Here is a 72089-nt window from a genome sequence, read left to right as displayed (position 1 = left end):
ACTTGCTACGAAAAGGCAACAATTATACCTAAGAAGAATAATGTGAGCTGCCTTAATGACTGTCGCCCAGTAGCACTCACATCTACAGTGATGAAATGCTTTGGGAGGTTGATCATGACTAGGTGGAACTCCTGCCTCAGTAAGGACCTGGACCCATTGCAATTTGCCTTTTGCCACAATAGGTCAATGGCAGATGCAATCTCAATGGCTTTCCACACGGCTTTAGACCACCTGGACAACACAAACACCTATGTCAGGATGCTGTTCATTGACTATAGCATTTAATACCATCATTCCCACAATCCTGATTGAGAAGTTACAAAACCTGGGCTTCTGTACCTCCCTCTGCAATTGGATCCTCAACTTCCTAATTGGAAGACCACAATCTGTGCAGATTGGTGATAACATATCCTCCTCGCTGATGATCAGCACTGGTGTACCTCAGGGGTGTGTGCTTAGCCCAGTGCTCTACTCTCTCTATACCCATGACTGTGTGGCTAGGCATAGCTCAAATACCATCTATAAATCTGCTGATGGTGACGGGAGGGCATACAGGAGTGAGATAGGCCAAATAGTGGAGTGGTATCACAGCAACAACCAGGCACTCAACATCAGTAAGACGAAGGAGCAGATTGTGGACTTCAGGAAGGGTAAGACGAAGGAGCACATATCAATCCTTATAGAGGGATTGGAAGTGGAGCGAGTGAGCAGTTCAAGTTCCTGGGTGTCAAGATCTCTGAAGACCTAACCTGGTCCCAACATATCAATGTACTTATAAAAAAGGCAAGACAGCAACTGTACTTCATTAGGAGTTTGAAGACATTTGGTATGCCTACAAATACACTCAAAAACTTCTATAGGTGTACTGTGGAGAGCATTCTGACAGGCTGCATTACAGCCTGGTATGGGGGGGGGTGCTACTGCACAGGACTGAAAGAAGCTGCAGAGTTGTAAATTTATTCAGCTCCATCTTGGGTGCTAGCCTACAAAGTACCCAGGACATCTTCAAGGAGCAATGTCTCAGAAAGGCAGAGTCCATTATTAAGGACCTCCAGCACCCAGGGCATGCCCTTTTCTCACTGTTACCATCAGGTAGGAGTTACAGAAGCCTGAAGCCACACACTTCTTCCCCTCTGCCATCCGATTTCTAAATGGACATTGAAGCCTTGAACACTACCTCACTTTTTTAACATATATTATTTCTGTTTTTGCACAATTTTTAATGTATTCAATATACTTATACTGTAATAGATTTACTTACTATTTTTTTTTCTTCTATATTATGTATTGCATTGAACTGCTGCTACTAAGTTAACAAATCTCGCGACGCATGCCGGTGATAATAAACCTGATTCTGATTCTAAAACACTATAAGAGAAAAGATGAAATATGAAGGTAAGCTAGCCAATAATATAAAAGAGGACATCAGAATTTTTTTCAGATATATAGAGTAAAGGAGAGGTGAGTGTAGAAATGGAAGATGAACTTAATGTTTTCTGCATCAGTCTTCACTGTGGAAGACGTTAGTAGTACACCAGAAATTCAAGAGTGTCAGGGGGAGAAGTGAGTGTTGTTGCTATTACTAAGGAGAAGGTACTTGGGAAGCTGAAAGGTCTGAAGGTAGATAAACCACCAGGACCAAATGGACTACACTCCAGGGCTCTGAAGGAAGTAGTGAAGAGCTTGTAGAGGCATTAGTAATAATCTTTCAAGAATCACTAGATTCTGGAATGGTTCCAGAGGACTGGAAAATTGCAGATGTCACTCCACTCTTTAAGAAGGGAGGGTGGCAGAAGAAAGGAAATTTTAGGCCAGTTAACCTGACTTCAGCGGTTGGGAAGATGTTGGACAACATTATTAAGGATGGGGTTGCAGGCAACTTGTAGGCACATGATAAAATTGGCCAAAGTCAGCATGGTTTTCGTAATGGGAAACCATGCTGGGGGTGGCATAGTAGCGTAGTGGTTTACGGTGCAGGTGACTCGGGTTCAATTCCTGCTGATGCCTGTAAGGAGACACTGCATTCTCCCTTTGACCGCGTGGATTTCCTCTGCATGCTCCAGGTTCTTCCCGCAGTCCAAAGATGTACCGGTAGGTAGATTAGTTGGTCATTGTAAATTGTCTCGTGATTAGGCTAGGATTAAATTGGGGGTTGCTGGGTGGCATGGCTCTTCTGGCCCTATCCAGGTGAAGTGAAGTAAAGTTGCTTTTTATTGTCATTTCAACCATAAACTGCCGGTATAGTACACAGTAAAAATGAAACAACTTTCCTCCAGGACCATGGTGCTACGTGAAACAACACAAAACCACACTAGACTAAGTGAGACAACACAAGGCTACACTAGACTACGTAAGACAACACAAAAACTACACTAGACTACAGACCTGCACAGGACTACATAAATTGCACAAAACGGTGCAGGGCAGTACAATAAATAATAAACAAGACAATAGGCACAGTAGAACAAATTACAATATAATAATAAATGATGTAGATATCAGTCTAGACTCTGGGTATTAAAGAGTCTGATAGCTTGGGGGAAGAAACTGTTGCAGTCTGGTTGTGAGAGCCTGAATGCTTCGGTACCTTTTGCTGGATGGCAGGAGGGACAAGAGTTTGTATGAAGGGTGCGTAGGGTCCTTCACAATGCTGTTGGCTTTACGGGTGCAGCGTGTGGTGTAAATGTCTGTAATGGCAGGAAGAGAGACCCCAATGATCTTCTCAGCTGACCTCACTATCCGCTGCAGGTCTTGTGATCTGAGATGGTGCAATTCCTGAACCAGGCAGTGCTGCTCGGGATGCTCTCGATACATCCTCAGTAGAATGAGGTGAGGATGGGGGGGGGGGGGTGTGGGAGATGGACTTTTCTCAGCCTTCACAGAGAGACGCTGCTGGGCTTTCTTGGCTATGGAGCTGGTGTAGAGGGACCAGGTGAGATTCTCCACCAGATGAAAACCAAGAAATTTGGTGCTCTTAATAATCTCAACGGAGGAGCCGTCAGTGTTCAGTGGAGAGTGGTCGCTCTGTGCTCTGCTGAAGTCAACAACTATCTCTCTTGTTTTGTTCACATTCAGAGACAGGTTATTGGCTCTGCATCCACGCTGTATCTCAATAAATAAATAAAAATTATAAATAAAATAAATAATAAGGGGAAATCTTGCCTGACAAATCCATTGGAATTCTTTGAAGATATAACAGGCAGGATAGACAAACAACACAGTTTACTTGGAGTTTCAAAAGCCCTTTGATAAGGCTGCTGAACAAAGTAAGTCTATGGTATTACAGGAAAGATACTAGCATGGAAAGAAGATTGGATGATTGGCAGGAGGCAAAGAGTTGGAATAAAGGGGGTTTATTCTGTTCAGTTGCCGGTGACAAGTGGTGTTCCACAGGTCTGGGACTGCTTTTCACTTTTATGTCAATGATTTTGATGATGGAATTAATGGCTTTGTGGCCAAGTGTGCAGATGATACAAAGGTAGTGTTGAGGAAGCAGGGAATCTGTGGAAGTACCTGGACAAAGGCTGAAGAAATATACGATTATGAGTTGATAGGAATTCTCCTCAGTAAAAGGCACAGTACTACACCTAGTAAAGCTGGTTCAATCCTGATCTCTGGTTCTGTGTAGAGTTTGCACATTTTCCCTGTGATCACATGGGTTTCACTCTGGTTTCCTTTTACATGCAAAGATACGTGTGTTGATAGATTAGTTGCTTGGTGTAAACCTTGGTTCTGCCTGCGTGGATGATGGAATCTGGGGTCATTGTTGGGAATGTGGGATTTGTGTAAATGGGTGCTTGGTTTGGACTCGGTGGGCCAAAGGACTCATTTTCATGCAGTCTAACTCGACAAACCAGTGGGCATTTGGTAGAAAGATCTTTCACCATCAGATGAAGAATTTTTTTTTGCTTAGACGTGGTAGGAGTCTGCTAGAAGGACTTTCACTACATTAAAAAGTACTTGGATGGAGCATTACAAGTTGTGACCTACAGAGCCATGGATAGGGGGCTGGAAGATGGGATTAAGCTGGGTAGTTATTTCTTGTCTAACACAGACAAGATGGGCCAAGTGGTCTCCTTTTGCATCATAAATTTTATGTGATTTAAGAAATAAATCTCTAATTCATCCTTCTGAATTTTGAAATAACACACATTACAATTCTAAACAAACTTACATTTTATTGTACAATAACACCATACATTTATAAATAGAAGTTTTTCTTTAATCTAACTGATAAAGTTCAGTATTCTGAAAGGTGAATGCAGAATGTGTTGTATGGTCACAAATAACCTTCACACTCTTATCAGCATGATCAATTTCCTCCAGAACTTGGAATGAAGCTGTTCCTTTAACAAACTCTGAATGATTGTCATTCATTTGATCAGCTGGAAGGTCATCTTCATCAAGAAACTCATTATCAACGCCCTCCCTTTTTGCACACACAGAACTGGCTGAGGACTCATTATTCACAGATATTGGATCCTCTGCTTGCAGTACACCAAGGTCTGAGGGTGACTGACTTTCAACTTCAATTTCACTAACAAGCTTATTCCCATCAATGGAATTCATGCAGCCACTTTCAGATACCTGGTCCACTCCAGGCTTCGAAATTACCCTTGTTCCTTCTGATGAATTGTGTAAATGTACAGAATTATCACAATTCTCTGACAGGGTAACCAGTTCATCTTGTTGATTGGATACAAATTCAACACCATCATCTGACAATGATGGGTCCTTCTCTGTCTTTTTATCACTTGCAATAGATTCAGTCAAGCCCATTTCTTCTCCGCGTTGCTGAAGGTTTGATGGAGTACTGCCAGCTGTACTGTGATTCAGATCACATGCATGAGAGATGATTTCATCCTTCTCTTGCTGCTGAAACTACAAAACCAGAATATTTATCTGAATTTGTATTTTAAAATAGTAGTTAAACTTGTTTCAAATATCACCACTGATCCATTTCAAATTTACAAGGCACTGTTTTATTGCTGATGAAAGGACAGATGTAGTATATTTTAGTGTACATTCAAGATGAGGTAGTAAATTGGATTAGACATTGGCTTTGTGGGAGAAGCCAGAGAGTGGTAGTAGATGGTTGCTTCTCTAACCGGAGGCCTGTGTCTAGTGGAGTGCAGCAGGGATCGGTGCTGATTGCATTGCTGTTTGTCATCTACATCAATGATCTGGATGATAATGTGGCTAAATTGAACAGCAAATTGTGGATGACACCAAGACTAGGGTGCAGTGGACTGTGAGGAAGACTGTCCGAGCTTGCAGTGAGATCTGGACCAGCTGGTAAAATGAACTGAAAAATGACAGATGGAATTTAATGCAGACAAGGGTGAGGTGTTGCAATTCCATAGGACCAAGTAGGGTAGGTCTTACATAGTGAATGGTAAGGCACTGACGACTCCTATAGAACAAAGGGGTCTGGGAATACAGCTCCATAATTCAGTAAAGTGGCATCACAGGTTGAAAGGGTTGTAAAGAAAGCTTCTGGCACATTGGCCTTCACAACTCAAAGTAGTGATAACAGGAGATGAGATGTTATGTTATATTGAAGTTGTATAAGACGTTGTTGAGGCCTTATTTGGAGTATTGTGTGTAGTTTTGGTCACCTACCTACATGATGTAAATAAAGTTGAAAGAGAGTGCAGAGAAAATTTACAAGGCTGTTCATTGGACTGGAGGCCTGAGTCATATGGAATGATTCAATAGGTTAGGGCTTTATTTCCTTGGAACGTAGAAGATTGAGGAGATACTTGATAGAAGTAATACAAAATTATGAGGGGTACAGATACGGTAAATATAAGCAGGCTTTTTCCACTGAGGTTGGGTGGGACTACGATTAGAGGTCATAGGTTAGGAATGAAAGATGAAAAGTTTAAGGAGAACATGAGGTGAAATTTCTTAACTCAGAGAGTTATGAGAGTGTGGAACAAGCTGCCAGCGCAATGTTTAAGAGAAGTCTGGATAGGTACAGGGACAGTAGGGGTATGGATGGCTATTGTTCAGATGCAGGTTGATGGGACTAGGCAGTTTAGATGGTTCAGCACGGACTAGATGGGCCAAAAAGCCTGTTTCTGTGCTGTACTTTTCTATGACTTTATGTAATTGTTCCTTAGTAGCTGGTATCATATTGCTTTTTACAACTTGTATCCTTTGGCTTTGAGGACAGTTTTAGAAATAATGCAGTTTACAACTAGTCAACGATTATAAGATGACAATTGTAAACTGCACAAATGCATTGCCAAGAACACAAGCTTAATACAAATCTAAAGTGTGCTATTAGAAAAGCTAGAAGAGTCAGCTGGATCTTTGAAAACAGAACTGATCATAGACCAGAAAAGGTAAAATCTGTTCGAAGTGGATTAAAAGCAGGGAAATGGGACTCATTTCTAAAAGGTCTTCCAACACAGACCAAAAGTTTCTGAGAACAAGATGACATCAGCAGTAATGGAACATCTGGACAGCAAAGATGTATACGTCAAGATGCTCTTTATTGACTACAACTCAGCATTCAATACCATCTTCCCCCCAAAAACTAATCAATAGCCTCCAAGACCTTGCACAGAGCATGTTATCAGCAGCATACAAAAGTAAAACATAAATTTAAAAATTAAACAAATTGTACACAATTTTTACAAGAAAACACAATTACAACAGATGTCCATTTTAGTGCAAAGTGGTCAAGGTGTTCATGGTGTTGCTAAATGGTCATGACTAGGAATTTGCCATATGGTTCAAGGACTGAATGGTTGAAGGGAAGTAGTTGTTCTTCAACCTAGTGGCATGTAGTTTCTGTATCTACTGCTTAATGGCAACTGTAAGAAGATGGCATGGCTCAGGTAGTGGAGATCTTAGATGAAAATGTTGCCTTCTTGAGGCAGCACCTCCTGTAGATATTACCAGTGGTGGGGAGGGATGTAGCCACCATGGTTTCTGGGCAGAATACACAATTCCCTATAGCCTCTTACATTCCTGCGCATTCAAGTTGCCATACCAGACCATAATGCAAATACACTTACCCCATATGCCTTCTTTGATTACCTTAATATCTCAAAAGATACTATTCCTGGCCTTAAATACACTCAGGGACTGGGCCTCCAACGCCCTCTGAGGCAATGAATTCCATAGATTCACCACCCTTTAGCTGAAGAAATTGTTTCTCATTTTTCTCTTTAAGTGGCCAAGCTCTCTTCTTAGGACTGAGACATCATTGCCAAGGAAAGAACAGCTCTATATCTACCCTGCAAAGCCCCTTAAGAATATGTGTTTCAAAAGAAATACGATATTTTAAGTTAATATTTCCTTTCCTACTTCATCTGACATGAATACTCTTTTCTTATAGTTTCCAGTAAAATAGCAGAAAACCTGAAATAAAAATAATTGCTTTTTACTTTCTAGTTTGCTAACAATAAGAACTTATCAATGTGCTTGTCTTCCAAGTCTTCCTGAACACCTCATTGTTGCTGGGGCCATACAGCCCCATGAACTTATTCCTGACAGTAATTGATGTAAAGAAGAATGAATCCACATCACATGGATCACAAATCTTTGTGGGCATCTGTGGCAGTGCAATCACTTCACTGTTGACCATAAATTCTGGATCATCATTTTCTTAATTAGAACTTTTGCTATTTTACAAAAATAGAAAATACCCAATTCTTAAACAATTTCACATGACCTGTTTTTCTACTTTCAGTAACAATTATTTTTATTTTCTATACAGAAAGTCAAATTACCATGGATGACAAGGCATGAAGCTAATATGAGTTAAATGTCAAATATTTTGAGAAAGCTTTGGCGTCCAGAAATAGAATTAATAAGAAAAAAATATGATTAATGCGAAACTGTAAGAGCCCAAGTTAGGTTACACTGTGCTAAATGTGATCAGCCAAGTGGTAAAACACACCTGCAAACGTCCCTGGGTCAAAGTAAGAAAACTGACTCCTAATCACAATCTTTGAAACAACATCTGCCCGGATGTTGATGAGTATACGTCCAGGTTCAACTCTAACAAGCTCAGCAATGAAGTTACCTAAAAATGACAGTGCAGTTGCACACAAAAATAATGGGCACCTAAATGAGATATAAAGACAACCAGGAATCAACTTTGAGCAAAATTGAAACAGTGCGAAAAAGTTATTTAAGAATGGAGAGTGCTGGAGGTAGAACAACCTCCGCTGAACTTTAAATGGGGCAATCTATTTCTGCTCTGTGATAATAATTTCCAAAGGCTTTCTGTAAAGTTTCTCACAATGGATGGATAGCAAGAGTATAGATTAATAAATACTGGTTTTCTTTCTGTAGTTCTACATAGCTTACCTTTGAGTAAATAACCAGACCACTTTCACAGACTTCTGACACCCTCAACTCTGCCAAACATTTTTCAGTTGGATCAGCAGGGTCTGTTTTCTTTAAGGAAGTACTCAGGAATTGATCAGCATTTTCTGAAGTTACAAACAACTTGTGCTAAACAAAAAGAACAATTCATGTTCACATGATTAACAGAGAACATCTGACAAAGGCACAGGTACTTAAATATACATTTGATGTTACAAAATAATTCTTCTGAAACAAATCTTTATGACTTAATGCTGGAGGAACTCAGCAAGCCAAGCAGCATCAATGGAAAAGAGTGAACAGTCAATGTTTCGGGCCGAGATCCTTCATCTGCCCTGACGAAGGATCTCAGCCCGAAACGTTGACTGTTTACTCTTTTCCATAGATGCTGCCTGGCCTGCTGAGTTTCTCCAGCATCTTGTGTGTATTATTTTGATTTCCAGCATTTGCAATTTTCTCTTGTTTGTCCTCAATGACTCAAGTCCAACACAATTAGCTTCCGAGAGACTACTGAATTCATAGTACCATTATAAAGTCCAGAGTGAGTCCTGCATAACCAATGACTAAACGAAAACGGTTTTGGTCTCTCATGGCTGTAGCTGATGAATACAACCATTAGATATATAATTGTAGTCCGTACGGGCAAACTCAATGCTCAATATAAAGGAACCCCTAAGGAGGGAGTGATCATAATAGGACAGAACTCACCCTGCTGTTTGAGAAGGTGAAGGTAGAGTCAGATGTGTCAGTACTACAGTAGAGTAAAGGAAATTATAGAAGCATGATAGGAGCTTGTCAAAGTTGACTGAAAAGGGACACTAGCAGGGATTACGGCAGAACAGTAATAGCTGGAGATTCTGGGGCAATTGAGAAGGTGCAGAATAGATACATCCCAAAGAAGAAGTATTTTAAAGTGAGTTTGTGAAAACCGTGACTGACAAGGAAAGTAACTGACAGCATAAGAGGAAAAGAGAAAGAATGTAACAAAAATTAGTGGGAAGTTAGAGGATTAGGAAGCTTTTAACAACCAACAGAACACAACTAAAAAAAGCCATAAGGACAGAAAAGATGAAATATGAAGGTAAGCTAGCCAATAGGGATAGACCAGCTGGCGAGTTAAGTGGTTAGGATGATGTCAGAGCCTATTATTAAAGATGAAGTTTTAGGATACTTGGAGGCACATGATAAATATCAGTCAAAGTCAGCATGGTTTCCTGAAGGAGAAGTCTTACCTGACAAATCTGTTGGAACTCTTTGAGGGAATAACAGGCAGGATAGACAAAGGAGGGTCAGTGGATGTAGCTTACTTGGATTTTCAGACAGCCTTTGACAAGATGCCGCACATGAAGCTGCTTAACAAGATAAGAGCCCATGGTATTACAGGAAAGATACTAGAATAGAACATAGAACAGAGAAATCTACAGCACATTACAGGTCCTTTGGCCCACAATGTTGTGCCAACCATGTAACCTACTGTAGAAACTGCCTAAAATTTCCCTACTGCATAGCCCTCTATCTTTCTAAGCTCCATGTACCCATCTAAGAGTCTCTTAAAAGACTCTATTGTAACCGCCTCTACCACCGTTGCTGGTAGTGCATTTCACGCATCCACAACTGTGTGGAAAAATTTACCTTTGACATCTTCCTTGTAGCTACTTCCAAGCACTTTAAAACTATGCCCACTCATGTTAGCTATTTCAGCCCTGGGAAAAGCCTCTGGCTATGCACATGATCAATGCCTCTCATATAGACCTCTACCAGGTCACTTCTTATCCTCTGTCGCTTCAAGGAGAAAAGGCCAAGATCACTCAACCTATTCTCATAAGGCATGCTCTCCAATCCAGGCAACATCCTTGTAAATCTCCTCTGCACTCTCTTTACAGTATCTATATTTATATTTCCTTCCTGTAATGAGGTGTCCAGAACTGAACACAGTACTCCAAGTGGGGTCTAACTGAGGTCTTTTTTTAGCTTCAACATTACCTCATGGGTCTTGAACTCAATCCCACAGTTAATGAAGGCCATCACACCATAGGCTTTCTTAACGACAGTGTCAACCTGCGCAGCAACTCTGAGTGTCCTGTGGACACGGACTCCAAGATCTCGCTGATCCTCCACACTGCCAAGAGTCTTACCATTAATATTATATTCTGTCTTCAAATTTGACCTACCAAAATGAACAACTTCACACTTAATCTGGGTTGAAATCCTTCTGCCACTTCCTAGCCCAGTTCTGCATCCTATCGATGTTGTGCTGTAACCTCTGACAATCCTCCAGACGATCCACAATACCCCCAACTTTTGTCATCAACAAACTTATAACCCACCCTTCTACTTCCTCATTCAGGTCATTTATAAAAATCACAAGAGGAGGGGTCCTAGAACAGAACCCTGAGGAACACCACTGGTCACTGACCTCCATGCAGGATACGAACCACCTAAAACCACCCTTTGCCTTCTGTGGGCAAGCCAATTCTGGATCAACAAAACAACGTCTCCTTGGATCCCATGCCGTCTTACTTTCTGAATGAAAGGGGAACCTTATCAAATGCCTTACTGAAATCCATATACACTGCATCCACTACTCTACCTTCATCAATGTGTTTTATTACATCTTCAAGGAATTCAATCAAGTTCGTAAGGCATGACCTGCCCTTGACAAAGCCATGCTGACTATCCTTAATCAGATTATGTCCCTCCAAATGCTCATAAATCCTCCCTCTCAGAATCTTCTCCAACACTGAAGTAAGACTCACTGGTCTATAATTTTCTGGGTTATCTCTACTCCCTTTCTTGAACACCTTCCAATCCCCTGTACTTCTCCAGTCCCTATTGATGATGCAAAGGTCATCACCAGAGGCTCAGCAATTTCCTCCCTCACTTCCCACAGCAGCTTGGGGTGCACCTCGTCTGGTCCCAGTAACTTATCTAACTTAATACCTTTCAAAAGCTCCAGCACATCCTCTTTCTTAATGCCTATACACTGAAGCATTTCAGTCCGCTGTAAGTCATCCCCACAATTGCCAAGGTCCTTTTTACTGGTGAATACTGAAGCAAAGTATTCATTAAGTATCTTGGCTACCTCCTCCGACTTCATGCACATGTTCCCACTATCACATCTGATTGGCCCTATTCTCACACGGATCATCCTCTTGCTCTTCACACACTTTGGGGTTTTCCTTAATCCTGCTCAGCAAGGCCTTCTCATGCCCCTTTCTAGCTCTCCTAATTTCATTCTTGAGCTCCTTCCTGGCACCCTTGTAATTTTCTAGAGCTCTGACAGTACCTGGTTACTTGAACCTTTCGTAAGCCTTTCCTTTCTTCTTAACTAGCTTTTCTACATCCTTTGTACACCATGGTTCTTTTACCCTACCATCCTTTCCCTGCAGAATGGCATCCAAATACTCCTGGAACATTTACCACATTTCTGCTGTGCATTTCCCTGAGAACATCTGCTCCCAGTTTATGTTCCCAAGTTCCTGCCTAATAGCATCATATTTTCCACTACCTCAATTAAATGTCTTCCCAAATTGTCTGCTGCTATCCCTCTCCAGCACTATGGTAAAGGAGATAGAGTTGTGATCACTACCTCAAAAATGCTCTCCCACCGACAGATCTGACACCTGACCAGGTTCATTTCCCAATACCGGATCAAGTACAGCCTCTCCTCTAGTTGGCTTATCTACATATTGCATCAAGAAACCTTCCTGAACACACCTAACAAACTCCACTGCATCTAAACCCTGTGCTCTAAGGTGATACCAGTCAATATCAGGAAAGTTAAAATCACCCATCACAACAACCCTATTATTATTGCACTCAATGCAATATTATTATTGAACTCAATGATCCAAAAATCTGAAGCCCTCCCTCCTGCACTATCCTCTTAGCCACATGTTAAACTGTACGATCTTCCTATTTCTAGCCTCACTGGCATGTGGCATAGGTAGCAATCCTGTCCTTTAACTTTGCACCCAATTCCCTGAACTCACTTTGCAGGACCGCTTCACTCCTCCTACCCATGTCATTGGTGCTGACATTGACTACAACCTCTGGCTGCTCACCCTCCCACTGAAGAATGCTGTGGACTTGATCGGAGATGTCGCTGACTCTAGCACCTGGGAGGATCTCCTCTCTGTTCTCCTGATCAACAAATCCCCCATCACTACAGCTCGCCTCTTCTCCCCACTTCCTTTCTGAGCTACAGAGCCAGAATCACTGCCAGAGATCTGACTGCTGTGGCCTTCCTCTGCTGGGTCATCCCCAAAGCGGTATACCTGTAGTTGAGGGGAACAGCCACAGGGATACTCTGCACTGGCTGCCCATCCTGATGGTCACCCAGTTACCTGTGACCTGCATCTTCAGTGTAACTGTAGGATAATACAATTGGTGGATAAGCACATAATTTATAACCACTGACATGGAGTTGGGGTTCACTTTAAGAGGTGGGTCTAATGTGATGACATAATTATTAGAGTTTTTGGCATGCTTTGTGTTCAGTGTGTGGTGTTCAATGAAATGTGTAAGTTTTTTCTGGAATATAAAATGCCTCAATTCCTGTTATTTGTATGTTCTATCAACCCATCAGCCTCCCAAATGATCAGGGTTCATCCAATTCCAGCTCCAACTCCTTAATGCGGAGTGTTAGAAGCTGTAGCTGGTTGCACTTCACACAGGTGTAGTCGGCAGGAACACTGGTCACCTCCCTGACTTCCCACATCCTGCAAGAGCATTCCACTATCCTGCCTCGCATCCCCACCGCTCTAAATGTGCAATAAGAATAATTAATGAAAAAATCTTATGGTCTACGCCTCTCCCCGCTGAGCGAAAACCTCGACTCCCCGCTCTAACACTCCACTTAAACGTAACTTTTTATTGGATTTTGCCAACTGCCTAATTATGTGCAGTCCAACGTCTCCCTGGAACTGTGGTGTTCAAAATATATCAACTGCCCGCTTGCTTTTTTTAAAAAATTCCCTCTCCCACTAGGCAATCTAACGTCTCCCAGGGTGTGCAAAATGTGCCAACTTGCCCCACTAGCTTTTTTTTAAACTCTCTTTCACTCTACGCAATCCAATGTCTCCCTCAGTGCAATGATTATTTGAAATTGATGCAGTTATTTTAACATCTGACACAACAAATGTTGCAATGTAGCTCAGTTCAAGTTGTTCACTGGTTTGTGATTGCTCCCAAATGAAATCTTTACATCTACTGTCACAAGTTATATAAGCAACACTGTTTTCTCATTCCAATATTGACTTCTCTGTCTTTGGATTCCTCTACGATACTATGAAAACAATGCTGAATCCTAGCTATTTGGTCCAGATTCTGGACTCTAAAAGACAAATTTAATATCTGGGGGATCTATTTTTATAAATAGTAATTATCAATTAGATATGTCAAAATAACTGCAAGAATAAATTTACCATATTACTAGACTCTGATCAAATAACACCTCCAAAACATTGTTTTTTAAAAGTAAACTGTGCATTATCGCCATCAACTCATTTTTTAATATTTTATGTTTAGGTACTCGAAAGCGAAATTCATCTTTTCATAACCCAACTACTAGCTTGTCCCCAAAAATACCCAACTCAAGTTGATTTAAAATGTTTTCCGTAAATATTCTAAGAAAAAAGTCAGATCATTTTAAAGACTAAAGAGGGAAAGCAAAAGAATGAATGTAAAGCCATGTTTTCATGACAGATGACATTTTGGGTTGGCAAGGTTACCTGCAATGAGTTGTGTGTACTTCCAACACAAAAGCTTTGCCACGAACCTCGGCTCTCCGATGACTTCATTAACACCACTGCGGCATTGTCTTTTGATATGTTCAGTATGCTTTCTCTGGTGTCCAACTGATGTTCAGATGGAAACTGAATAATCAACGAATATAAGGTATCTGAGTGTGTTGTTCCAAAAGTCATGTTATAATTGTGGGTATGAAGAACAGATTTCAAACTATTTTCATTGATATTTCTCACTTGCAGTATAAATGTAACCGAGTTTTCATTCTGATGGTAATGGAAATCTGGACACACAGCTTCATTTTCCTTTAAAGAGTCTTCCGAGCAGGATTTGGTATTTTCAGATGAATTTACTTGTGGGTGCTCAGTTACTTGTCCATCTATTGTACTATTGCAATGCCTTTCCTGAGCCACATAACTTTTATCATTAGAAGTTACTGCACCTTCCTCAGGGAGGTTCTTCTGTCCTTCTGAATCCACTTCCGAGACAATTTGGGGAGAAACAATCACATCATTTGGTTTCAGAAAGTGATTACTTGAAATAGTAGTAGTTACTTTCACACTTGATGTGATGGATGCTGTAATGTGGCTGAATCCAAGGTGTTCATTAGTTTGAGATTGCTCCCAATTAAAATCCTTACACCCATCTTCATAATTTATACATGCTGTATCATTTTGTCCATATTTCTCTTGGGAATCTCCTTCAAATTTATTCATTTCTGGTATCAGTACTGACTCGTCAGTATTCTCCATGGATTCATTGTCCTTCCCTGCCGGCTCAAAGTCACTATCGTGGGATTTTCCCAGTTCTAGGACTTGCTTTGCAGGAACAACTGGCAAAGTAACCACAAGCTGTCTCTTGGATTTGTTAAATTTAGCCGACCCCTGATTTTCATCTACCGGGTATGGGAGGGTCAAATCAAGTTTATAAGCTGGTTTCTGCGACTCCAAACATAACAATTTTTCGGTCACATCCAAACTAGCATTCTCGACAGAATTAAGCAGAGGAAGGTCGATAGTCACCACAAGTTCTTTAGGTCTGGTACTAGGGACAGCATCGCGGGCATATCGATAATCTTGCAAGTCAAAAGATGATCGGTAAACAATGGAGTATTTAGGTTGGGTAAATTTGTTGTCCTGCATTTTCTTATTCTGATCCTTTCCAAAGGCGTTTGATATCTCAGTCGTACTTTTATTCTTGATATCGCTTCGAGTGGTCTTTTCTGATTTTGGAAGCTCGTAGGGATAAGGGAACCTTAAAGGACTGTCTTCTTCTGGAATTTCCTTAGGGCCACCAGGAAGTGGTTTGCGAATAACAGCAGAGTGGGGCAACCCCTTATATTTTATTTTCAAAGTTTTAACGTTTCTCAAATCCAGCTTTGCATTTAGTTGCTTCTCTATCGCGTCCAGTGAAATTTCATCCACCATTTTTCTAAACTTCTTATTCCTGTTAGCCATGTACAGAGTGTCCGGGTGAAACACCACATCATAAATCAGATACTTTTTACCCTCTGCAGCCAGATCTTCCCTCCCAGGCGTGAGGCTGTAGGGCAGAGACCACTGTTGCCCCAGTGCCCCGTCGTTGCCCTTTGCCGGTTCGCAAGTGGGTTTATTTATCAGATCATTGCTGCAGACGTTGATGAAACATTTTTTGTCACCGTTAACGCTGGTCTTCAGGACATGGCCCGGGATGGGGTGCACAAACTTTACATCTACTCCTCTTTCTCGCTCCAGCTGGGTTATTTCCTCTTCGTATTTCTTCTTATTTTCCGGTTTAGAGATTTCCTCCGCATAGTCGGATAACAGTTTTCTGAACTTTTCATCTTTCAGCGCTTTAGAGAAGCGGTCCACCTCTTCGCGGGTTAATTCCAGCTCCTCCAGCTTGGACGAGGACGCCATGCTTCAGCGCGAGCGCGGCCTCCTCCGCCGCTCCGGGCGCACGCTGTTGACGTCAAGGACGGGGAGGATTACAAATATTTCAGCTAAATCACTTTCTCCAACTTCTCAGTAATTAACAGGTTCTTTTAAAAAATTCGATTAAACTATTTAAGGCTCACAGGATCGCATTTTAGGTCTTCAATATATACTAAGCCTCAGGAATTAATTTGTTAGTGCGGAAGACGACAGGAACACGACGGTGTGATGCGATCTGGTTGCCATGGGGAAAATGGCAAACAACACCTGACAAGGAAGCGGCGGCTTTCACTGCGACCTTACTACATGCCCAAAGTGATGCAATTGGTGCCTGTAAATAAGTCTTAATTCTTGACTAAGGTTTGAGAATCAACGAATTGTAAACATCTTTCACTGGAGTATGGACTGAGAGTCAACGCATAATTTTATTGTAAATAATTTTATTTATTGAATGACTCAGGGTCAACGAGTTTTTTTTCTATGTAAATAACTTTATTTTGTAATATTTCTGAAGAAAGTATATTTTTGGAGAGAAAAAAAGAAGAAAACGCCTGTATCCTAGGAGGTTAAGATCAGGTTTAGCTTTGGTATTTTGTCTCCCTTTCTCTTCACCATTTACACCTCAGACTTCAACTACTGCACAGAGCCTTGTCATCTTCAGAAGTTTTCAGATGACTCTGCCATGGTTGGGTGTATCAGCAAGGGAGATGAGGCTGAGTACAGGGCTATGGTAGGAAACTTTGTCACATGGTCTGAGCAGAATTATCTGCAGCTTAACGTGAAAAAGACTGAGGAGCTGGTGGTAGACCTGAGGAGAGCTAAGGTACCGGTGACCCCTGTTTCCATCCAGGGGGTCAGTGTGGACATGGTGGAGGATTACAAATACCTGGGGATAAGTATTGACAATAAACTGGACTGGTCAAAGAACACTGAGGCTGTCTACAAGAAGGGTCAGAGCCGTCTCTATTTCCTGAGGAGACTTAGGTCCTTTAACATCTGCCGGACAATGTTGAGGATGTTCTACGAGTCTGTGGTGGCCAGTGCTATCATGTTTGCTGTTGTGTGCTGGGGCAGCAGGCTGAGGGTGGCAGACACCAACAGAATCAACAAACTTATTTGAAAGGCCAGTGATGTTGTGGGGATGGAACTGGACTCTCTGACAGTGGTGTCTGAAAAGAGGATGCTGTCTAAGTTGCATGCCATCTTGGACAATGTCTCCCATCCACTACATAATGTACTGGGTGGGCACAGGAGTACATTCAGCCAGAGACTCATTCCTCCAAGATGCAGCACAGAGTGTCATAGGAAGTCATTCCTGCCTGTGGCCATCGAACTTTACAACTCCTACCCTGGAGGGTCAGACACCCTGAGCCAGTAGGCTGGTCCTGGACTTATTTCATAATTTACTGGCATAATTTACATATTACTATTTAACTATTTATGGTTCTATTACTATTTACTATTTATGGTGCAACTGTAACAAAAACCAATTTCCCCTGGGATCAATAAAGTATGACTATGACTATGACTATTATACATTTAGGCTCTGCACCACAATTATATGGAAACAAGATCACTGATTCTGGCTGGTAATCAAGCTCTAAGTAACAACTTCTCCCTTCAAGTCGTTTACTTCAGATACAATGGATTGGTTAGACCCTGGCTCATCTCCCAGGAGGTAAAATCTGACAGAGCCTGGCACAAAGTAACTCAAGTTACGGAAAGGAAAATGATATACATGCAGATTGGCATATACTAAGCATTCAGCAGTTGTGCTCAATCTATAAAATTATTTCATGGCCAAACATTAATTTATCCCTAAGACTAACAAATAATTGTGTTACAACTTTACAGCTGTCGTGGTCCTTTTTTGGACAGCTGTTCAAAGTAAGTTTATTATCAAAGTACATATCTGTCACCATATGAGATTAGATTTCTTGCGGGCACTTACAGGAAAGTAAATACAACATGATTTATGAAAATCTATAAATAACAAAGACTGAAAAACAACCAATGTGTAAAAGACAAACCCTGCAAATAATAAAAAGGTAAATAAATTATATTGAGTTATAGAGTCCTTGAAAGTGAGTCTCTACTTATTCAGCAGGTCACTGTCAGTTTCCTGAAACTTCATCAAATAAACAAGTTTTAAATTGCTGATGTATACTTATTAGAATATTCTAATACTTGTTTTCAGTTTAATAGTAACTTTTAGAATGTAATTTAGCACAAAAGATTTTAAAATTTTCAGTGCACTTTGAATTATCGAGATTTAGCTTAGAAAATATTGCACCAGGTACAAGATCCACCTTTAAAATTAGCTTCTGTCCAAGTGAACTAATCATTATACAGTTTCTCCTACTTCATTCATTTGTAGATCTTCAGTAAGGCCTCGAAATTAGGATACATCTTTTGGGTAGAAGTATACATGTTGAAAAGCCTTAAAATTTACTATCGTACTGGCACCCGATTGTAAAATTGTTTTGTGTTTAAGGAACTAATTTAAAATCTATCTAAACAATATGTTGAACTGCCTATAATAAATGGCTTCCTAAATAAATAGCACTTACCTATGATTGGTTATGAAATGGTGATGGCCATTTATTGAAATTGTATTGTTTGATTGAATAAAGATGATATTTGAGATGTTAATTTTCATAGATCTAGCATAGTTAATTTAGCATCTTTAGTGTCAAGAAAAATTCAACTACAAAACTTCTTCTAAAGCAGAAAAGGCTGCAAATATTATTTCTTAAAAAAAATCTTTAGTTCAGAAAAGAGCACTTTAATTGGTCATGTGAAATCTATATTACGTACACAGCATATTTGTGCCACTTACAAGTTTCAGTGGGTTTTTTTTAATCATCAGCAGTATTTTTAACTATTTTAAGTGTAATCTTAGGAAATATAATTTGTGCATCACAGACAACACTCACAAAGTGCTGGAGGAACCCAGCAGGCCAAGCAGCATCTGTGGAAAAGAGTACAGTCGACACTTCAGGCCAAAGCATTGACTGTACTCTTCTCATAGATGCTGCCTGGCCTGCTGAGTTCCTCCAGCATTTTGTGTGTGTTGCTCGGATTTCCAGCATCTGCAGATTTTCTCTTGTTTGTGCATTAGAGTTTTTTTAAAAATTAAAACCACAACAAACAAAGTATTTATATAGTTTAAATAAGAAAAATGTTCACAATTAAAATAAATTGAAATTTTAAAGGAAAATGATTACACCAAGCTCACAAAAGTAAGGAGAGTTCTCAGTAATCCACAAAAAAACTTGGGCACAACTTCTAATATTTAATTTATTTAAAAAGTATCAATATAAATATATACAAATAAACATGAAATTATCAATATTATCTCTAAATGCTGATGTGCGTGTCCATACTTTTCCAACCTCCTGGAACTCACACTCAGATATTCTGGAGTTTACTGAAAAGAAAGGAAAATCGTTTAGAAAAAAACAATAAAACCATAAACACAAATTTCGGCCATGTTCCAAAATGCTGGAGGAACTCAGCGGGTTAGTCAGCGTCCATGGAAATGAACGAACAGTCTTCTTCCTGAAGATGGGTCTCGCCCTGAAATGTTTGTTCATTTCTATGGAGCTGCCTGACTTGCTGAATAAAATCACAAGGTAAACAAGAGTATCATGATCTATTCTTTGTTAGATCTATGGCTGTATCAAAATTGCAAAAACTGCAGAAGTATTGTTGCTGAATTGCAGACAGAACAAAAATTGCAGCAAATACATATTTTCTGTTACTTGTGCTAATTTGCAGGTCAATAGGGAGGAAAATCGCCAAGAGGTGTTGGGGGTTGGGGGGGAGAGAGAGAAAACAGAAAGACACAGACAGACATGGGAAACAGTTAAGAGAAGAGCTCGAGTCTCCTGGAGAGTGATTGCTGGTCATTCTCTAAAGTGTGTGGTCAGTGAGATGGGCCATACATTTTTCGACAGTTGTGGAAACCTGATATAATATGCTCCAGAATTTCACAATTTGAGTAGCATACTAAATGTAACTGTCAAAAATAATCAGTAGTCACAAATATAATTACATTCAGTTACTTCAGATAACCACTTCCAATTACACAGAACTTTCTCCCCCATCCCCAATTCCCAAGCGTGACACAGATTCCTCCATGTTGTTTCAAAGGCTTGTAGCCAGAGATCTTTATCACCTGGACATGCTGCACCTTCCCAGACGGTACAAGAAACTTGAGCATCAATACCGTGTGTAAATATGTGTGTAAAAAAGTGCTTAGATGTGGAGTTAATATTCCTGGCATAAAATACCATCTATTAGATTTTTTTCAGGTTGGCAGGAAAAGTCTACGACAGGAGAAGAGATTGTAATCCCAGGAGAAAGGGTCAGCCATTTAGGAGAAGGCGAAAGCTATTTCCTAACTCCGAGTTGGGAATGGTCAACCAATGAGTATATTTCAGACTAACAAATTTTTGCACATTATGGGAGAGCACTGGATTATGGATACTGTGCAGGGCTCAGAAGTGAAGTTACAATTGAAGGTCAGACACAATAATAAAATGAAGAAGACGGTTTATGAGGCCACTTGGACTAATCCTCTGATTGATTATGTAATAATTGTTTTTAACAATAACACATCACCGATCACAGCTAGGGATTACTGGGGTAGGAGACAAGACAATATCTTTCAAGACAGCAGCAGACCTGCCTTCGGAGAGGTACAAGGGCAGGAAGAGATGATGTAAAGCCCACTTTCTCTTAATATCCAGCAGCTGAATCCAAAGCAGACTCTATAAGCAGACTTACAGAGGTGCAGCTCTATAAAACTCTGGTTAGGCCACACTTGGAGTACTGTGTCCATTTCTGGTCGCCTCACTATAGGAAGGATGTGGAAGCATTGGAAAGGGTACAGAGGAGATTTACCAGGATGCTGCCTGGTTTAGAAAGTATGCATTATGATCAGAGATTAAGGGAGTTAGGGCTTTAGAGAGAAGGAAGATGAGAGGAGACATGATAGAGGTGTACAAGATATTAAGAGGAATAGATAGAGTGGATAGCCAGCGCCTCTTCCCCAGGGCACCACTGCTCAATACAAGAGGACATGGCTTTAAGGTAAGGGGTGGGAAGTTCAAAGGGGATATTAGAGGAAGGTTTTTTACTCAGAGAGTGGTTGGTGCGTGGAATGCACTGCCTGAATCAGTGGTGGAGGCAGATACACTAGTGAAGTTTAAGAGACTACTAGACAGGTATATGGAGGAATTTAAGGTGGGAGGTTATATGGGAGGCAGGGTTTGAGGGTCAGCACAACATTGTGGGCCGAAGGGCCTGTAACATATTATTCTATGTTCTATGTTGACTCTCATTTGTATTAAGCAAAATAATTTTCAGGTTTAAGTTTCGTATTCACAAATTCTTTTACATTAACTTTAAAAACCTTCTTGCACTATGTCCAATGTCACTAGGAAGAAATACGAAAGAATATATTTAACAGTTTCTCTATTACCTGTCCTCCACAGTTTTACTTGAGGGATAGTACACCTTGAAGCAGAAACCACTGCGTGGAAATGAGCCCTGAAAATAAATACACTTCCATGAAAGATGCACATTTATAAGTAAAACAATTGTTATTTAAGTTTGATTTTTAAGCACAAACTTAAAAGACAAAACGATCCAGGAAGTGTTTAATTTTAAACATTAAAAACTGTTTACTTGGGGTTTCATTATCCTCCTTACCAACCCTTTCCTTTGTTTTACGTCTTTCATCATATTTACTTCCAGACAACTCAATGTAAACAAGGTGGTATGTCAATGACTCAACCTTTCATTTCCCAGAGTTTCTAAGCTCCTAAGCCCCACAAACCAACTGCTCAAATTATGCTGTTGTGATTGAAAATCTCACTGAAAAGAATGTTATCATTATGAACTAAGGATAACCATAAATAAAGGGGAAGGGAAATTAAGGAAGGAAACATGCATTATAAATCGGGACAAAATAGTTTTCTGTAAAAAACTATTCACCTCATTAGAGAGAAATTTTAACATTTTTAAACAGTTCTTCTGACCAGTTAGACTTCCAGAATTTAATTCTGTGTAAAACATGGCAAGAATGTTACATAATGGTGCTTACAGGATTGATAGAGATGCAGTCTGTATGGACAATGTTGAATGGATCATATTTGTCAGCAAATACAAGCAGGTCTGGTACTGGATACACACGAAGAGCATAATCATATGCCCAGTAGACTGGACTAACATACAGTGGCAGTGGTGTCAGATGGCTTTGTGCAACGATGGTCTTCACAAACTACAAAGATAACAATAAAGAGAGGGGTTAATTTTGTACTGTCCCAAAAACTACTTTTTGTTATATTTTGACACAACTGCAGACCAAACATTTACAACTACAGTAGTACCAATTTTGTTCCTACAAATCAGTAATAAAATTGCAAAATGTTGAATGTCTTCAGCAGGGGAAAGCAAAACTAGGGCTACGGTTTGAGAAAATGAACTGGGGTAGACATGTACACAGTGTGTGTACAATGTGTACATGATGTGCCTGTGGTGCTGCCGCAAGTTAAGCTTTCCTTTGTATTTGTACATACACAGACGTGTGCACATGACAAGAAACCCGACTGGAGGAACCCTGCAGCAAGCAAATCACCTCTCAACTCCTCAAAGCCTGTCTGCCATCTATAAGGTTCAAGTCAAGAGTATGATGGAATACTGTCCACTTGGCTGGATGAGTGCAGCTTCAACACTCAAGAAACTCAAAACCATACAGGACATGGCAGTCTGTTTGATAAGCACCCAGCCACAAACACTAGCACCAATGCAGAGCAGCAGCAATTTGTACCATCTTCAGCAACTCGGCAAGACACATTAGCACCGTCCAAATCCATAACTTCTTCCACCAGAAGGACAAGGGCAACAAAAAGCACGGGAACACCACCAGCTAGAAGGTGCCCTACAACTTCATGACTTGGAAATATATTGCTCCTCCTTCACAGTCACGGGGTCAAGATCCTCGAATTCTATCCATTGTGGGTATACCTACTCCTCAAAGACTGCAGCTCGCCATCAGCTTCTCAAGAAGAACCAGGGATGGATGGTTACAAGCTGGCTCAGCCTGCACAACCCACATACCTTGAATGACTACTTTTGAAAAACTGATGGCTTTTCAATGGAACTTGGCAGAGGTACAATGACTCACCATAAGGATCAAAGGAGAATAGAGGATGCAAGAAAACATTAATACAAAAAGAGGAAATATGCTGATGCAAAAATTAAATTAGCTTTCTGCTCCAATAAATAATTTGATTTCATTTAATACTTAAAACACCAGAAATTAAAATTGAAACAAAAATTACATTGGGTACGTACTGTACACTAGTAAACCATATTCTAGTACATATACAAGTACTATTGAAGAAAGAAAGGTTTCCCCACCTCTCTACTAAAGAAATCTTAACCAAGGAATCAAATACTCAATTCCTGATCTAGTATCCTTGTATATCTTCTTTCAAACTTCTCCATGTTCTTAATTTCCTTTCATAATGCTGTCAACAAAAAGCATTATGTTACACCAAGTTGTCTAAGCAATTTCACTGACGAAGCTCATGTGTTTCAATTGTAGATGAAAGGGCATACAGGAGGAGGCCATGGACCAACACATTAGAATGGGAATGGGGACTGGAATTAAAATGATAGGAAATCCTGCTTGGTGCAGATGGAGCAAAGGTGCTTGACGAAGCGGTCCCCCAATCTACGTGGGTCTCATTAGTATAGAGGAGGCCACCTCCAGAGCACCAGACACAGAAGACAACCTCAACAGATTGGTAGTGAAGCGTTGCCTCACCTGGAATGACTATTTGGGGCTGCAAATGGAGGTGAGGGAGGAGGCAAATGGGCAGGTGTAGCACTTCTTCTGCCTGCAGTGATAAGTGCCAGGAGGGACAAATTAGACAAGGGAATCACTCTGAGGGCAATCCCCATAAAAAGCGGAGAGTGTGGGGGGAGATAAGGAAGGATCTGTTTAGTGGTAGGATTCCACTGATGATGTCAGAATGATGTGTTGGATGTGGAGTCTTATGATGGGCTGGTGGGTAAGGACAAAAGGAACTCTATCCCTGTTAAGGCGACAGGAAGATGGGGTGAGGGTGGTTGTCTGGAAAATGGTGGAGATGCGTGAGGGCAGCATCGAAGGTGGAGGAAGGGAAAAGCTGTTCTTTGAATAAGAAGAGATGTTCTGGAAAGCCACATCCTGGTAACAGGTGCAGCAGAAATCAAGGAACTGAGAAAAGGGAATGGCACCAGGTTAACACTGTCTGCACGGTGGTTTTCAAGAATTAAACATCTTGACTCTTTCAGTCTACTGCCCAAGGAAGAAGTACCAGTTTCCACAACATAATCTATTTCAGAAAACATTGTGACAAACATAGTTCATTCAATTGCCGAGTATTACTACTGTCAGCAGGAAATGGAGCAAGTAATGATTAAAGATTAGCTTTATTTGTCACATACATATTGGAACATCAAAACATACAATGAAATGTGTCGTTTGTGTCACAACCACAGTCCGAGTGCGCTGGAGGCAGCCTGCAAGTGCCACCATGCTTCCAGTGCCAACATAGTATGCCCACAACTTGTGTCTTTGGAAATTGGGAGGGAACTGGAGCACACAGAAGATACCCACTTGGTCATGGCGAGAACATACAAAATGCTTACAGACAGCAGCGGGAATTGAACGCCAATCAATGGTGCTGTAGAGTGCTAAGCTAACAACTACACCACTGTGCTTTGGGTCATGGGACTGAAAGGTCTGATTACAGTCATAACCAAAGACGATAAATACAATAAGCATTAAATCCATTAGAAAAGGATTAACTCACATGGTTTGGAATATCCAAATTACTGTTAGGAAATCGGATGCAATTTCTACACATCTTGTTAACCAGGTCCTCACGAAAAATTATAATCTCCTGTGTGCAGTACTGAATCCTAAAAATGATTGAAACATAGTAAGTCTGATTTTTTTTCCCATGAAAAGCTATTGAACAAAAAGGCAAATAAACCGTAAAATTGTGATATATATAGAAAGTTTACCTGCAGGGATTGGTAGTAAATACAGAATATGGAACTTTCTTACTGAACTCTTCTGTAATGTAGTTAGCTAGTGGAGGTCTTTAAAGAAATGAAGAGAAGCTATTAAAATAATCCTTTATTGAGGGACTGAAGGCAATCATGTTTTATTGTGCATTCAATTCACCACCTTCAAGAGCATTTTAGAGATTAAGTAGAAAGGTGAATATATAAAAAAACTATCTGGGCTATTTCAATAATGGAAATAAAAAAGATAGAGTGCCTTTCATGATTCTGCATACAAAATAGAACAAAAATGAAAGAAAGCCAAGGCGATGCTGGAAAGGCAAGATTAAGAATGAACTGTCACAGGAAAGTATACAGATGACTGAAACAACCATGCTGGTTGAGAACAGACAGCAATGCTATGAATTCATTCAGTCCCATCATAACTGCTGAGCTAATGGATGGGTATTAAAAGTGGTAGCAAAACTGGGAACACCAAGAACTGTGGTGTCAGACCGAAAAAAATGTGAAAAACCAGTGATTACCTGGGAAAGATAGAACTTGGACCTGGATCTTCCGGACCAGGGACAAAAACAAAGCGGCTGCTGCAAATCGATAAAAGAAAAATATTTAGATCTATTGTTAACTATAATATAAAAGACAATACGAATAATATTTTTAAAGATCTTCTAAAATATCCTTGATATTCAAATTGATGTGAAGTAGAATATTCTACGTTTCGAAGAATGATGAAGATCCCCGAACTAAAAATTTTCATTAAAAATATCAAGAGTTCCATTATAATAAAAACAGAAAATGCTACAAACAATCAGCAGGCAGCATCTACAGTACAAGTATAATAGTTCAGGTTGAGGACCTTTCATCAAAACCACACCTGAAGTGTTAACATTTTTTAATGTTTTCACAGCATTGGAGTCTAAAGGGAGACCTTACAGAGGTTTTCAAAATCCTGAGAGGAATAGATGAGGTAGACTCTCATACAACAGAGCAAATGCTTTTAAGGTTAGACGGGGGTAAGTTTAAAGATCAGAATCAAGTTTAATATCACTGGCATATATTGTGAAATTTGTTAACATTGTACAGCACTGTGAATTACAGTCAGACTGTAATTCGTAGTGCTGCACAAAGTTTATATTTATATTAAATAGTTAAATTAAACTAAGTAGTGCAAAAACTAGGAAATAAAGAAGTAGTGAGGTAGTGTTCATGAGTTCAATGACCATTCAGGAATCAGATAGCAGAGGGGAAGAAGCTGTTCCTGCATTGCTGAGTGTGTGCCTTCAGGCTTTGCACCTCCTTCCTGACAGCTTGTCTTAAGTGGTGGGGTCACCTTTTTTAAAAAACAAAATGGTGTCTACAACTGGTTACTGGGGACAGCAGTGGAAGCAGGTAGTTTGTGGAGGTTAAGAAGCTTTTGGATTGACACACAAATATAAACAGAATGGAGGGCTATGGATAACACACAAGACAAAGGCATTTGGTATAAATTGGCAAACACCAGGAAATCTGCAGATGATGAAAATTCAAGTAACACACACAAAATGCTGGTGGAACGCAGCAGGCCAGGCAGCATCTATAGGAAGAGGTACAGTTGATGTTTCGGGCCAAGACCCTTCGCCCTGACTGCCTGGCCTGCTGTGTTCCACCAGCAATTTGTCTGTGTTGCTAGTATAAACTAGCAGCAGGATTGGCACAACGTTGAGGACAAATGCTCTATTCCAGAGCCGTATTTTTCTATGCTCTATTAAAGAACCAGAAGTCTGACCCAAGATCTCAACGAGTTTGAATTTATTTTCCTTAATACTATCAAGGTCCAAATCATTCTATTTGACAAATACTTTACATTTTAACAAATACCTGCTATATGGCCAACTATTCACTCAGACTGAAACTCAAGATGTTGCACAAGTTAGCTGCCCTATCATTTTGACATGAAAACACTTACCTCTTTTTAATCCCAATCCTACTGTTGCTGTTACACCAACTTTTTTGTATTGTCAGTGCTTTCAGACCTGAACCCCATCCAAAAAAACTGCAACTTAGAATACCACTGATCCTATACTACAATTTATCTTATTCATCATCCATATCATTGTCTTTCACCGGCTTGCCCACATGCCAAATTTAAGAATTTTCATTTCTCTTTATAAAGCCTAGCCTCATCATAATGTTGTGTGCTTACCCTCCACTCTACTCACTCTATTCTTATGCCTGTGAGGTTAAGCACAATTCCAATGCACTAATTAAGATTGCTGATGACACCACTGTTATTGGCCGAACCTGTATATAAGGAGATGAAAATGCAGCTGAGTGGTTCCACAACAACAATCTCAGCATTAGCAAGACCAATGAACCGATTATTGACTTCCGTGAGCCAGTCCTCACCAGGCGAATCAGGTGGAAAGGGTCAGCAACTTTAAATTCCTCAGTGTTATTATTTCCAAGGATCAGCACTGGGCCCAGAATATGCATTTGCAAGAAAAGTTTTGTGAACCCTTTGCAATTACCTGGTTTTCTGCAAAAATTACTCATAACATGTGGTCTGAATCTTCATTCAAGTCACAAAATAGACAAACAGTCTGCCTGAACTAATAACACACAAACAATTGTACTTCTCCTTATCAATACTGAGTATACCATTTAAACAATCACAGTCTAGGTTGAAACAAGTATGTGAACCTCTGGGGCAATGCCTTCTACAAAAGCTATTTGGAATCAGGTGTTCCATCCAAAGAGATGAGATTGGAGGTGAGGGTTGTAGAGGTGCTCTGCTCTATAAAAAAGATCTGTTTATGTGCACCATGCTTCAATCAAAATAACTTTCAGAGGACCTTAGAAGAAGAATTGTAGAGATGCATCAAGCTGGAAAATGCTACAAAAGCATTTCTAAAGACCCAAGTGTTCATCAGTCCACAGTAAGAGAAACTGTCTACAAATGGAGGAAACTCAGTACTGTTGCTGCTCTCCTTCGGAGTGGGCATCCTGCAAAGTGCACACTAAGAGCACAACGTATAATGCTGAAGGAGGTGAAAAAGAACCCAAGGCTAACAGCAAAATCTCTAAAGTCTCTGTTCGTGAGTCCACTATAAGAAAAACACTGAACAAGAAGAGTGTTCATGGAAGGACACCACGGAAGAAACCATTGCTCGCCAAAAAAACATTGTTGCATGTCTCAAGTTTGCAAAAGACCACCTGGATGTTCTACAATGCTTCTGGGACATTGTTCTGTCAACAGATGACACAGAAGTTGAACTTTTGGGCGGAAATGCACACTGATATGTTTGGAGGAAAAAAGGGCACTGCACACCAACACCAAAACCTCATCCCAACTGTGAAGCATGGTGGAAGGAGCATCATGGTTTGGGGCTGCTTTACTGACTCAGGACCTGGACAACTTGCAATCATTGAAGGAACAATGAATTCAAAATAATATCAAGACATTTTACAGGAGAATGTCAAGGTAGCGGCCTGTCACCAGAAGCTCATGGAAGTTGGTTGATGCAACAAAACAATGATCTGAAACACAAAAGTAAATCAACAACAAAAAGGTTTAAGAAGAAAATTCATATTTTGGAATGGTCAAGTCAGAGTCCAGACCTTAACCCAATTGAGATGCAGTGGCATGACCTGAGAGAGCTGTTCATGTAAGGTTTCCCAGAAATATTAATGAACTGGAATGGTTTTGGATGGAGAAATGGTCTAAAATTCTTCCTTGCTGTTGTGCAAGTCTGATCAGCAGCTACAGAAAATATTTGGTGGAGGTCATTGCTGCTAAAGGAGGTTCTACCACATTTTAAATAAAAGGGCTTGTATACATTTTCCAGCCTGGACTGTGAATGATTAAACAATGTGTTTGACAAAGACATGAAAAGTACAATTGTTTGTGCGTTATTGGTTCATGTAGATTGTGTTTGTCTATTATTGTGACTTAGATGAAGATCAGACCAAATTTTATGAGTAATTAATGTAGAAAACCAGGTAATTGCAAAGGGTTCACAAACATTTTCTTGCACTTGTAAGTGCAATCATGAAGAAAGCATGTCAGTGCCTCCCTCTACTTCCTTAGAGGCTTTGCGAAGATTCCGCATGACATCTAAAACTTGGACAAACTTCTATAGCTATGTGGTGGAGAGTATCTTGACTGGTTGCATCCAGGTCTGGTATGGAAAAACAAATGCCCTTGAACAGAAAATCCTACAAAATGTAGTGTATGTGGCCCAGTGCATCATGAGTAAAGCCTTCCCCACCATCGAGCACATCTACACTGAGCGCTGTGGCAGGAAAGCAGCATCCATCATCAGGGATCCCACCACCCCCTGGCCATGCTCTCTTCTTGCTGCTGTCATCAGGAAGGTGGTACAAGAATTGTTCCCACAACTTATGGACTCAATTTCAAGGACTTCTCACCTCATGTTCTCGATGTTTGTTTGTTTATTTATTACTACTTCCTATTTTTTGACTTTTGCACATTGGTTATTTGTCTGTCCTGTTGGGTGTGGTCTTTTATTGATGCTGTTAAGTTTCTTGGATTTACTGTGTATACCCGCAAGAAAACAAACCTCAGGTGACATACGTATACTTTGATAATAAATTTACTTCGAACTTTAAAAGCAGCACCACATATAAAGGGGTGGTGAAAAAGGCATTTATCATGCTGGCCTTCATCAGTCTAGGCTCTGAGTAAAGGAGTTGGGACATTATGTTGTAGTTGTACAAGTCACCGGTGATGGAATATGTGGAGTCGTGTTCATTTTGATCTCCCTGTTATAGGAAAGCTGTGGTTAAACTGGAAAGAGTGCAGAAAAGATTTACAAGGGTGTTGCCAGGACTAGAGAGCCTGAGTTATATGGAGAGCCCAACTGCTGCAGCCAAAATTATTAAATAGAACTTTTTTACCTCTCCGTTTGATTATTCCAGCGCTCTGTGCATATTACCCCTTTATTGTTCACCTTATTGAAGACCGGGCTGCACATAACATAATCTGCATGAAGTTATGATCATCTACCTCCGCTGTTTTCACCCGGTCTTCCAGTTCTTCATAATTTTGAACCTTCTTATTCAAATTCCTTCATACTTTCAACTTTCCATATAGCCTCCTCCAACCGTTCAGCATAAATGGAATGGTTGAGTATAATGGTTTTCCTTTGTCAGCAGTTTCCCCAATTCCCCATCTCATTGTAGATGAGAAGTGTAATACAGAATAGGCAGTCATTAATGGTGAGCACGCACTCGGGTTACTGAAACTGAATGCTCACGTGCAAGTACAATCTGGCAATCACTGTAGTCTGAGTAAGCAGCACTGACTATGGGAACTTAGATGAATTTATTACATTTATACAAATGCTAAAAAGCAAGTGAAAGTGCAAAAAAGGAAGTCTTCACATCAAGATTAAAGATTAAATTAGTTCCTCTATCCACTGTGGTATTTTCATTGTCAACAATAACTTAGATGATTAAACAGAAGCCAGGTCAAGTCGGTAGCACTTACTTTTTATGGATATTGGGGTATTCACAGATAATATCTGAAAGGGTTTTCAGTGATTCTGAAAATGTAAGGAAAAAGATAATGAAGATAGTGTTCAAAGTAAAGATTCAAGCAATAGATTTACTGATTGTTCTTCACCTGTTAGAGCTTTGATCTGATTTTTTCCATAAGGAGCAGAGGAAAAATTACCACAGAAGATGAAGCAAGTGGGTGGCATGGACGAGTAACCTGCAAGGCAGAGAACAAGCATCTGTTTCATTTATACTATAGCCCAAAGCATACGGCTTACAAAGCATATTCTTTTTCCATATCATTGTAGTAATAACTAAATGGTAGAAATGCCTAACCTAACTTTTTTTTTTAAATAGTCAACATTTTTTATTTCTAAGCATCCTATCAATAAATATTCATATTACATTACTATTGGTAAATGTAGGGTTTGGTTTAGAAACTAAAGATTACATTGACAAGCCTGCTTTCTTAAAAGATCTCCATAAGCCGAATTACAAATGGATTACAGGATTGACATCAACCAAGACATTTCTACTCACAAGAAATTTACATACACTCAGCACCTTTCCCAATAAACCCATGAATATATACTTTATCAGCCCCAGTTAAACAGATGTAGTTAAATTAAAAAACCTGAAAACATCATGTGAAGTTTCTCAAGAACTTCCACCTGATCCAGCCACAAATCAGATACAAAAACAAACATGGCATCTTCATTTTCTTCCTCCAATTTCTTTAATTTTGCGGAAGATTTCACTGATGTAGCAGAAGGACCACCAAAAAAATTGATGTTGCCGTAATAAGCTCTGTAAGTTAGAACATGGTAAGTCATCAGTAATATTACACTGTAACAGCTTAGATAATTGTCTTGAAGGCCAGCCATGAATGCTCATTTTCTTCAACTTTTTCAAATAGCATGAATTTGCAAATAGGGAGAATGAGGATTATTTTCACCCTAAGCTAATCACTTTTCAACAAAATCAACTTTCATCGTTGCAGAGCTCAAATACAATTGCTGGGACAGAGGAGAGACTGGATAGGCTGGGACTGTTTTCCTTGGAGACGAGGAGACTTGGGGGACCATAAAGAGATTTATAAGATCAAGAGGGGCATGGATAAGACAGATAGTCACAATCTTTTTCCTAGTTAGGGGATATTAAATCTCGAAGGCTTAGATCAAAGGTAGGAGGTAAAAGATTTGAACAGGTGACCTGAAGGGCAACTTTTCTACACAGGGTTGTGGATCTGTGGAACAAACTGCCAGGAGTGAAGGAGGCAGTTACAAAGTTCAAAAGACATTTGGACAGGTATACAAACAGGAAAGGGTTAGAGCAGGGGTTCCCAACCTTTTTTATGCTATAGACCAATACCATTAAGCAATGGGTCAGTGGATCCCAGGATGGGAACCGCTGGAGAGGGAAAAGGGCCAAATGCAGGAAAATTGGACCAGCTCAGGTAGGCACCTTGGTCAGCAAGAACAAGCTGAAGCAAAGGCACCAAAGGTCCTCTTTTTATGCTGTCAGTGACTGTGATGTACTGAAAAATAAACCTCAGAGAAACTAATTTTTCAGGCTATAAAAGAAACCTGAAGATAATCTCAAAAGATACCCATGTTCACATTAAACACTGAGATCGCTGGCTAGCTGAAGCGAAAATCGAAGGGATGTGGAGAAACAAAAATGTGAACAAATCTAAGGTAGGTGGAGTTCATTGTGGATGAGAACTGAAATGTTTTCCACAGAGTGAGTGGCTTTGGAGGGTTTTGATGTTCAGGAGTATGTATCAATACAATCTAACGGTGCACAAACCCAAAAAGTAATAAGTGGACAAATGTAGACTCTTGCCTCACCAGGGTAAAGTTCAAAAGTTGATCTAAATAAAAGTATTAATCGATTTAAGAGTGAGAGTTGGATGCACTTTTTCATGCACACTTTCAGGAGAGATACTGACACACTTGATACGCCAGGCTTCAAATGGTTATGGAAAATACTGGGAAATTAAAATGCAAATCTCTGAGTATTTGATTTGATTGAATTGAATGGCAGATTAAACCACTTGTGGCCAGAAAAACCATTTGTGTTCCTATCATCAATATACAATCAGAAGCAAATGGGATGACTTTGCTTGATGTGGAACTGGTGGTTCCAGTAAGATGGTGGTGTGCTTGGATGCTCTGGCTCTGACCAAAGGGGCAAGTGCTCGTACTTTATGTCTTCTTCACGATCACAAGACCCTGCTGGTTATCAGGAACTGCAGGTCTATCCCACCGGCGAGTTGCTCGATAGTGGTGCAGCAGGACTTGTACACGTTGTGGCAGCCTGTCTCAGCCTCCCAGGGAAGAAGACCCCGTCAGCGTCAGCCTGCAAGAGTGTGCGCGACCCAACGGATGTCATGGGTGATTGCTGTAATCGCAAGGCTCTACTGGTATTGTAGACTACTGCAAGTCCATTTCACTGGTTTATTGATGAGACCTGTGGTGGGGGAGCTGCGTGGCCTTGGTTGTGGTGCAGGCCTAGCCTCAGAGTCCCCTGTTGCAGCTGCTGAGGAGGGAGGTGCTGGAGCTGGCTGCATGCCACTGCACTCCATGCTGGGTCCGTCTAGACCAAGCTGAACCATTAATCTGCCTAGTCCCATCGAGCTGCACCCAACCATAGCCCTCCTTGTCCCTGTCCAAATCTCCTCGTCCCATCGAGCTGCACCCACACCACAGCCCTCCATGTCTCTGTCCAAATCTCAATTAAACCTTGAACCCGATCCCACGTTCACCACTTGCACTGGCAGCTCGTTCTGCACTCTCATGACCCTGAGTCAAGAAGTTTCATCTCATGGTCCCCTTAAACATTTCTCTTTTCACCCTTAACCCATGACCTCAGTGGAAAAAGCAGGCTTGCATTTACTCTTTCTATATCCCTCATAATTTTGTATACCTTTATCGAATCTCCCCTCAATCTTCTACATTCCAGGAAATAAAGTTCTAAACTAGTCAACCTTTCCCTATAACTCAGGTCCTCAAGTCCCGGCAACTTCCTTGTAAATTTTCTCTGCACTCTTTCAATCTTACTTTCATCTTTCCTTTAGGTAAGAAACCAAAACTGTACACATACTCTAAATTAGGCCTCACCGGCATCTTATATAATTTCAACATAATGTCCCAACTCCTGTAGTCAGTACTTTGATTTATGAAAGCCAATGTGCCAACAGCTTTCTTTATGACCCTATCTACCTGTGATGCTACGTTCAAGGATTATGGATCTGTATTCCCAGATCCCTCTGTTCCACCTCAGAATGCCCTACCGCTCACCATGTAAGATCTACCCTGGTTGGTCCTCCCAAAGTGCATCACCTCACACTTGTCTGCATTAAATTCCATCTGCCAATTTTCTAGCTGATCCAGATCCTACTGCAAGCTTTGATCATCTTCCTTGATGTCCACTGCACCTTCAATCTTGCCATCAATCACAAATTTGCTGATTCAGTTAACCACATTATTATCCAGATCATCGATAGAGAAGACAAACAACAACGGGCCCAGCACCAACTCCTGTGCACGACTAGTCAGAGACGTCCAGTGAGAGTGGCAACCATCTACAAACGTACTACCACTCCGGCTTCTCCTGCATAGTCAAAGTCTCATCCAATTTACTAGCTCATCTTGAATGCCAAGCGACTATCCTTCTCGAACAACCTCTCCTGTGGGACTTTGTCAAAGGACTTGCTGAAGTCCATGTAGACAACATCCACTGCCTTGCCTTCATCAACTTTCCCGGTAACTTCCTCGAAAAACTTAACACTGCCAACCGTACACAAAGCCATGTTGACTGTCCTTAATCAGTCCTTGTCAATCCAAATACTTACATATCCAGTCCCTTAGAATACATGCCAATAACTTACCCACTACTGAAGTCAGGCTCACTGGCCTATAATTACCTGGCTAATTCTTAGAGCCTTTCTTAAACAATGGAACAATATCAGCTATTCTCCAATCATTTGGCACCTCACCTGTGGCTAAGGATATTTTAAATATCTCCGCTAGGGCTCCTGTAATTTCTGCACTAGCCTCCACTGGGTTTGAAGGAACACCTTGCCAAGCCCTGGGGATTTATCAACCCTAATTTGCCTCAAGACAGTAAACACCTCCTCTGTAATCTGGATAGGGTCCATGACCTCACTGCTGATTTGCCTCAGCTATAGATTCTGTGTCCATCTCCTGAGTAAATACAGAAGCAAAACGAACCCATTAAGATCTTTCCCATCATTTTTCTCAGCATAGATTACCTCTCTGATCTTCCAGAGGACCAATTTGGCCACTTGCTATCCTTTTGCTCTTAATATATGCATTACTGGTATGAGCACATCAATAGTTAATATCTTAGAAATTATGTTAAGTTTTATTCAGTTAACATATTGAAATTAAGTAAATACTTTGAAGCAATTACTTTCTGGAAAATGTGTGACAAAATTTACCTTGTAACACTGGAAGGTTCAGTAGGGGGAAATCCAAATCCATTTACATGAAAAACTCCATCTTCATACAACCCTACAAAAATACTTTGAATAATTATCATTTGCAGAGTTCATGCCCATTATGAAATTACAAATTAACTTCTTTTTATTAGTAAACTATGTGTTTGTTAATTGAATTTCATCTTTTTATATATCACATTTGACAAAATGTTCCTTTGATACATTAATATATCCTTTCATTTTGATCAAGTTCTCCCAAAGTTTTACTCAGGATTTTAATAACTAGCTATAACATCGGACAAAGATATACAATCTTGCAATATTTGAACTGATAATGACAACCGAGTCCACTGTAATTCTGCACATACAAGGGGAATTTCTGTAGAAACAACTAAGTCACACACTATAACTAGAACTAGATGAATTACAAAAGGCCATCAAGAATACTATGACTGCTCCTAATGTTGCTGCATATAATTCAACACACAATAGTATCATGCCTTATCACAAACAAGAGAAATCTGCAGATGCTGGGAATCCAAGCAACACACACAAAATGCTGGAGGAACTCAGCAGGCCAGGCAGTATCTGTGGAAAAAGAGTACAGTTGATGTTTCAGGCTGAGACCCTTCAGCAGGACTGGAGTAAAAAACGATGAAGAGTCCGAGTTAGAAGGTGGTTGAGGGGGGAAAGGGGTGCAGTAAAGAGCTGGGAAGTCGATTGATCAAAGAGACACAGGGCTGGAGAAGGGTAAATCTGATAGGAGAGGACAAAAGGACATGGAAGATAGAAGAAGGGGGAGGAGCACCATAGGAAGGCAGTGGGCAGGCAAGGAGATAGAGAGGGAAAAGGGGATGAGGACTGGTGAAGGAGAGGTGGGGGGACATTGCCCCCTTTTCTTTCTTTCATATCTTCTGCCCTTTCCGATTAGATTTCCCCTTCTTCAGCCCTGTATCTCTTTCACAAATCAACTTCCCAACTCTTTACTTCACCCCTTCCCTCCACTCCCGGTTTCACCTGTCAGCTTGTGTATCTCCCCTCCCCCCCCCCCCCCCCCCGACCTTCTAACTCGGACTCCTCATCTTTTGCTCTCCAGTCCTGCTGAAGGGTCTCGGCCTGAAACATCGACTGTACTCTTTTCCATAGACACTGCCTGGCCTGCTGAGCTCCTCCAGCATTTTGTGTGTGTTGCCATGCAAGAATGTCAGCTTTTGCTGTCACTTCTGAAACAAAACAAACAGGCCACGATGATAATACAGACTAGCTAGCTGATCCATTGATGAGAGTGGTGTGATTTTACAGGTTTACCTCTGAATTCAGTGAGTTCAGCACTCTCTGGAAAGAATGGCTCTATCACATCTCACAATTATCAAAGCCCTCTCTTGCAAAAGTGCAATGACTTCTGTTATGCAGGTAAAAAATGCCATTTTTCACCTGTGATTTCAGAACGCACAACAGTTTGAATCACAATCCTGCTTTAATGATTACTATTACATGATTTTTGCTGCAAAATAACATTAATGTGCACAGTCACAAAAGAAGGGGGCAGAGTATAGGAGGGAACAAACGCCTGACCTAATAGGTGGGTATTAAGAAGTGGAATGCAAATTAGTTTAGAATTCCAGAATGTGTGGCCTGTAGACAATGTTAGTAGGCTTCCAATATTATCTGTATTACAAAATAGATGATATTATCAGCCTTTCCAAAACAACAGGGAACTCAATCAAAATTGGATGCTTGACAAGCAGTTTAACAGAGGCAATGGAGGGAAACTGGAGAGAACCTGCAACCCCTCAATTCGTCTCGGTCCCACATTTCTGCTGGAGAGCTGGGTGTAGGCAAGGAGAGAACTAGGTCAGAAATAGTACACGAGGTCCTGGAAGAGCAGTACATTTATGAAGCTACTGCTGCAGACACCCTGGATATGATTGGAATTGAGAATGGAAACAAATTATAGCATCCTCACTGAACTGAACAACAACAGACTAACATTGTGGAAAGAGAGCAAGATGGACAGTGCCAGAGACTCCAGCTGGGTAAACTAGAATGAAACTAACACGCAATGAGCCTATTAGAGGAGGTAATTAAGCAGTAAGTTTCCAAGTAAACTAACATATTGATGCCAGCCTCCTCTCAGTTGAGGCCAAGGTCCTCCAGTGGTCAAGGTCAAATATGGTGCAAACCAGGGCAGTACGACATGGAGAGCAAGCTGTTGCCCATGCAGCAGACTTCCCTTCTCCACACAGCTGATGCATCCAAAGAAACAGCAGACACTGATATAGTTTAGTACCAGCAGCGTCGCAGGAGTTGCCAGTCAGTGTTGAACTCAATGTAGGACTGAGATTAGCGTTCCTTCTCCTAGACCAGCTGTCAACCACGGCTGACAAGCCTCTTCTGTCCAGAGCAACCGGTTTAAAGGCACCAGTTACCGGCCTTTGCCCCTGCGCCTGTCAGTGGAAAACGGTTCTGCTGGGTTTAGTAGCCGAGCCACACGTGAAAGCCAGAAGCTGGACGTGGTTGTCAGGGTCTATTTGAGATGCACACCATTGGGAGCATTTAATAGGTAGTGGGAGCTTTTCTCCACTACTCCACCACCCCACTCTCTGGCTATAACAACCTCAAGGAACCATTGCCTCAGTGACACCATTCTCACTCTCACCTACGAAGTAGAAAGCCATCTGACTCTCCTGCTCCGAGATTAGTGTGTGCAATCGAGACAGACAGAATCTCCGGAGGAAAACTGAGAAGCACACTGTTGGAGGCCCCTTGGTGTTTTACCCGTATTTATGCTTTAACCTGCATTGGCCCCATTATCACTAACTTACTGGTTTGTAAACACTAGTCATGAATTAGATCACAATCGTATTTCTCCACATAACAGTGAGTACACTTCAGAAATAATTTGATGTTTGCGATGTTACCTGTGGTAGCACATTCCCTCTTTATTACAGTACTTTGTTGAAATATGGTCACAATTAACTTAAATATTTTGTTAATGCTGTCAGGGGGAATTGGTAAACAGTTTTTCACAAATTGGCCGCTTTTTGTGCCAAAACTTTTAACTCAAGAGTTCAAGATTGTTTCTCATTTGTCAAAGAATAAATTCTCCTTTACCTTCTGCAAGAACAAAGCAGGATTCAGTATATAAACCACTATGAAACTGGTGCTTTGTAGTTAAAGAAATTATTAAGGGAAAGTGGAATTTCAATATCACACTGTAAAGAAAAACAAGAATAATGTTTGATACACATCAAATTTGTGGAAAGCTCCTGTCATGGTTGACCAAATTGCACACCCTCATACTTTGGTCATTTGAAAGGGCAATGAAACAAAGATTAGATACTTTTTCTTAGCTGAGGGAAAACAAATATAAATTTAAAAACTCAGCCAGTTGCATCTGTGGAGGCAAAGGTTGTGACTTAGCATCAGGCTCAATGTAAAGGGAAGATAGCTAGTATATATAGGAGGGAGAGTGAGGGCTGAGATAGACTCCATCTGCCTGTGAGACAGACACTATCATCACATTCTCTCTGACCACACTCTCGCTTCCATATCCTGGCTACCATCCCTCTACATTGCCCTGATGCAGTGTTTCAAACCATCCCTTTGCCTGCACAGATGCTGCTTGACCTGCTGGAGTTCTTCCACCAGTTCGTCCTTCTTTGGCTCCCAATAATTGTATCTGTAGTCTCTTACATCTCAGATATAAAGGAAATCTGCAAATTGTGAGCTCATAGCTAGCATTAGGGAACAATTCTCCAAAGGCTATAATTTAGTTCATTTGCTTCAAAGGTCCTACAATAAAATAGAATGAAGCTTTTCAAATCATTTGAGGAAAGAAAAAATATAACAAAACAGAAACCTACAATTGTTGTGATAGTACAGGATACTTTAAATCAAAAATGGCCATAACTTTTGCGACAACACTCTTCCAAACAAGTTAACCTTACAGTATCACCCCTCTTGGATAAATCGCTTCAGAGTTATAGAAAAGTATAACACAGAAGCAAGCCATTCAGCCCATCTAGTCTGAGCCGAGGCATTTAAACTGGCTATTCCCAATGACTTGCACTGGGACCAGACCATAGTCCTCCATACCCCCACCATCCATGTACCTATCCACACTTCTCTTAAACGTTGAAATCGAGCACACGTACACCACTTGTGCTGGCAGCTTTGGCAGCTTGTTCCACAATCTCACAACCCTCTGAGTGAAAAAAGTTTCCCTCATGTTCCCCTTAAACTTTTTACCTTCAGGTTAGATTAGATTAGTCTAGACCACACCTTTAAACCACAACCTGCTTGCATTAACCCTATCTATACTCCTAACAGACATCCCACCCTGCAAAAACTGATTTCAGGCAGGTAGCACCATCAATTTGCGGGAGACTTCCGGGGGAGGTGGGATGTCTGCAATAGAGTAGCTCCTTAGCAGCCAGCCAGCTAGTTTAAATAACATTAGCTATGCTACTGAACGAATGACACCTGTTAAACTCACCTCAACATGTCTTTCACAGTCTTAACCCACCATGGGCAATAGAAAAGTCACTGTTGCAAACAGTGTAGTGAGCAACACTGTCATTATTTTTGACCCCTATTAGGCAGGGGTACACTTTAGTGTAGTCTGGGGTGACGTACGTTTTATATTTTGTTTTTTTTTTTGGAACACTCTGCCATGGCGCGCTCTCGCTCTCTCTCTCGTGGTCTCTCGCGCTCTTCCTTGCTTTCTCTCTCTTGCACTCTCGCTTGCTTGCTCTTGCACTCTCTCTTGCTCTCTCACTTGCTTTCTCTCTCGCGCTCTCACTCTCTCACTTGCTTGCTCTCGCGCTCTCTTTCTCTCTCTCGCTTGCTTGCTCTTGCGCTCTCTCTAGCTTGCTTTCTCTTGCTCGCTCTCAAAAAAATTGATTTCTGTGATATCGTATATAATTTGCGGGCATCAGGGAGCCACTATTCATATGCGGGAGGCTCCCAGAACTTCCCGGAGAGTTGGGATGTCTGCCCTAATAATTTTGTATACCTCTATCAAATCTCCTCTCATGTAGAACTAAAGATACTGACTGGCTTCTCAAAACTGCAACATATCACGCTCTGCCTCAACTGATATCAAAATATGTATAACTTCCAGTGGGAGCCAATGAACAGCAGTAAGTGACAGAACACTTAGCTTTTCTTTCTCAGCTCAGAGCTTTGAGGTTAAATGCAGAATGTCAATTATTGTCTTAGCACAGTCTGACTAGTTATGATTGGATGCTGCCATATTTAGTGACTTTACCAATTTAACTGTAATTTCTGAAGTTTTATATTTTAAACAAACTAATTCCATCCCCCCCCCCCCCCAGTTAATTGTCTCTGGAATTTTGGAGGAAATCAATATTTTTGAACATAATGGTAACCAATGGAAATCAATATTCTGTTTGAGTTAAAACGAAGTAAGCTTCCTCTACAACATTTCAAAACTCCTGAAAATACCACACAATATTTATATGAGTTTTAAACTCTATGATTAAGAGCAGATAAAAGGATATGGCTTTGCTGAGGTCAAGCTGGACTGTTCCAGTTGGATCTTCAAGGAAGAACTTTCCCTGAAATAGTAAATACAATTAATAATATTGTATTTCAGTAATAACAAGAGCGTACTTTGCTGTTTTCAGTTTATAAAAGACAGAACAGTAGTGACAGTAGTATTACACCCTGATGATGACAATGGCTGGTTCTTCGCTTGTGAAGATCAGGAGGGAAGAAGAGTCCTCAGGTGCGACGGCATGATTGTTAGTGATGGTAGAGACCAATTCTGGATCTGCAGACTCTGAAGCAGTAGGGACACAGGAACTGCTGGGACGAGAGCGCTTGGGTAGCAGAATCCTTCCTACGTCTCCACTTCTGTTCAGTAGCTGCTCTCCTGGATTCCTCAAACTTCTTGGCTGCTCCATGGATCAGCCTCCTCCAGCGGTCTCTGTCACAAGCCAGCTGCTGTCACTCCTTGACCTCGATATTTCCCTGAGAGATCTGCTCCTTTGTACCACTTGCACAGGGCACCATGATCTCTCTTGGCCCGAGAGAGTTCTCTGTAGAGTACTGCTTTCGATAATCTGGAGTTGTCCATGTGAGACATGTGGCCTGACCAGCAGAGCTGCTTGAGCAGCAAAGTGGCTTCAGTGCTTGGAAGTTGAGCCTTCTCCAGGACCTCGTGATTGGAGACACGATCCTGCCAGCTGATACCATGATGGAAGTGCTTGAGCAACCGGATTTGCTTCTGGTACAAGACCCAGACTTCAGAGCCGTATAGCAGTGTTGTAACGACGGCAGCTCTGTACCCCTGGATTTTTCTGGATAGAGGCAGCTGGTGGTTCTTCCACACATGTTTCTGGAGGTGCCTGAGGGCACTGCTGGCTCTGGTGAGTCGATTGTCAACGTCCCTTACTACCGTAGTGTCGTTAGAGATTACACTGCCCAGGTAGGTGGACTGCTCAACTGTGGTGAGAGAGTGGTCGTTAATGGTGATCTGAGCTGGGTTGTAAACGCCACGAGGCGGCTTCTGATCGAGGATCATTGTTTTCTTCAGACTGACCATTAACCCGAAAGCCCTTGCAGCCTGTAGCATATCTTCTGTGTGTGAGAAGAGCACAGTTGTCCTCATATAGTAGCACGAGAGTGGGCTCTTGCATGATTTTTGTTTGGGCAAGAAGGTGTAATAAACTTTACTTAGTCAGATTTCCACCTTCTTCTCCTTATTCCTCTTCTTTCACAAAAGCTTACGGTACTACCAACCATAGTGCCAAGTCCGTGTTGCACCCCACCCTCTCTAAACCTACTTTAATTGGACATGCTTTTATTGTGACAGCATATGCACTCATGCTCACTGAAAGTCAATTCAGACAACTGTGTCATACAAGTCCAAGCCAAAGCTACTTTTCAGGCAAAAGACAATTCCAGCAGAGGTTACTAAACTTCAAATACCTCCAGCAACCTTGTTCAAGCTTTTCAGGTCACAGCAGTGTTTCTGCCAACATCAAAGTTCTGACAGATAGCTCAACACTGATCTGGTATTAAAATTGGGGCAGTCCAAGGTTGCATGACATGATGATACATTATGTTGGATACTGAACATCTTCCATCAGCATAAGCTTAAAATTCAAAGTGTGGGGAAATACATGTCAACTTGGATATTCAATTAGTCCATCTGCTCCATAATGGGGTGTACCTATCGCTATACATCTTTCAGTGATTTCAGAATCCAACAGGGAAATTTAGCTCATTTCAATGCAAAGCACATTATTGGAAATATAAATGCTGCATATTTTATCCTACCTCTTTAAGCTGAGTTATCATTCCCAGAACAATGACTTCTCCAACTTTTGATATGCTGCCAAGGAGGGTTTCTATGGTTTTTAGCTAAAGATAAAACAAAATGTTTTAAATAATGCACCACATAACTCTAGATAATTTCCTTCTTTGTTCTTTTGAATTTGTCAATGCAAATGTTATTTCTTCCCTCTGACATTTTTTGCCCCACTGGTTTTAACTGATTCTGTCTTAATAAGTTGGCAGAACTTACACCCATTGTTTTACTGTCTGTAAACAGATGGAGGAAAGTCACTTTTCCTCCAAGAAGCTGGCCAGCAACCATTCACCACTTCCCTATACACCATGGTCAAAATTCTTCAAATATCTATTCTGACATCTTATAGAGGAACATTCAAATTTCCAAAAAGAAAATTCAGAAGTTCACGACACATCTTTTATTGTAAAAGAAAAAAGGAGAAGAATATGAAAGGGAACATGGGAATGTGAATGAAGATAGAGACAACATGGAAAGTTCAAAGTACACTTATAATCAAAGTATGTATACTATATATTGTACAACCTTGTGATTCTTCTTACAGACAGCCACAAAACAAAGAAACCCAATAGAACCCTTTGAAAATGACTATCAAACAACCAATGGGCAGAAAAAAATCATGCAAACAGTAAAAGTAAACAAATAACATTCAGAACTGAAGTTCACGCAAGTAAAATAGAATATCAAGCTAAATCATTAAATCTCCAAATCACTTGGAGACTATTTTAGTCCGTGAATGCTATTGACGGAAACTGCATTAATTGTCCATCCCTAACTATCAGCTACCTTCATAATGCTGTTTAGAGGATTCCAGGATTTACACCCACGGGAGATTCAGGAAGGATGAGATACATCCAAGTCAGAATGGTGTACAATTTGGAAGGGAACATGCAGGTGACGACGCTCTCATGTACCTGAGGCTCTTGTTTTTCTCTGTGACAGATGTTGAGGGTTCAGAAGGCAAGTAATTCCCATGCATTTTGTTAAACCTAGACATTGCAACCACTGTGCAAGAGTGCTGGAGAGACTGAATGCTTAGTGATGGTTGGAAAATGTGGAAACATATTCGAAACTTTGTGATTTTTTAATGTATTTAATCTTGTGATGTGACAAAATGGAACCAGTATAATCCCAGAGTGCTTAGCTATATGTTAAGTGCATACGTTACTGAAGGCATGTAAAGTTCTGATTATTGTGTATCCAAGGGGAAGGTAACTAAGGGGGAAGATTGATATATTGCATGGGCTTGAATAGAGAGTGAATAGAGAGAAACAAGACTGTAGCTGCTGCTAAATTGGGGGGGGGGGGCTGACTTAGCCAATAGATAAGCCAAATAATTGTATAAAAACAAACTTTGTGAGCTATAAAGCCAGAAGCTGCCTGCCATCCATTCTGAGAAGTGGAGGTGGACTTCCCCTTGCAAGTAATAAATGTGCTTTTAAAAGATCCACTCCGAGTTAACTGTGCTTTGTTGTAAGACCCAGTAAAATGTACATGAGAAATTCCAATCATGTGGATATTAGAAACAGAGGAGTTGCAGTTTTGTATACAAGTGGGAGGGGGAGGAGGAGGGAGGAAGGGAGGAAGAGAAAAAACAGGGAAATATAGACCGGTTAGCCTGACCGTCGGTGGTGGGAAATATGCTGGAATCAACTATAAAAGATGAAATTACAACACATCTGGATAGCAGTAACAGGATCGGTCCAAGTCAGCATGGATTTACAAAGGGGAAATCGTGCTTGATTAATCTTCTGGAATTTTTTGAGGACGTAAGTATGAAAATGGACAAGGGAGAGCCAGTGGATGTAGTGTACCTGGACTTCCAGAAGGCCTTTGATAAAGTCCCACATAGGAGATTAGTGGGCAAAATTAGGGCACATGGTATTGGGGGCAGAGTACTGACATGGATTGAAAATTGGCTGGCTGACAGAAAACAAAGAGTAGCGATTAACGGGTCCCTTTCAGAATGGCAGGCGGTGACCAGTGGGGTACCGCAGGGTTCTGTGCTGGGACCGCAGCTGTTTACAATATATATTAATGATTTAGATGAGGGAATTAAAAGTAACATTAGCAAATTTGCCGATGACACAAAGCTGGGTGGCAGTGTGAAATGTGAGGAGGATGTTATGAGAGTGCAGGGTGACTTGGACAGGCTGGGTGAGTGGGCAGATGCATGGCAGATGCAGTTTAATGTGGATAAATGTGAGGTTATCCACTTTGGTGGTAAGAACGGGAAGGCAGATTATTATCTAAATGGAATCAAGTTAGGACAAGGGGAAGCACAACGAGATCTAGGTGTTCTTGTACATCAGTCACTGAAAGCAAGCATGCAAGTACAGCAGGCAGTGAAGAAGGCTAATGGCATGCTGGCCTTCATAACAAGGGGAATTGAGTATAAGAGCAAAGAGGTCCTTCTGCAGCTGTACAGGGCCCTGGTGAGACCACACCTGAGTACTGTGTGCAGTTTTGGTCTCCAAATTTGAGGAAGGACATTCTTGCTATTGAGCGAGTGCAGCGTAGGTTTGCAAGGTTAATTCCCGGGATGGTGGGACTGTCATATGTCGAAAGATTGGAGCGACTAGGCTTGTATACTCTGGAATTTAGAAGGCTGAGAGGGGATCTTATTGAAACATATAAGATTATTAAAGGGTTGGACACGCTGAAGGCAGGAAACATGTTCCTGCTGATGGGTGAGTCCTGAACCAGAGGCCACAGTTTAAGAATAAGGGGTAGGCCATTTAGAACGGAGTTGAGGAAAAACTTTTTCACTCAGAGAGTGGTGGATAAATGGAATGCTCTGCCCCAGAAGGCTGTGGAGGCCAAGTCTCTGGATGCTTTCAAGAAAGAGATGGATAGAGCTCTTAAAGATAGCAGAATCAAAGGTTATAGGGATAAGGCAGGAACTGGATACTGATTGTGGATGATCAGCCATGATGACAGTGAATGGCGGTGCTGGCTCGAAGGGCCGAATGGCCTACTTCTGCATCTATTGTCTATTTCTATATAAGTGGGAATTTATAACTTCCAGTTATCAAACATATTTGCAATATCCTGCTTATATAGTAAAATCAATTGAGAGGCTTTCTTTTATACAAAGGAAGTGAAATGTTGTGCTTTGCAGTACCTCAAAGTACTGTCAAAGCAAAAGTGATTAACTTTCAAAAGAAAATTGAACCTATGCCATCAAAAAGGACATTAAATACAACAGAACAAGTGTGAAGGAATAACACTAACCAGATGGCCTTTGAAAAAACTAGCACAATGGGCTGATTTATCTTCTTCCGTCATTATGAACCAATTTAATTGCCTAGCTGTTTCAACGATTAGCCTAGTTTATCTGCTGGTTTCCAACAACTATCTGTAGCTCCAATTTAAATTAGTTCATTAGATTTACTGCAGATGGCTGTTTCATTTTGCTAGCTGTCTGACATAAAACACTATCCAGCATGATGTATTGCAACAGGTGGAAGAAACATTAAACAAATTTCAAATTAGTTTATCCAAGTACCTTGTATGAGATAGAAAGGACCGACTAAATAAAACATTATTTTGTGTTGTACCCTGTGAAGGTCGCTGGCCTTGACAAAAACATGCATTGTGAACTACACTGAGCCTCTTTTGGCTGAGTGGTTTATCTGACTGGAAGCTGATCTGCATATTTGAGACAGCCTTTGGCTTGAAGCAAACCAGATTTCTGGTAAAGGACTTCAATTTAGGATGACAGCAACCAGAGATGGAAAGTAAATAATGCAGTAGGTGATGCAACCTTGTGTTCGGAATATTGGAGTTTTATGCGTGCCAAACTGAAGACATTAATATTTTTCCCCAAACTGAGAAAAAGACAGCAGAAAAGATTAACGAGAGTAAACAGAGAAACAGTAAAACGCACAAGTGCATTTGATTGCTATTTAGGAGAAATTCTATTTATCTTGTAAAGACAATTAATGTTTATATCAGAATTGTTGAGGCACATTTAATCTCTTACTTGAAATTTATTCCTGTTCTCATCGGGGTGTGACCCTGTCACAGGAGGCGTAAATAATTCATGCCTATGAGTTCGCTGTGAAAATAAGCATTAGCACAAACGTTTCAACAAATCTTTCACCAGTGCTAGTTTGATTAATATTTCACAAAAATTCAACCTTTGTTGATGTATCATGCTTATTTCAATTCTGAACATCATTTACTTCTTCATAGTATCTAGCTTTGATAAATAACATTCAATGATATGATTGAAGTATTCAAAGATTTTGACTCAATTCTACTTTGAAAATAGTGAATAAATCCTTTGTGAGATTAAGGAATTTGATTGTCTATTGAATCTATCTAAAATGGTGACATAAGTACATAAAATACATTTAAAAATGCACTAATACTAAAATTGAAATCTTTCAACAAATGGTACATTGTATGATGTAGTTTATTTTATGTACAGTACGACTATTTTCTCATTAAAGACATGTAAGCTTTATATTTTCTTTCTCCCTTACCTGTTGCATAATGGCATAGCGCTCACAAAAAAGTTCAGCTTTGTTCCTGGCAGTTCCAAACAGACAAGGTTCACTACGATCTGTCATTGAAAGCCTAGTACAAAAATAAGATTTCATTTGAAAAAATGAATAACTTTTCTTTGTAACTTTGTTTTTTGTATCCAGAATGTTTTCCAAACTCACAAAGAAAATGACATTTTAGTACATGTACAACCAGGCTGAGACAAATGGTTTGGTTGAGCTGTTCTCCCATCTTGGCAATTTACTTGCAAACATTTCATCACCATTCTGAGTAACTAATTAGATACTGAGTTTTCCTGACATTTACGTAGGCAGTCGGTATCTAATTGTACTCAAAATAATTGTACTTAAAAGTTCCCTGTTTATTTAGGATAATTATTTTTTATGTTTTAAATCTAAAAGCAGGAGTGGAGATTTTGTAGAGTTCTTCAAATGATCTACAACTCTCAGGTTCCCCAGTGAGTGAAAAGCCATTTTATTTCCTTCATATGTTACATTTAATACTGTCTTTCTACAAAGGGGCCTCCCTACCACCCATCGGGGACATTTGTCAGGAGCGCTGCATACACAGAGCCCTTAGTATTATCAAGGATCCCACCCATCCATCCAGCATCCTCTTTGACTTTCTACCAGGCAGGAGATTTCGATGTATAAAGACAAGAACGGTCAGGATTGGAAACAGCTTCTTCCCTCAAGCCATTAGGCTCCTGAACTCCCTGTTGCATTGCATTCGAGTGTCACCGGTTAATTTTGTTCCGTACCCAACAATATTTAATGTATACACTTTTACTTCATTTATGCATAATTCAATTATAGATGTAATTCTTAATTTTCTAAGTTATTGTCTGTTATGTGTGTTATGTGTACCACTGTGCCTCACACCCTGGTCCGGAGAAAGATTGTCTCATTTGATCGTATTCATGTATATCGTTAAATGGTACAAAACCACAGAAGACCATTTCAAATAATGCTCAAACTTCACAGAAGGGAAAAACAAACTTTAACTATTGACCATAAATGCATTAATATCCTGTAGCTTATACAAGTTCCACACAGAAACAGATTTAGGGAACTGTCCAAAAACATATTAGAAAGGAGGTATTCATTTAAAATACATTAATCAATAGAAGTTCCATCACAGATTAGCAGCCAATAGCAAAAAAAATTAAGAACACCCATAAGGATTTATTCTAAGAGATACAAAATTAAAAAGCAGGTAAATTATGCAAGATCTGTTATAAAATCTTGGTTTGACTATACAGAGTCCTGTAAATGGTTCTGGCAGGTTAAAATGATACATGAAAAAATTCATGACGAACATGTCATAAATATGAAGGGATTTATTTTGAAAAGGATGTACAGGCTGGAAAAATGTCTGGGCATTTTTCTTTTGTAGAAAGTCCAAGGCAGAAAGAACTAAAATCATGAAAGGGTTTGACAAGAATAGAGATGGGAAGGATGTTTCCACTTGTAGGGAAAAGCATACTTACAAGTTACCCATACAATATAAAGGCCAGGCAATCCAACAGGGAATTCAGAAGAAACTGTTTTACCCAAAGTGGAACTCACAACCAAGGTGAGTGTTCAAATCATATAACACAGATTGTATGTAAGGGGTACCCAGACAAGCATGGGAGGAGAAACAAGCTGAGAATTATGCTGATAGATTTAGATGCAGAGAGATAGGCAGAAGCATGACTAGAGCATAATCACCAATTTTGTTTGATTGCACTGAAGAAGAAAAGAAGAGCTTATGAAAGGTTAAAAAAAAAACTAGGTAATGATAGAGATCTAGAAGATTATAAGGCTAGCAGGAAGGAGCTTAAAAATGAAATTAGGAGAGCCAGAAGGGCCATGAGAAGGCTTTGGCAGACAGGATTAAGGAAAATCCCAAGGCATTCTACAAGTATGTATAGAGCAAGAGGATAAGATGTGAGAGAATGGAACCAATCAAGTGTGACAGTGGAAAAGTGTGTATGGAACTGAAGGAGATGGGAGAGGTACTTAATGAGTACTTTGCTTCAGTATTCAATACGGAGAAGGATCTTAGGCGATTGTAGGGATGACTTGCAGTGGACTGAAAAGCTTGAGCATGTAGGTATTAAGGAAGAGGATGTGCTGGAGCTTTTGGAAAGCATCAAGTTGGATAAGTCACCAGGACCAGACGGGATGTACCCCAGGCTATCGTGGCAAGCGAGGGAGGAGATTGCTGAGCCTCTGGCGATGATCTTCACATCATCAATGAGAACGAGAAAGGTTCCGGAGGATTGGAGGGTTGTGCATGTTATTTAAGAAGGGCAGTAGGGATAGCCCAGGAAATTATAGACCAGTGAGCCTTACCTCAGTGGTTGGTAAGTTGATGGAGAAGATCCTGAGATGCAGGACTTATGAACATTTGGAGAGGCATAATATGATTAGGAATAGTCAGCATGGCTTTGTCAAACGCAGATTGTGCCTTACGAGCCTGATTGAGTTTTTTGAGGATGTGACTAAACACATTGATGAAGGTAGAGCCGTAGATGTAGTGTATATGGATTTTAGCAAGGCATTTGATAAGGTATCCCATGCAAGGCTTATTGAGAAAGTAAGGAGGCATGGGATCCAAGGGGACATTGCTTTGTGGATCCAGTACTGGCTTGCCCACAGAAAGCAAACAGTGGTAGAAGACGGGTCATATTCTGCATAGATCTGTTCTGGGACCCCGACTCTTTGTGATTTTTATAAATGACCTGGATGAGGAAGTGGAGGGATGGGTTAGTAAATTTGCTGATGACACAAAGGTTGGGGGTGTTGTGGATAGTGTGGAGGGCTGTCAGAGGTTACAGAGGGACACTGATAGGATGCAAAACTGGGCTGAGAAGTGGCAGATGGAGTTCAACCCAGATAAGTGTGAGGTGGTTCATTTTGGTAGGTCAAATATGACAGCAGGATATAGCATTAATGGCAAGACTCTTGGCAGTGTGGAGGATCAGAGGGATCTTGGGGTCCCAGTCCATAGGACACTCAAAGCTGCTATGCAGGTTGACTTTGTGGTTAAGAAGGCATACAGTGCATTGGCCTTCATCAATTGTGGGTTTAAGAGCCCAGAGGTAATGTTGCAGCTATATAGGACCCTGGTCAGACCCCACTTGGAGTACTGTGCTCAATTCTGGTCGCCTCACTACAGGAAGGACGTGGAAACCATAGAAAGGGTGCAGCTGAGATTTACAAGGATATTGCCTGGATTGGGGAGCATGCCTCATGAAAACAGGTTGAGTGAACTCGGCCCTTTCTCCTTGGAGCGACAAAGGATGAGAGATGACCTGACAGGGGTGTACAAGATAACGAGAGGCATTGATCGTGTGGATAGTCAGAGGCTTTTTCCCAGGGCTGAAATGGCTAGCATGAGAGAGCATATTTTTAAGGTGCTTGGAAGCAGGTACAGAGGAGATGTTTGGGGTAAGTTTTCTACGCAGAGAGTGGTGAGTGCGTGGAATGGGCTGCCAGCAGCAGCAGTGGAGGCGGAAGCGATAGGGTCTTTTAAGAGACACCCGGATGGGTACATGGAGCTTGGAAAAATAGAGGGCTATGGGTAAGCCTAGGTAATTCTAAGGAAAGGTCATGTTCGGCACAACTTTGTGGGCCGAAGGGCCTGTATTGTGCTGCAGGTTTTCTATGTTTCTATGAATGCCCTGTTTCTTTACCATACATTCTACCTAAATCAAAAGTTGACTCCAATTCTTACCTATTCTTGAAAGATTAAATCACTATCTTGCAAACTACACTACTCATATAAAATTATTCAGAAGACTGGGCAGAGCATAAAAATAGTCAACACTCACGGTAAAAACTTCTTCCTTTCCGAATTGTAGATATAACGAGGGACATCAAATGCACCAATTATATTGAAAACATGTTCTCTGCAAACATAATTGCGAATTTGCTTATTAAAATTAAAGATACACATTGATGTTATATTTTGTCGAACAGACAAAAATGACATTAGGAGAACTAATCTTCAATGAAGTAAAAGCCAACTTGTTCGCTCCCATTACAATTTGGTCTCCCAATTTACCTTTGCAATTTATCTTAAACCCTATTACAGTCATTTGGCATTTTGAGGTATATGGCAGCAACTAAGGGATTGAAATCAATACTGAAATGGAATGAGAAGCAAGGGCCAAAAATGGGAGACAATCCATACTCTAAAATAAATCTTACCTTAAATTATATTGTGAGGTAAATGAGAAAGCGATATAGATAACAGTTCTGTTTGCTTCATGTGGAGTCCCAATACTTCTACAAATCTCACCTCACTGAAAGAAGCTTCATGCACCTTTGAGTTTACATGACTAATGCTGGATGACCCTAACCATTTGAATGCTGGCTCCTGTGATAACATGGAATTTTATCCCCAATAATAGATCTGCCTTTCCAGGTTGGATCAGTAAATTGGACTGTGGAATACCACAGCCATACTGAACTCAGTTCATAGACAGGAGACATGTCATTGATTCTACCATTTAATGTCACTCGATCCCACATTTTCGCTACCATTTCAGTGTTTTCAAAACTGCAGCTTCTTTGCTTTAAATCCTTGCGTCATTGTTTCTTTTACCCATCTCCTAAAATTGATATCTGTTAGTTGCTGATACATATCCCAGTAGAACTGGTTTTACTTTGTTTACTGAACTATAACATACTGATTGGTAATCTAGAAAATTTACTCTCTATCATCTCTGCTCAAAAAGAAAAGCTTAATTCTTTCCACTGCAATATGACTCAGCATAAAAGAAACTGGAATTGAAAAGCTGTATCAGAAAATGAAAATAACTCTGGGACTAAACTTAAGTAGTCCCTAAATTGGGAGAGCAGGAAGTCTCAGCTTTTACACGTCCGAAATGAGAACAATTTGATCAGACTTTGCGCCATACAAATTTAATCTGCAGTGGACCTTCGCTGTTATTGAAGATACAAATCAAGGTGTGTTTGCTTCCCACCCCTTCCAACACTTTCACCTCGAACACTCAGAATTTCCAACCATCTTACTTATGGGATGCAAATAACCCAATTTTTAAAACCCTAAACCCTTCAACCATTTTAACAAATCATTGGTTCCCAAACTTTTACAACTTTGCTTGAAGGAGGTTAAAGTTTCTCTCAGCATATACTTGTGTGATGTTGATCATTAGAAAACTACTGAGAATGTTATGCACATTTCTTGTCACGAATAATAGGCAAATTTTCCAGTTGGCATACATTGTTTCGTCACACGTCTGACTGCATTCCTGGACCGCTGACTCCACCATTGATTGCTCTATCATGTTACAACTCACTGAAAAACAGAAGAGTACAAATCAAAGGGTTGGCTTTTCTTCCTTTACCTACAATGTTTTGTTTTACAGAATAGGTGGATTTACCGGACCCAAGATCTTGGTGCTCAGCCTGTTCTGGGCTCCCAGATATCCATGATTTTAAATTGCACTCTGTTTTCATCCACCATTAGCAATTGTCACATCTTACCACTACTCCCCCTCAGCCGCACCACCAAACAGCTCTGCTCCCTCTCCTCCTTCACAATGCTCCTTTGGCCAAGCATTTCTTCACGGCCCTGACATTAGTTGATGCCGCAATGTAAAATTTTGTTTTACAATGCTTCATTGAAACATGTCAGCATATTTATTATATTAAAAGCAAGTCCACACTATTGGTATTGTTTACATTTCTACTTACAATAGTGTGCACGCAACTTCCTGGTTGGCATACATTTCATAGTCATAGTCATAGTCATACTTTATTGATCCCAGGGGGAAATTGGTTTTCATTCCCAGGGGGAAATTGGTTTAACTCAAAGGTAAAGAAAGTCACTGTGCAGATCCTGAATTTTGGAATTTCCAGATGTATCCAAGGCTAATTTTCAACATAGATTTACAGATCCAAAAGCAACTCTGGGTCAAATACACCGAATTCCAGAACCTAATTCTTACTATTGCAATCAATGCAAACTTATTTCCATTTTAAAAGATTACAAGAAATCTGAGCCATTCATTTCACTCCACATCAAACTTGGTCCAGAAATGCTCAGTACCTTCAAGAACAACTTACATGGCTGCTTTTCTACTGCATCAATAATACGTTCGATTGTATCTTCAAGCTCTGACTCGCTGACTGATTCCAGGACATCCACGAGAAATTTGGCAGCATTACTGATCAGAGAAATAAAAGCAGAAAATTTTGAAAGTTTTACTAATTACTGGAGGAATGCAGACATAATTCGTTTAGCATTATTAAGATCAGGGCCTTTAGGGATCAAAACGTGGCCTTTGAATGGAGGAAAAGTTCCTAGCAAACTGAAATACAATGCCAATGTTATAGTTGAGGAGGAAGAGTGTGAAATATTAGGTGGGGCAAACTTAATAAGATGAACATACACCATACTCGTGCACTGTTTGTCCCACTCCCATCAGATGGAGGCTACGTAGCATCCACACCAGGACCTTACTTACTGTCCATTATGCTGCTGGCATTTAAGGCATCAATGAAGGTCCTCCATCTCTGATGATGTTCAGGACTTCCTTCATCAAGTCAGTAGCTTTTTCTTGGTTTTCACCACAGTCAGTCATGCAAGCCCTGGGTGGAGACTCAGGAACACTGCCGCACTCAGATGTAGGAAGAATCTTCATTGCTGTTTCCGTAACAATTTATTTTACCAGTTAGGGTTGCTAGCCCTGAGCTGAACCCCGAACCTGGTCTCCCTCTTAGTCTGGCCTCTACCCTTTGACCTATTTGGCATGGGTGACCCTACCAAGAGCCAACATAGTTCTCTGGGTCATTGAGACACGCAAGCCTCCAAACCCTACGACAAGGTTGTGGTTCTCTAGGATGACACCAGGACCACCAAAATCAGTTACTTTCCCCAAGCAGTAAGGCTGATCAACACCTTCACCCACTAACCCACCCCTCCATGCCCTCAACCACCATTACTTTACCATTTTCTGTCAGTCACTGTATGTATAGACACTCCTGTGTCCGAGCATCACTTTATGGGCACACAATCAATCTATTTATACAAGCTGTCTTATGCGTTTATATTTATTGTATTTTTAAATTAGTATTATTGTGTTCCTTATCTTATTATGGGTTTTTTTGTACTGCATCGGAACCAGAGCCACAATTATTTTGTTCTCCTTTTACACGGTGTACAGGAAGTGACATTAAAAAATCTTGAATCTTGAAGGCTGCTTAATCCTGAAAACAGATGAAGAACCAGGCCCATATTAAATATACTGTCATCTGATAAGAGATGCAAAGGAATAGATTTTAGAAACTGATCATCATTTTTTAATCCTTCTAAGCTACAGGAATGATCCCAATGCTACTAATGTACATTTTATTTAAAATGGAAGAGAGGAATCAAGTTTAAGAGTGAAGGGCAAATTACTGCAATCAATCCTTAAGAAAGGTATAGACATTTATTTAGAAGGGACATTGAATGTGAATTTGTCAAGGGAAAGTTTTGCTCAACTAACTTGAAACAGCTTTTTTCTTGAGGAAGTAACAAGGAAAAGTCGATGAGATCAATGCACATAATGTAGTCTACATGGATTTTACCAAAACTCACAAGTCCAAGATGGCAAGCTTGTGTAACAGGTAAAGTTCCTGGATTTTCATAGGAGAGTGTTGTGATGGTCTAGGGACCAGGATCTGATCACGACCTCTGGTATTGTTAATACAAAGCTTGCATGTTCTTTCTATGATATGCAAGAAAGGATATCTTGCATATCATAGAAAGGACCTGGTCCCAACATATCGATGCAGTTATTAAGAAGGCAAGACAGCGGCTATACTTCATTAGGAATTTGAAGAGATCTGGTATGTCAACAAACACACTCAAAAACCGTGGTGAGCATTCTGACAGGCTGCATCACGATCTGGTATGGGCGGGGGCTACAGCACAGGACCAAAAGAAGCTGCAGAGGGTCGTAAGTTTTGTTGGTTCCATCTTGGGTGCTAGCCTACAAAGTACCCAGGACATCTTCAGGGAGTGGTGTCTCAGAAAGGCAGTGTCCATTATTAAGGACCTCCAGCACCCAGGGCATGCCCTTTTCTCACTGTTACCATCAGGTAGGAGGTATAGAAGCCTGAAGGCACACATTCAGTGATTCAGGAACAGCTTCTTCCTCTCTGCCATCCAATTCCTAAATGGACATTGAACCCTTGGACACAATCTCACTTTTTTAATAATAATTATTTCTGTTTTTTGCACGATTTTTAATCTATTCAATACACATATACTGTAATTGATGTACTTATTTATTATTTTATTGTTTTTTTTCTATATTATGTATTGCATTGAACTGCTGCTGCTAAGTTATCAAATTTCATGACAAATGCCGGTGATAATAAAGCTGATTCTGATTCTGACTACATCGATTTCCACTAGGGGCTGCCATTTCCTCCCGCAGCCCAAAAGATGTTCGAGTATGCAAGTTATCCTTCAGTGTAGGTTAATGGCAAAATAAATCACAGGAGAATTTATGAGCACGTAGAAGAACAAGCTGTGGGGCCTAGGGGAAATTGGAGAGGAGGAATGGGACTGAGGTCTGCGCCCCAGGATCCTGAACATGCTCGATGCTTTCTTCTTTGGTTATGAACAAGCCGAAGATAAGAAACTGGATCTAAAATCGCCTCAGCAGAAAGGTACAGTAATTGTAATTTTTGATGGGCTGTTACCAGTGTGATTTCACTGTGCTCAGTACCCATTTCCTTGGTTACATTGTATACTGCTGATATAGAGTTGTCTGAAAGCACAGTAAAGAGGCTTACAGCAAATGGCCATGTTAATTATGACGAGACAGACTTTGAACTAGAGAAATGTATAGAAAAGTGGCATGTGAAATTCAGTCCAGGTAAGTGTGAGGCAATGCAAAATAAGTACCAGGATAACGATCACTAAGGAGAAATGGAGAGACCTTGTATATGTACAAATCCTTAAGGTGGATCAATAAGGTGGTTAAAACAGTGTATTGAGTGCTTTCTCATATGAGGTGAGAGGCAGAAGACAGGAGTAGGGGGTTTGAAAGAACCGTACACAGTACAGGGCTAGCTAGACCATATTACTGAAAGATTACACTGGGGAGAGTATAGAGGATGCTTAGAAGGACATCGCTAGGATTGGTCAATTATAGCAGTGATCCCCAACCACTGGGCCGCGAAGAAACGATATGATTTGGCGATATGAAACCATATGAGTCAGCTGTACTTTTCCTCATTCCCTGTCATGCACTGTTGAACTTGAACAACGACCTCCCCCCCCACCCCATTGGCCGGTCTGCAAGAGCAATATTAAACCGGTCCGCGGTGCAAAAAAAGGTTGGGGACCCCTGAATTATAGGCTGAGGAAAGTAAGGCCTATGAAATTATGGGGGACCTGGGTGGATTACCACCCTTTACCCATTCTCACTGATTTTGTAACACCATCAGTGCCCAAGCTGGCCCGTTGTACAGGATACGATTGCCAGACTGTGCCTGCAGCAAGTACTGAGTGAACCACACAGGGCATACTTTTACTTGACTTTGTCCTTGTCTATCTACTACTGACAGATACATCAATCCATGACAGCATTGGTAGGAGAGATCACTGCACAAATGTTGAGGAGATATTAGTCCCATCATGTGTCCTAACATCAAAATGAGATGAACTCAAACCATATTCCAAACTCAAAATGAGGCAGTCATGGTCAGCTCTGGAACATCAGTAACTCCAGCGTTGTATCCAGAATGTCTGTCAGTCAGTGGAGAGTATATTAGCTGTTGCATCATGGCTGGTGTGGAAACGCCGATGCCCAGGAACGGAAATGGCCGCAGAAAGTGGTGGATGCGGCCCAGTCCATCACAGGCAAATCTCTCCCCACCACTGAGAGCACTGCCACAAGAAAGCAGCATCTATCAAAGACCCACACCATCTATGCCATGCTCCCTTCCCGCTAATACCATTGAACAGGAGATACGGAAGTCTTAGGTCCCACACAACTAGATCCAAGAACAGGTACTACTCTATAGCCATCAGGCTCCTGAACCAGCGTGGATAACTTTATGCACCACCACTCTGAACTGATTCTACAACCTGCGCACTCACTTTCAGGGACTCACGCTGTTAGTATTACTTTATTTATTTATACAGTTTTGTCTTCTTTTGCACATTGGTTGTTTGACTGTGTTTATCTACAGCTTTTCATGAAATTCCATTGTATTTCCTCCCCCCCATAAATGACTGTAAGAAAATGAATCACAAGGCAGTATATAGTAACATGCACAATAAGTTCTTTGATAATCAATTTACTTTGGACGTTTGAACTTTGAACTCTTGATTCACTGTCATCAAGGAGCCAAAATGTCCATCCTTGGTCAACTAAGTTTTGTAGTGAGGCACGGAAGGAGCTGCAGCAGGTATGAAGTCTCAAAGAGAAGCTGCACGTGCAGATGTACAAGAAACAGAACCAGACAATCCCATAACCAACAGACCAGATGAAAGCTCTGCAGTCCTCCCACTTGGAATTATGACTTTGTGATCAATCAAACAAAAGCCAACTTGTAAAACATTTAAATCCTGAATGATGTTGGGATCCAGCATGTGAGTATGAAAGACATGGCTGAAACAGTTGTGATCAATTTTAGGCAGAAACATCGAGTAGATGATCTAACTCAGCCGCCATCCTGGATACATAACACCTACTTTCACAGAACACAGTATCCAGCCAATTCAATCCATTCCTAGAAAGCACTGAAGACAGCAAACGATATGGGCCCAAACAACAACCTGGATGCAATACTGATCACCTACCCTATAGGACCAGCTACACCTCTAATCATGCTCTTCCAGTACAACTAAAATACTGTGACCAACTTAATAATGTGAAAAATTGCCTAAGTATGCACTGTTTATAAAAATAGGGCAAATTTATCTAGCTAACTTCCAGTCTACTATTAATCATTAGCAAAATGATATAAAGCGTCATCAGTAGGGGCTGTCGTTCAAAGGTTTACTTTGTTGTCAAAGTATGCATGTACAATATAACTCTGATATTCGTCTTCCCCAGTTAGCCATGAAATAGAGAAAACCTGTGGGTATTGTGCAAGAACACATCACCCCATCGCACGAAAAAGAAAAACAAACTAAACTTGCAAACCCCAACCCCCCTGCCTCTCCCCCACACAAAAAACAAACAGATGGCTCACACGGGAAAAAAAAAAGGCGGCTAGAACATTAAACCCCAACCCCCTCCCTCACACAAAAACCAACTGATCACCCACATGGAAAATGGCAGCCAGAACACCAAACCCCAAATCCCCAATGATCATCAATAATCTGCTTGCAGTTACTTGGTTTCTCCAAGGTCAGTTAGATCCAGGCCTCACTGGCCAAAACAGAATTCTAGAGGAAAGACTGAATGCACTTGATGCAAAGGCAGCATTTGATTACTCATAGCATTAAAGAGCACGAGCACAATGAGGGAAAACAATCCAATGGTTGGAGATTTACCTCAAAAAAGGGAACATGATGGTGATTGTTGGAGGTTAATCATCCCAGTCAAGATATTGCTGCAGGAGTTCCCCCTGTATACTATCCAAAGCACACGTATCTTCATCTATCTTCCACAAGAAGATAAAAAGTGAGGATGTCCACTGATGATTGCACACTCCTTAAAAAGCAAAGTAACCCAAGCCGATACACAGCAAGACTTAAAACAGCGTTCAGGCATTGGCTGATAAATAGCATCTAATATTCAGAATCAGAAGCAGGTTTATTATCACCAGCATGTGTCATGAAATTTGTTAACTTAGCAGCAGAAGTTCAATGCAATACATAATATAGAAGAAAAAAACAAAATAAAATAATAATTATAAATAATCAATTACAGTATACGTATATTGAATAGATTAAAAATCATGCAAAAAACAGAAATAATACACATTAAAAAAGTGAGGTAGTGTCCAAGGGTTCAATGTCCATTCAGGAATCGGATGGCAGAAGGGAAGAAGCTGTTCCTGAATCACTGAGTGTGTGCCTTCAGGCTTCTGTACCTCCTACCAGATGGTAACAGTGAAAAAAGGGCATGCCCTGGGTGCTGGAGGTCCTTAATAATGCACGCTGCCTTTCTGAGACACCGCTCCTTGAAGATGTCCTGGGTACTTTGTAGGCTAGTACCCAAGATAGCGCTGACTAGATTTACAACCTTCTGCAGCTTCTCTGCAGTTGCCACCCCCCCCATACCAAACAGTGACGCAACATTAATGTCCCCGTACCCTTCACCGCTGAGACCAACTGTTAACATTCTATGGGTCACCAATGACCAGAAACTCACCTGGACACGCTGCACAAATACCTTAACTAATGAGCAGATCAGAAGCTGGGTATCCTCCAGCAAGATCTGCTGTATCTTACAGTCTATGTGACTCATCTTGTGATCCCAAAAGCCTTATTGTCACCTATATGACACACCAGGGGCATAAAGGAATATTTTCCATTTGTCTGGATGAGTGCAACTCCAAGAAGCTCTACACTATCACTATCCAAGACAAAGAAGCCTACAAAATGCCTTCAATATTCTAACTCCTAGCAAACAAACACATTACCAAACACCAGACCCTGGGAGTCAATGTCTCCTTTCGCAACTGGATCCTTGACTTCCAGGCCGACAGACCACAATCAGAAAGGATAGACAGGAACAGCTCTCCCATGATTATTCTAAACACCGGTGCTCCACAAGTTTGTGTCTGCAGCTCTCTACTCTACTCCCTGTACCCTCCAGGCCGTGTGGCCAGATTCTGCCCTAACTCCATCTACAGGTTTGGAAATGATACTACTGTCATGGGACACATCTCAAATAACAATAAGTCAGAGTACAGGAAGGAGGCAGAGAGCCTGGTGACATGGTGTCATGACAACAACGTTTCCCTCAATGTCAGCAAAACGGAAGAGCAGGTCATTGACTTAGGGGGGTGGGCTGGGGGGGGGTTGACATGATCCTGTCTACGTCAGCAGTGTTGAGGTTGAGAGTTGAGTTCTTCACGTTCCTAGTAGTAAACATAACAAAAGCCTTTGCTAGCCCAGCCACGTTGATGTTACAGCTATTAAAGCTCTTCAACACCTCTACTTCCTCAGGAGGCAAAAGAAATTTGGCATGTCTCAGTCGACCCTTACCAATTTGTATCTATGCACCTGCAGAACCACTTCTACGTAGAAGATACAAAAGCACATACCACCAGGCTCAAGGATAGCTCCTATCCTACTGTTATTAAATTGTTAACAGACCTCTTGTAGAATAAGATGGAGTCTTGACCTCACCATCTATCTCATTATGATCTTGCACTACATTGTTTACCTACACTCTACCTTCTTTGTAGTTTTTACGGTTTATTCTGCATTGTAATTGTTTTATCTTGCTCTACCTCAATGCATTGTCTGATTATTTGACCTGTATAAACAGTATGTAAGACAAGCTTTTCACTGTATCTTGGTATATGTGACAATAAACTAATACCAAAACTTGACACATTCCCCATTGATCTGTTTAAGTATTCATTCTCTCCACCACTGGTTCAGTATACAATGCTGGGGTTAAATGATGGGGCTTCCCAACCAATTGAAATTATAGTTAATTCATTAAACCTACTAAGTTCAGTAGACAGAGTACCTGGTAAGGGTCTGAAAACTTGTGCCAACCAACTGGCAGGGGGTGTTCGAAGACATTTTTAATCTCTCATTGCTATAGCCAGAAGTTTCTACCTACTTCAAAAAGGGCAAAACTTATACCAGTGCCCAAGAAGAGCAGGGTAAGCTGCCTTAATGACTATTGTCCAGTAGCACTCACATCTACAGTGATGAAGTGCTTTGAGAGGTTGGTTATGGTTAGAATCAACTCCTGTCTCAGCAAGTACCTGTACCCACTGCAACTTGCTTAACACCACAATAGGTCTACAGCAGACATGATCTCATTGGCTCTCCATGCAGTCTTGGATCACCTCCTGAACAATACAAATACCTATGTCAGGATGCTGTTCATTTCAGCTCAGCATTTAACACCATCATTCCTACAGCTTTGATTGAAAAGCTCCAAAATCTGGGCCTCTGTACCTCCCTGTGCAACTGGATCTTCAACTTCCTAACTGGACGACCACAATATGTACAGACTGGAAGTAACGTCTCCACCTCACTGACAACCAAAACTGGTGCACCTCAGGAAAGAGTGCCTGCTTAGCCCACAACACCCTCTCTCTACACCCATGACTGTCTGGCTAGGTATAGCTCAAATGCCATCTATAAATTTGCTGATGATAAAACCATTGTTGGCAGAATTTTAGATGTGACAAGAGGGCCTACAGGAGCGAGTTAAATCAGCTAGTGGAGTGGTGTTGCAGCAACAACCTGGCACTCAACGTCAGTACGACCAGAGAGCTGATTGTGGACTTCAGAAAGGGTAAGATGAGGGAACACACACTAGACCTCACAGGGGGATCAGAAGTGGAAAGAGTGAGCAATTTCAAGTTCCTGTGTGTCAACATCTCTGAGGATCTATCCTGGGCCAACATATCGATGCAGCTACAAAGAAGACACGACAGTGGCTATATTTCATTCAGAGTTTGAAGAGATTTGGTAGGTCACCAAAGACACTTGCAAATTTCTACTATGGAACCGTGGAGAGCATTCTAACTGGCTGCATCACCATCTCTTATGGCAGGCTACTTCACAGGATCAAAATAAGCTGCAGAGAATTGTAAACTAGTCAACTCCATCATGAGCACTAACCTCTGTGGCATTTAGACATCTTTAAGGAGCAATGCCTCAAAAAGGCAGCACCCATCATTAAGGACCCCCATCACATGCCCTGTTCTCATTGCTACCATCAAGGAGGTACAAGAGCTCAAAGGCACACCTTCAGCGATTCTGGAACAGCTTCTTCCCTTCCACCATCGTTTTCTGAATGGGCATTGAATCCATGAACAGCACCACACTTCTGTTTATTTTTATACTATTCATTTAACTATTATATATATTTTCCTTGTGGGCACATGGCCAAGTGGTTAAGGCGTTCGACTAGCGATCTTAAGGTCATGAGTTCGAGCCCCAGCCGAGGCAGCGTGTTGTGTCCTTGAGCAAGGCACTTAATCATACAGTGCTCTGCGACAACACTGGTGCCAAGCTGTATGGGTCCTAATGCCTTTCCCTTGGACAACATCACTGTCGTGGAGAGGGGAGACTTGCAGCATGGGCAGCTGCCGGTCTTCCACACAACCTTGCCTAGGCCTGCACCCTGGAGAGTGAAGACTTTCCAGGCGCAGATCCATGGTCTCGCAAGACTAACGGATGCGTAAGAATATATTTTTCTCAACCCTTATGGACGGTGTGTATGTGCATTTTTCTTTCAATCTTGGGTCCTCTACCAGAGGCCTGGGAGCTTGAGGATTTGGCACAGTATCCTGTTGTTCCTAGTAGAGAGCTCTTTTGAACTGAGATCTTAGCTGTTGTTCCCAGGATTTGTTGGAGCCACTGGGAGAGTGCGCTTATCACCACCAGGATTACTCTGCCTTTAACCTTCCACATCCTTTCTATCTGCTCTTCCAAGCCCTGGTATTTCTCCAGTTTCTCATATTCTTTCTTCCCGATGTTACTGTCATTCGGGATTGCCACATCTATTACTATTGTTTTCTTCTGCTCCTTGTCCAGTATTACTATGTAATATATACATACACACACTATAATTTACTTTTTTTTCCTCTATTATTATGTACTGCCTTGTAATGTTGCCGCAAAAGACAACACATTTTACGACATATGCTAGTGATATTAACCCTGCTTCTGATTCAAGAAGACAACCAGCACCTTTCAATGGCAACTGCGGATGGGCAATAACTCCTTGACAGCAATGACCAGACTCTGGAAAACTAACAAAACATTTGAAGTAATTTAGTCTGATTACTCTGCGCCAAAGGTCACCTGTGTTATATTTTCGCTTAGTTCGCATTGATATACTGTAATCACCACACATACACAAGGAGAGAGAACGGCAGTCGCCTCACACTATGAAGAAAGAACAATGGGTTCTACAATTAATACGTCGCCTGAGAACTCGCTTATATTTCAACAAAGACAAAACTCCTCGCAATTAATTAGGAATTTGTATGGACTCAAGTATTTAATTACATTCGGGAGCGAGTCCCAATAAGTAAAAATAAACCGCTTTATCGCCTACTGAAAAGTCTTTGCTAATACGGATGAATAATCTATGACATTTACAGATATAGCCTTTTGGAATATTCTCCACTTACGATCTCAGAATTAATCCGTGCATTTTAAAAGCAGCCGAAACTTTACTCTTCACTTGAGACGCCATCCTGCAGCTTTGGCGCCAAACTGCAGCCTCCGTCACGACAGAGAGCGTAGTGGGAGAGAGCGCCACCCCCGTTCATTCATAAACTGTCACCCCGGCCCCAGCCGCCTCTCATTGATGCCATGTAGACTCGCCGAGTCTGAGTTCAACATGAATGGAATTCCCATCCCCTTGATGTGCGACCACTTCTACAGGTAAGTGTATATTTAGGGATTTAGTTAAATGCCATATGACTAAGATAAAGAGGAAAATGTGGTTTCTAGTTGTGTAAGAAATTAAACATATTTGGTAATTGAATAGAATTGAGTTGACTTTATTACTTACATCCTTCATATACACGAGGAGTAAAAATGCTTACGTTACGTCTCCACCTAAATGTGCAATGTGCAATTTACAGTAATTTATAATAAATAGCCTGTGCAACAGGACGGTCAATATAGCATAGAAATATAATTGTATCAGCGTGAATTAATCAGTTTGATGGCCTGGTGGTAGAAGCTGTCCTGGGGTCTGTTGGTCCTGGCTTTTATGCTGTGATACTGTTTCCTGGATGGTAGTAGCTGGAACAGTTTGTGGTTGGGGTGACTCAGGTCCCCAATGATCCTTTGGGCCCTTTTTACACACCTGTTTTTGTAAATGTCCTGAATAGTGGGAAGTTCACATCCACAGATGCGCTGGGCTGTCCGCATCACTCTCTGCAGAGTCCTGCAATTGAGAGAAGTACAGTTCCCATACCAGGCAGTGATGCAGTCAGTCAAGGTGCTCTCAATTGTGCCCCTGTAGAAAGTTCTGAGGATTTGGGGGCCCATACCAAACTTCTTCAACGGTCCGAGGTGGAAGAGGCACTGTTGTGCCTTTTTCACCACACAGCCGGTAGGTGCAGACCACGTGAGATCCTTGGTGATGTTTTTGCCGAGGAACTTAAAGCTGTTCACCCTCTCAACCCCAGATCCATTCATGTCAATAGGGGTTAGCCCGTCTCCACTCCTCCTGTAATCCACAACCAGCTCCTTTGTTTTTGAGACATTGAGGGAGAGGTTGTTTTCTTGACACCACTGTGTCGGGGTAATAACTTTTTCTCTGTAGGCTGCCCAATTATTATTTGAGACCAGGGCAATCAATGTAGTATCGTCAATGAATTTAATTAGCATATTGGAGCTGTGGGTGGTGACACAGTCATGGGTATACAGAGAGTAAAGGAAGGGGCTTAGGACACAGCCCTGAGGGCACCTGTGTTGAGGGTCAGAGGGGTAGAGGTGAGGGAGCGTACTCTCACCACCTGCTGGCAATCTGACAAGAAGTCTAGGATCCCGCTACACAAGGCAGGATGAAGGCCGAGGTCTTGTCAAGCTTGGAGGGAATTATAGTGTTGAATGCTGAAATGTAGTCCAAGTACAGCATTCTTACTTAAGCATCCCTCTTCTCCAGGTGTGTAAGGATGGTGTGTAGAGCTGTGGCTATTGCGTTATCTGTCGATCCGTTGTGTCAGTAGGTGAATTGTAGGGGGTCCAGAGTGGGTCTGTATGCTGCAGATGCAGTCTTTGACCAGCCTCTCAAAGCATTTGCTTATTATTGAGGTGAGTGCGACAGGACGCCAATCGTTCCTTTGCTGTCTACAAGAAGGGTCAGAGCCGTCTTTATTTCCTGAGGAGACTGAGGTCCTTTAACATCTGCCGGACGACGCTGAGGATGTTCTACGAGTCTGTGGTGGCCAGTGCTATCATGTTTGCTGTTGTGTGCTGGGGCAGCAGGCTAAGGGTAGCAGACACCAACAGAATCAACAAACTCATTCGTAAGGCCAGTGATGTTGTATGGGGATGGAACTGGACTCTCTCACGGTGGTGTTGGAAAAGAGGATGCTGTCCAAGTTGCATGCCATCTTGGACAATGTCTCCCATCCACTACATAATGGACTGGTTGGGCACAGGAGTACATTCAGCCAGAGACTCATTCCACTGAGATGTAACACAGAGCGTCATAGGAAGTCATTCCTGCCTGTGGCCATCAAACTTTACAACTCCTCCCTTGGAGGGTCAGACACCCTGAGCCAATAGGCTGGTCCTGGACTTATTTCCTGGCATAATTTACATATTACTATTTACCCATTTATGGTTTTATTACTATTTAAATATTTATGATGCAACTGTAACAAAAACCAATTTTCCCTGGGATCAATAAAGTATGACTATGACTATGACTATGATTATGACTATATTACCTTGGTCTTTTTAGGTACAGGAACAATGGTGGATGATTTGAAGCAGGAGGGATGTTTTGTAGTACACTGGGTGAGGGAGAGATTAAAAATCTGTAAACACACCTGCTAGTTGTGCCACACACACTCTGAGTACCCGACCTGGGATGCCGTCTGGTCCCGCAGCCTTGCAACTGTCCACTTGTTGGAAACTATACTGCATTGAAGTTTGTGAAAATCCTACCCACTCATGAAGGCTGCCAATGAGCAATTATCATGTTGCCAAATTGGTTTAACAGCTATTCAGAAAAAACTGAATATATAACTGAATTTATAATGGTTGCTTAACAATTTTTTTTGGTTTTGAGAAAACAGATTTTGTTCATGTGTTAGATACTTGTAGATATCATTATTGGATCCTACATATATTTTTGATAAATCTTGCTTAGTAATTTCAGCTTCATTCAAACCTCAGATCCATTCTAATGGATTCTAAAGGAGGCAGGAGGAGAAGATGGCGGCGCAACGCAGCGCACGCAGCTCTCCAGTGAAATGATATTGTATTTGTAAGTAGGATGCTGTGCACAATTCTGATTTGATGGAGACAGACGTGAGAAGCAGAGGAACATCCGGAGAAATTTCTGAAATGCCTGGTTCGCTGCTGCTGCTACTGTGCGATCGAGAATCTCCGGAGGGAAGGCCCCAAAATCCCCAGCTTTGCCTACTGCTGGCGGCCGAGGCTGAGGTCGAAGCGTTCGGCAGAGATGGTGCTTGGTACTCGATGTCGGAGGGCTGATCGGAGCTCAAAGTTTTCAGACAACTCAGAGTCGGACTGTGGACGGGCATGGCAGGGAGAGTTTTCTTCCTTCTCCCGTCTGCATGAGATGTGGGACTTTCAAAAGACTTTGAACTTTTTTACTGTGCCATGGCCTGTTCTTCATCAAGTTATGGTATTGTTGCACTGTTATAACTACATGTTATAATTATGTGGTTTTTGTTAGTTTTTCAGTCATGGTCTGTCCTGTGTTTCTGTGATGTCACACCGGAGGAATATTGTATCATTTCTTAATGCATGCATTACTAAATGACAATAAAAGAGGACTATGTGTCCTCATAATCTAATCTAATCTAATCTAATATACTGAAAATCTGAAATACAAGTAGAAAATGCTGGAAGCATGTAACAGGTCAGGTAACATGTGGAAAGACATAAATTTTACCTTGCAGGTTGAAGAAGGAACTGAGAAAGTTCTGATGAAGAGCCTTTGGCTTGACAAGTGAAGGCTGTTTCTCTTTGTGTTGATTGTGCTTAACATGCTGGCTGTTTCAGCATTTTCTGGTTTTGCCTCAAGCTACCAGCCAAATTGAAGAATTCTGAGAATGCAGGTCAAAATAAAAGACATTGCTTTTTATAATCATTTTGAAGATTTTACAGAATTTGAAATAAAGATTAGAATGGACCTGAGGTTTGAATGAAACTGAAATTACTAAGCAAGATTTATCAAAAATATATGTAGCAATTTAGGATCAAATAATGATATTTACAAGTATCTAACACATGTACAAAATCTGTTTTCTTGGAACCAGAAAAATTGTTAAGTAACCATTATAAATGAGCTTTCCTTTAATATTTGCTAACACTTATGTACTATTGTTAAAATGAACATCTTTGTTAATACTTGAGGCCTGTATTCTGGTTTTACTACACCAATATGTAATCCCTACTAGCTGTTGGTTTTGTAGTTTACTTATTGATGGCAAACAGTAATGGTACCGGGCAATTAGAATTGCTATTATAGGATATCACCAATATATCCTTAACCATTTATAATCTATATAAATGACTTGGGTGAAGGCACTGAGTGTAGTAGTGTTTACTAATTTGCTGATTCAAAGTACATTTATTATTAAAGTATGCATGCAGTACACTACAGTATACAACCTTGAGATTTGTCTTCCCACAGACAGTTACGAAACAAAGAAAACCATGGACCCTGTTCAAAGAAAAACATTAAACCCCCCCCCCACGCACAAAAAATGAACAAATCACGCAAATGGCAAAAAAGAGCGAAATGCAGAATACAAAACACCAAATCACAACATCATCAAACCAATCCGGGTATATTCAGTTCAGTTCAATCCAGCACCATGACATTTGCTATCAGCAGACCATAGAACCAGTACGCCCCAAACAAATTAACAGAAACAGCGATTTATTTTTTTAAAAAAAAAGGAGAAACCAGAAATACATTATAACGTAAACTATAGAGTCCAATCCACAAACTTTGTTGATGAAACTTTGCCCAAGTCCCATGGCTCCCTCACCATCATCCAGCGGGGGAGGACGAGGGGGAGAGACTTTTCATCTTCTGAGGCAAAGATTGATGGATTATGAGGAAAAACCACAGGGTTTAGATCATTAATAGGTTAATAGATGAAATATAACGTGCATTAATGAGATGATCCACTTTTGAATGAAGAGTAAGAACACAAATATTATATTAATGGCATTATATTTTTTTAAAAATCACAACAAAAAGGGATCTGAGGTTCTAGTACTTGACACATAAGGAAAAATCAGCGACTAATTAGAAAGGCCTCTGGAATACTGGCCTCTATTGCAAGACTGTGAAACATAAAAAGCGGGAAGTTTTGATGCAACTTTGCGAAGTGTTGACGAGACTGCATTTGGAATGGTCTGTAATTAAGGAAGGATGTTTTTGTATTGGGGACAGTAATTAGATTGATTCCTGGGGTAAAACGGTTAATGCATGAAGATTGATTAGGAAAGTTGGACCTACGGTACATGCCTTGGAAGCACAAGATAATAGCTACATAGTTTTATGTTAACTAGTCAGCCATTTAACATGGAAGTGAGGAAGCATTCCTTCTATCTAAAGGATAAAAACCTCATGAATTCTCAGCACCTAAGTGCTGTGGAATCATTGAATATATTCAAGGTGAAGACTGACAAAATGAGGGGTGTAAAAACAGGTGTGGCTCTCTTGGTAAAGAATGGCATCAAATCAGTAGAAAGATGTGACATAGGATCAGAAGATGTTGAATCCTTGTGGGTTGAGTTAAGAAACTGCAAGGGTAAGAGGATTGATGGCAGTTATATACAGGCCTCCCAACAGAGGCAGGGAGGTGGACTACAGATTGCAACAGGAAATAGAAAAGGCAAGTCAAAAGGGCAACGTTATGGTAGTCATGGGAGATTTTAACATGCAGGTCGATTAGGAAAATCAGGTTGGTAATGATCTCAAGAGAGTGAGTTTGTTGTTAGCTTTTTAGAGCAATTTGTTGTTGAGCCTACTAGGGAATCAGCTATACTGGATTGGGTGTTATGTAATGAACTGGAGGCGATTAGCAAGCTTAAGGTAAAAGAAGCCACAATATAATTATGTTCAACTTGATATTTGATAGGGAGAAAGTAAAGTCTGATGTAGCAGTATTTCAGTGGTGTAAGGGAAATTACAGTGGTACGAGAGAGGAGTTGGCCAAAGTAAATTGGAAGGAACTGCTGGCAGGAATGTCAACAGAGCAGCAACGGTGCGCATTTCTGGGGAAGGTGCAGGACACATGTATTCCAAAAATGAAGAAATACTCAAGTGGTAAAGTAATACAACCATGGCTGATAAGGGAAGTTAAAGCTATTGTAAAAGCAAAAGAAAGGGCATACAACAAAGCAAAACTTAGTGGGAAGACAGAGGATTGGGAAGTTTATAAAAACCTACAGAGAGCAACTAAAAAAATCATTAGGGAAAAGATGTAATATGAAAGCAAGCTAGCAAATAATATCAAAGTGGATAGTAAAAGCTTTTTCAAGTATGTAAAAAATAAAAGGGAATTGAAAGTTGATATAGGAGCGCTAGAAAATGAGGCAGGAGAAATAATAACAGGGGACAAGGAGATGGCTGATGAACTAAATGAGTATTTTGCTTAAGTCTTCACTGTGGAAGACACCAACAGTATGCCTGATGTTGTAGTGTGTGAAGGAAGAGACGTGGGTGCAATTACTATTACAAGAGAGAAGGTGCGCAAAAAGCTGAAAGACTTAAAGGTACATAAGACACCTGGACCAGAGGAACTGCACCCCAGGGTTCTGAAAGGGGTAGCGTTAGAGATTGTGGTGGCATTAGAAATGATCTTTCAAAACAATCACTGGACTCTGGCATGGTGCCAGAAGACTGGAAAATTGCAAATGTTACTCTACTCTTTAAGAAAGGAGGAAGGCAGCAGAAAGGAAATTATAGACCAGTTAGCCTGACCTCAGTGGTTGAGAAGATGTTAGAGTCAATTGTTTTGGATGAGGTGATGGAGCGCTTGGTGACACAGGACAAGATAGCACAAAGTCAGCATGGTTTCCTTCAGGGAAAATCTTGCCTGACGAACCTGTTCGAATTCTTTGAGGAGATTACAAGTAGTTTAGATAAAGGGGATACAATGGATGTTGTATATTTGGACTTACAGAAGGCCTTTGACATGGTGCCGCACATGAGGCTGCTTACCAAGTGAAGAATCCATGGGATTACAGGACAGTTACTAACAAGGTTAAAGCATTGGCTGATTGGTAGGAGGCAGCAAGTGGGAATAAAAGGATCCTTTTCTGGTTGGCTGCCAGTGACTGGTGGTTTTCTGCAGGGATTGGTGTTGGGACCACTTCTTTTTATTTTCAAAGTAAATGATCTAGATGATGGAATAAATGGATTTATTGGCCAGTTTACAGATGATATGAAGATTGGTGGATGGGCAGGTAGTGTTGAGGAAACAGGTAGGATGCAGAAGAACTGAGACAGATTAGGAGAATGGGCAAGAAAGTGGCAAATGAAATACGATGTTGGAAAATGCATGATCATGCACTTTGGTAGTAGAAATAAAAGTGCAGACTATTTTCTAAATGGGGAGAAAATCCAGAAATCTGAGATGCAGAGGGACTTGGGAGTCCTTGTGCAGAACACCCTGAAGGTTAACTTGCAGGTGAGTCAGTGGTGAGGAAGTCAATTGCCAGTTTAGCATTCATTTCAAGAGGTCTAGAATACAAGAGCAAGGATGTGATGCTGAGGCTTTATAAGGCACTGGTGAGGCCTCACCTTGAGTATAGTGAACAGTTTTAGACTCCTCATCTTGGAAGAGATGTGCTGGCACTGGAGAGGGTCCAGAGGAGGTTCACAAGGATGATTCCAGGAACAAAAGGGTTATCATAGTCATAGTCATAGTCATACTTTATTGATCCCAAGGGAAATTGGTTTTCATTACAGTTGCACCATAAATAATTAAATAGTAATATGTAAATTATGCCAGGAAATGTCCAGGACGAGCCCATCATACGAGTAATCAAGGGGATATTGCTTTGTGGATCCAGAACTGGCTTGCCCACAGAAGGCAAGGAGTGGTTGTAGATGGGTCATATTCTGCATGGAGGCCGGTCACCAGTGGTATGCCTCAGGGATCTGTTCTGGGACCCTGACTCTTTATGATTTTTATAAATGACCTGGATGAGGAAGTGGAGGGATGGGTTAGTAAATTTGCTGTTGACACAAAGGTTGATGGTGTTGTGGATAGTGTGGAGGGCTGTCAGAGGTTACAGCAGGACATTTATAGGATGCAAAACTGGACTGAGAAGTGGCAGATGGAGTTCAACCCAGATAAGTTTGAGGTGGTTCATTTTGGTAAGTCAGATATGATGGCAGAATATAGTATTAATGGTAAGATGCTTGGCAGTATGGAGGATCAGAGGGATCTTGGGGTCCCTGTCCATAGGACACTCAAAGCTGCTACGCAGGTTGACTCTGTGGTTAGGAAGGCATTCGGTGTATTGGCTTTCATCAATCATGGGATTGAGTTTAAGAGCCGAAAGGTAATGTTGCAGCTATATAGGACCCTGGTCAGACCCCACTTGGAGTACTGTGCTCAACTCTGGTCGCCTCACTATAGAAAGGACGTGGAAACCATAGAAAGGGTGCAGAGGAGATTTACAAGGATGTTGCCTGGATTGGGGAGCATGCTTTATGAGAATAGGTTGAGTGAACTCGGCCTTTTCTCCTTGGAGCGATGCAGGATGAGAGGTGACCTGATAGAGGTGTACAAGATAATGAGAGGCATTGATCGTGTGGATAGTCAGAGGCTTTTCCCCAGGTCTGAAGTGGCCAGCACAAGAGGGCATAGTTTTAAGGTGTTTGGAAGTAGGTACAGAGGAGATGTCAGGGTTAAGTATATTTATGCAGAGTGGTGAGTGTGTGAAATGGGCTGCCAGTGGCAGTGGTGGAGGCGGAAATGATAGGGTCTTTTAAGAGACTCCTGGATGGCTACATGGAGCTTAGAAAAATAAAGGGTTATGGGTAAAGCCTAGATAGTTCTAAGGCAGGGACTTGTTTGGCACAGCTTTGTGAGTCGAAGGGCCTGTATTGTGCTGTATCTTTTCTATGTTTCTATGAACGTTTGATGGCTCTGTGTCTGTACTCACTGGAAGTCAGAAGGATGAGGGGGATCTCACTGAAACCTTTCGAATGTTAAAAGGCCTAGACAGAGTAGATGTGGACAGGATGTTTCCCATGGTGGGAGAGTCTAGGACAAGAGGACATAGCCTCAGGATAGGGGGGAGCCCTTTCAAAACA

General features: G+C 41.0%; 2 protein-coding genes across 2 annotated transcripts; both read right to left on the bottom strand.

Annotated features, from left to right (window-relative positions):
* Nucleotides 1–4158: 4158 nt before the first annotated feature.
* dnaaf2 (dynein axonemal assembly factor 2) lies at nucleotides 4159–16187 on the bottom strand. The gene is made up of 3 exons (XM_072270829.1): nucleotides 14079–16187; nucleotides 8329–8475; nucleotides 4159–4881 (listed from the first exon to the last, which is right to left on the bottom strand). Exons 1-3 carry the CDS (start codon nucleotides 15990–15992, stop codon nucleotides 4222–4224), a joined length of 2721 nt encoding a protein of 906 aa, XP_072126930.1. The 5' UTR covers nucleotides 15993–16187; the 3' UTR covers nucleotides 4159–4221.
* Nucleotides 16188–19233: 3046 nt separating this feature from the next.
* On the bottom strand, nucleotides 19234–63312 carry pole2 (polymerase (DNA directed), epsilon 2). Its single transcript, XM_072283338.1, has 19 exons — nucleotides 63217–63312; nucleotides 52993–53093; nucleotides 52147–52222; nucleotides 50730–50807; nucleotides 46888–46981; nucleotides 46383–46457; nucleotides 42367–42450; nucleotides 40585–40640; nucleotides 38173–38222; nucleotides 35059–35131; nucleotides 31228–31400; nucleotides 30721–30810; nucleotides 30586–30640; nucleotides 25622–25681; nucleotides 25095–25172; nucleotides 24881–24989; nucleotides 22120–22296; nucleotides 21496–21563; nucleotides 19234–19437 (listed from the first exon to the last, which is right to left on the bottom strand). The coding sequence occupies exons 1-19, from the start codon at nucleotides 63279–63281 to the stop codon at nucleotides 19419–19421; spliced, it is 1581 nt and encodes a 526-aa protein (XP_072139439.1). The 5' UTR covers nucleotides 63282–63312; the 3' UTR covers nucleotides 19234–19418.
* Nucleotides 63313–72089: the final 8777 nt, after the last annotated feature.

This window comes from Mobula birostris, chromosome 1, assembly GCF_030028105.1.
Source record: "Mobula birostris isolate sMobBir1 chromosome 1, sMobBir1.hap1, whole genome shotgun sequence".
Lineage (NCBI taxonomy): Eukaryota > Metazoa > Chordata > Chondrichthyes > Myliobatiformes > Myliobatidae > Mobula > Mobula birostris.
This window is presented reverse-complemented; position numbering and strand designations above follow the sequence as displayed.

Excerpts from the sequence above, each read along its gene's own strand:
- dnaaf2 (XM_072270829.1), bottom strand. The coding sequence starts at position 15,992 with ATGGCGTCCTCGTCCAAGCTGGAGGAGCTGGAATTAACCCGCGAAGAG. Across the intron at positions 8,476-14,078 it reads GTACACACAACTCATTGCAG|CACAAGTTGTTTGTAACTTC; the intron begins GTAACCTTGCCA and ends CTTTTTGTTTAG. Across the intron at positions 4,882-8,328 it reads GTCTGGTTATTTACTCAAAG|TTTCAGCAGCAAGAGAAGGA; the intron begins GTAAGCTATGTA and ends CTGGTTTTGTAG.
- pole2 (XM_072283338.1), bottom strand. The coding sequence starts at position 63,281 with ATGGCGTCTCAAGTGAAGAGTAAAGTTTCGGCTGCTTTTAAAATGCAC. Across the intron at positions 38,223-40,584 it reads CAGCTTGACCTCAGCAAAGC|CCAGTTTCATAGTGGTTTAT; the intron begins CATATCCTTTTA and ends AACTACAAAGCA. Across the intron at positions 31,401-35,058 it reads GAACCTTCCAGTGTTACAAG|AGCTTATTACGGCAACATCA; the intron begins GTAAATTTTGTC and ends TCTAACTTACAG.